The 64,394-nt window shown below is 49.5% G+C and overlaps 2 protein-coding genes and 1 pseudogene across 6 annotated transcripts; 1 reads left to right on the plus strand and 2 right to left on the minus strand.

Annotated features, from left to right (window-relative positions):
• Positions 1-22,001: 22,001 nt before the first annotated feature.
• Positions 22,002-22,486, plus strand: GTSF1L (gametocyte specific factor 1 like). The gene has a single exon (XM_016152458.2). It carries the CDS (start codon positions 22,002-22,004, stop codon positions 22,464-22,466), a length of 465 nt encoding a protein of 154 aa, XP_016007944.1. The 3' UTR covers positions 22,467-22,486.
• A 4,421-nt stretch (positions 22,487-26,907) lies between these two features.
• Positions 26,908-27,028, minus strand: LOC118610324 (annotated as a pseudogene).
• Positions 27,029-30,095: 3,067 nt separating this feature from the next.
• MYBL2 (MYB proto-oncogene like 2) lies at positions 30,096-59,088 on the minus strand. Of its 5 annotated transcripts, none has more exons than XM_016152434.2 (14): positions 59,024-59,088; positions 55,308-55,401; positions 51,682-51,753; positions 50,654-50,746; positions 50,223-50,443; positions 48,267-48,429; positions 43,960-44,247; positions 41,160-41,573; positions 38,971-39,110; positions 35,465-35,564; positions 33,960-34,073; positions 32,562-32,666; positions 31,130-31,276; positions 30,096-30,617 (listed from the first exon to the last, which is right to left on the minus strand). In XM_016152434.2, the coding sequence occupies exons 1-14, from the start codon at positions 59,071-59,073 to the stop codon at positions 30,489-30,491; spliced, it is 2,130 nt and encodes a 709-aa protein (XP_016007920.2). In that variant the 5' UTR covers positions 59,074-59,088; the 3' UTR covers positions 30,096-30,488. The 5 variants fall into 5 exon arrangements, with proteins under 5 accessions (XP_016007920.2, XP_016007919.2, XP_016007921.2 ...); XM_016152433.2 differs by having other exon boundaries at positions 31,130-31,279; XM_016152435.2 differs by lacking the exon at positions 59,024-59,088 and adding an exon at positions 58,389-58,601 and having other exon boundaries at positions 31,130-31,279.
• Positions 59,089-64,394: the final 5,306 nt, after the last annotated feature.

The raw sequence follows: 64,394 nt of genomic DNA on the forward strand, positions 1-64,394 counted from the left end.
TGTCTGGATTCCAAAGTTTCTTTCACTCAACCAAGGGCCACCAAGTGCCTTCCCTGGGCCAGGCCCCGTGTGGGAAAGAGACACGGTCCCCCAGAAGTAACTCTGTTCCCGGTGGCCCCAGCCCAGACTCACCAGCAGATAGCGATGGCCCTGTCCCTGAGCCCTGACACATCCAGGGGTCTAGTTTAGAGGTGGCTTTCTCATGACATCATGGTCAAAGTGGCCCTTGAGCCAAACCTTATGGGACACACAGGATAAGAACAAAGATGGGAGGCCGGGAGGGGGCGTTACTGAGAGGCGGCACCATGCAGGGGTATGAGACGCTGAGCTGCACCGTTCGCTGCCCTCCAGGCTTGGGCAAGTCACTAAAGGTCATCGAGCTTCAACTTCCTCATCTGCAGAATGAGGATGATAGCAATAGCCCAGGAGAAGGACCATCCATTCACTCAACAAAGAGACTGAGCAGCCACTCCGTACCAGGCACTGCTCTAGGCGCTTGGGCTTGTCATGAAGATCAGAAGATCTGATGAATGCCTGCTCTCGATGCCATGTCTGCACACCCTGGGTACCGGCTTGGCAGGACCCCCAGGCACGGGAGGGAGGAGCGTGAGTGGGAGACCCTGAATGCCAGTGTGAAGACTGGGCTCTGGAACGAATGGGGGACCTCTGGTGCTTTGGAGCAGGGGGCCAGGAGGAAGCTGATGGAGGGATGGGAGAGGCAGAGGGTGAGTCTGGGAGGCCAGCCTGAAGGAGGGGACCTGGGAGAGGAATCGGTGATGAAACCCCTGGTCTCACGCTACATCTCAACTGAGAGCCACAGTCTCAACCCTGACCTCCTCTGGGCCCGCCTCTCATTCCTCGCAGAGCCCCCTTCCAGGGCAGCGGCCTGGCTTCCCCTGCAGTCTGCAAAGCCAGGCCGGGGTGGGGGTGGAGGGCACATTTCTCTCCTCGGACACAGCGCAGATGCTCTCTCCATATCTGATGCCTTCCGTCGAGCTCATCTCCCTGTCTCTGTTTTCATGTTTTCCTCTCTCACGCTGGCTGTGTGGAGCACATCTCTCAGAAAATACTTGCTTTTGAAAGTTGTTGCCATAACAACCACTTCATTACACGCCAGGCCCAGTATCTCAGAAATGCAGAATCTCTCCTTAAAAGCGTGCGCTGCACATCAAAGGGGAATAGGAGCTCATTATTTTTACATTATTTTGCAGGCAAATAGATATTTTCCAATACACATTTCTTTTCTAAGTTGATTTTCTTGTTCAGTAGAAATGCACATTTCTTTCTTAACCCTTTCCTGCCTGCAGAGTTCAGGGCCTGGAAATCTAAGCTACTCAAAGCTGGAGGGAGAAGACATTTCTTTGCTAGGACATCTATCCCGCGGCCCCTAACGCTGCAGCTTATGAAGGATGGTTGTTCTAATTCACAATTTAACTGTACTCAGAAATTCTAGAAAAGGCAGAAATTCTCCGTGCGGCATATATATAAAAGCCTTTGCTGGTAGCACTGTTCTAAACAAGATTTCATAACAAGTGAAGCTAATTATTTAAGGAGCCAAATTAAAACCAAACCAAACAAACAGGATTTTGTTTTTAAAACCAGAGGGTGCTGTCAGAATTTAATAGGTCCTTTTAAGTGAACGCCTAACATGTCTCTCTCTCCTCACCAGCGGGTAAAGCCCAGGATTTTTGTCTGTTTGACTCTCTGCTTTCTTACCGGCACCTAGAACAGTGCCCAGGACTGTAGGAACTCAGTAAATATTTGTTGGCTGGACCAGCGAATGAATGGGCTGTGAACACCACGTCTTAATAGCAATTGTGTAAAGAAAGGGACCTTCATCCCCATTACACAGATGAAGAGTTCAAGGTTGAAAGAGGTTAATACAATAATAATATCAACAACAACAACAACAACAACAACAGCAGACATTTAAAACTTTTCATTGGCGTTTTGAAAGGCGAGCCTATCATAAGTGCATAGCTTCCTGACTTTTGATAAGTTGAGCACCCACAGGTAACCAACGCCCAGATCAAGAAACAAAACACTTGGAGGCAGGAAGGAGACTGAACAGGACACCTTCACGGGTGCTTTACAATAATCACTCACCTCCCTTTCATGTGGATTTCTGTATCTGTTCTGTTTTACAACAGAAAGGGCAAGGGCCCCTTGAGTCACTACCTCCCATAACCGCTGCTCTGACCTCCAATGTCACAGATGAGTTTTGTCTGTTCTTGTGATTTCTGTAACTGGAACCATACGGTGGGGTCCCTTTCGTGCCTGACTTCTTAACCCCATCGTCACGTTTCCGAGGTTCGTCCATGGTGTGGCATGCAGCTGACTACCATGCACCTCCCTACTAATAGCGGCGAATTTTTAATGAGCATTTACTATGCACCCTGTAAATTCATTTAATCCTCCCAACACCCTGAGATGAAGGCATTACTATAAGAGATTTGCCTGGAGCCCTGCAGTAGTGGAGAACTGAACCCAGCACTTTATGGCCCCCAGACTCCTGCGGTAGTCAGGAACCTCTTTCCTGGGCGATTCGAGGCTGTCACTGAGCACCGTCAATAGCTGGGCGAGGCCAGGGGTGAGCAGAGAGCTTTGTGCTCCAACACTAACTGGCCCCAGTGTGCTCTATCTCAGTCCCGTGTAACTGCTTGTATATTTATCCAGCTCCCGACCTCACCGACAGGCTCTCAGCTGCTCCCTGCTATTGGCGTCACTGCCTGCCAGCAGCCGCACCAACAGCGCTACGACTAGGAAGCCAAAACACACCTGGGTTATTAGACTTGTGTGCAAAACAAGAAAAAAACAGCCACGAACAAAGGCTCGCCAATGCACAAGTTAGAGACAATGAAGTCTGGGATGGCTGCACCTCTGATTGTTCCCTGGGTCCAGACAGGTGAGGTTTCTGGATAAGCCAAGTACTACTCATTCAATTTTCCCCTCTTTGCTTCCACAAAAAAAGTGTTTCGTTTTGGCGCCTGAGGACTTCATTCTTGTGGTACTGCCATAGCACGTGCTGATGCTCAGCTCAGCACCTGAGAAGCGAGCCCAGCTTTTTGTGGTCCTGCAACCCTTCAGGCAAGAGAGTCAGCAGGGTCAAAAGCCCTTTACGGCTCTCAGAGCTGAGGCAGAAATGAGTGAGCAAGGGTTCCCTGGGAGGGCCTGGTTTCCCGCCCCACGGCAGAGCTGGTGTCCTGTTAACCCCGGGCCGTAGGAGGTCGGCCCCAACTCCATTCACGGGAAGTCCCCTGCCATCCATTCCTTCATGCGTCAAGGTCAGGAGTGCATGTACCTTCTTCTGAGCCTGCGCTGGGTGCTGGGGACACTAACACGAGCCGATGGGCACCCACCCAGCCTCATCCCCTGACAGCCTTCTGCTCCTCTGTGTGCAGCCCTCACGGATGGCCCAGGCCTCGGTGGCCCAGCCTGGCCGTGCTTGGGTCACAGCACTCACTCCCCACCCCCCACCGGGCACTTGTCGGCTCTCAATATATATATATATTTTAATGAAAAACTGAAACTTCTCCCCACCTCCTTTATTCCCCTTGGTAGAAGCCAATTTTGCATCTATTAACCAACTCATTTCCACCTGCGTGGTTACCTAGTGTGCTCTTAGTTCTCTTCTGAGTCACTTCTTAACACCTGACTGGTTCCTTCATTAATTCATGGGTTAAAAACAATCTTTGACACAGCTTCCAAAAAAAAAAAAAAGGCGCCAGGGGGAAAGGAGGAAAGGAGGAATGTGTCCCTTCGGGCTGTCGGCCTGATCATCAGCATTCAGTTTTCCTGGGTTTCACACCCCCCTAGGTCGGGGGCCTGACACCAGAATGTCACTCTTTGTGGACGGGGACAGCCATCTGCTTGTTTTCTGACACTTTTTGCAGAAGCCCGGATGGCTGTGGTGTAAAAAGCCACTCCACCCTGAATCCACAGCGTACATTCTGTAACTGTGTCCCTTTAATGGATGCACACGTGTCTATACAAACATAATGGTTTCCATGGAGATGTGGTCACAATGACTAATTAGACAAAAGAGAGTGGTTTTCAAAGCCCTGAAAGACATCATGGATGTAATAAACGAACATCATCTTATTCAATTGATGTATTCCTTCTCATTTCTCCCTAGAAACGTCAATAAATGGTTCCCGGTGACTCGACCTTATTATGGAGTCAGACTCAGCCGCCCTTTCAGAGCCTTCCAGATTCTCAGCCATAGGATTCTGATCCTGGAACACATCCCAAAAGCAGCCACAGGCACGCTTGTCCACTGCCAGCATTTCCAGACTGGGCGGTCCCACTCTGGTCCCATTAAGGAGATCAGGGATGATGCTCCAGGCTTTGGGGACCTCGTCCTATCCCCTCCATCACACCAGCCTAACTTGGCCACCAGCTGCCCCACAGGGCTCACCCCGCACCTTCACTTTTTTGTTTCAGAATGTTTGGTGTGACCTTTCTTGTCATCCTCTCTCCCGCCCCAACAAAGCTGGGGCCAATGAACATTAACCAGCGCACGTTCTAATGAAGAGTCATCCTTTTCCCTCTGGGGGTGTGACCCTAGCATAACATACTGGCGAAATTTCAGAAGTGAGAGGGAGAACAGCCCCAGGTCCTTCTTCTAAAGGCTCCACACAGCGTGAGCTTATCCACTCTCCCACCCTTCATTCCACCAGGACCCCAGGCGGAGAGGAAAATGTTCAGAACACAAACTACCCAGACCTCACCCTATGGCTTGACATGAAAAACGAACCTGTCTCAAAAGCCATACCATGTGACAGCAAAACGAACACCTGGAGACACATCCCTGGACACAGGAAACCAACGACGACCCTGCAAACACACTTCGACCAACGCCCCAAGGAAAAACTCGCGCACAGGCAAAGAATCCAGTCTAGAAGAAAACAACCCCTTAACCAGAAGAAAACTTTGCTGTAGTTTTTTTTTTTTTTTCTGCTATAAAACTATATAACGAGACTGCGGATATTTTAAAGGCCTAAACTCTCAGGAACAAATATAACAAATGACGACAGTGGAGATGTGTCACCAAAATTCCAAAGATAAAAAACGAATGCGTGAATAGTAACTGACCCCCCCCCCCCAAAAAAAAAAAAAAAACGGAGACCTACCTGTGCCTCCCAGGTGGAGAACCTGAACACAGTTATTTAGAGCCACTTCATTCGTAATGGCTAGAAACTAAAAACAACTCAAATGTCCTTTAACTGGTTAACAGAAAACCCAATGGTGGTACATCTATACAATGGATTTGGCAATAAAAAGGGGTGAACTTCTGCTACACGCAACATGGTTAATCTCAAATGCATTACACTACGTGAAAAAAAAAAAGCCCAATTTCTAAGACTATCTTCCCTGAGTTACGTGACTTTCTGGAAAAGGCAAAACTATAGGTACAGGAAACAGATTAGCGATTGCCAAGGTGCAGGTGTTGAATGAGGGGTTGACTACATGGGGGCCCAGAGAACTGGGGTGAGTGATGGATCCACTTCACATCTAGATTGATTGTGGGGTGACTATGTGGCTATGCATTTGTCAAAACTCAGAACTGACTGTACATGGCTCTGTGAAAAATGGATGAGGACAGGAATGGAAAAGTTAGTCACAGACTTTTCACAGAATATGCCCGCGTCTTTTGATTTAATGGACAATTTTACATTGCTGTCTCAAAAAATCCATCATCGGATGAATTTAAGGATTTTATCTGAGACTAGCATTGTTAAGTGTGCTTATAATAAACTATGTGGATTTTTAAAACCCTGTGACTCCAACCACATGTTTTTCCGTCCCTTGTTAGATTTGGAGGGATCTCTTAAGAAACAATTGCACTGGTGATCATGTAATGTTTCTTTGAGGTTCAGAAATGCCTTTGGCTTCACTGGTTACTTTTTTCCCGTTAATGTCAGGTAAATTACACTAAATGAGTTTTTTCCCTTTCAAAAGTCTCCCATTTCACAAAAATGTTCCCATCTTCCTCTCCATCTAGAAACTCCACACGGAAACATAATTTGAATGATTTTTGAGGGCGAGAGGGGGTCTTTTTGTTTTTATACAGTACTTTTCTGGGGGTTTTTTGTGTGTGTATATTCAAGTATATGCACTATTTTTATGAAAACAGTTAAGTCCTTCCCTGACTCCCCCGCCCTAAGTATAGTCACAGCTCCCCTCCTCTCCCTGGCATGCAAGTCACTCTCCTCACTCCAGAGGTGCTGCCATGCCCATCCCCCGCCCCCTACTGGACTATACATCCTCGATGGGCAAGACTTCTGCATGCTCATCCCTGTATCCCACGGAGGACCATGGTCCACACAACAGATCCTCAATACAAGCAGCGGGAATAAAGGAGACCACGTATCAACGAAGCCAGAGGAGACATCCTTCATGAGTTTGAAAAGTAAAAAATAAAAAATCTGAGCTTTCAATACTTCCCATTGGCTACAAGATGGGAGAAATCAAAGGAGAAAGGGGACAGAGCTAAAAGCTTAGCTCACAAGAGCACTGGAAGATCAAACACGGCCACCTCACAGCCTCACTTCTGGTGACGTGTCTCTCCGAGGGAGAGACCGAGCCTTTGACGGAACCCTGGGTGATGCGATTCCAGAACCACGAGTCAACAAAGAGAACTTTGGCACAGGATGGGACCACAGATGCCTGGACGATACCAAGGTTAAGCAGAGACTGAGTAGGTAAACCCAGCAGATCCCTTGGCAGTGATCAAGTCATCGCTGATTGTTTGAAAGCCATCCCCAAATACTACGACAAGAGATTTTTGTTTAATACATTGTTATTGATGAATTAATTCAAATGATGCCTCCTGCAGAGCTAAGTATAGAAGGCATTGAAGGTGAGTCCCTCGGCCAGTGAGCGAACCAAGCCCACCAGCCAACACATCTCAACAGGATCTGGTTATTTCCTCTTGGTCTTTCATGTCCCCCAGCTACTTCCCAGAAGTGATAAAACTTGGCTTTTTGGTGTGTGAGAAATGGCCCCCAAAATAAATCGGATTGCGTAGGTTAGTAATTCAAGTGAAGAGGAAGTGAAGAAAAAGTGTGGGCATCCATGAAAGCGACAATGTAGAGCTATATGCCAAAAAGGAACATCAAATTACAGTGTAGCTCAAAACAGCTGAGCAGAAATGGGACAGAGGAGAAGATCTGCGTGGGTCTTCCAGGCAGAGCAGCAAGTGCAAAGGCCCCGAGATGGGAATGCGCTCGGAGGAATAGCAAGGATACGAGAGAAACTGGAACGAGGCGAGCCAGAGGCGGAGACAAGTTCAGAGAGGCCGCGGGGCAGACCTGTGAGGCCATGGCAGCCTCTGACTCCGAGGGAAGGGAAACCACGCGAGGGCTGCAAGCAGAGACCGACGCGACTCGGCAGACGTTTCTCACGGGATCCTACGGCTGCGTGGGGAGAACAACATGCTGGGCGAACGAGTTTGGAGAAGGAAGGCCGGCGAGGCCACTGCTACAACGCAAGTCGTTCACTGGTGGCTCGGACAGACGCGGTGAAGTGGAAATGGTGAAAAGTGGTCAGATTTGGGAAACAGTTTGAAAAATCATATTCACATGCTTGGGGGCTTTTGGGTCCACCCCTAGAGTCCATTTGGAGCAAGAATATTTTACTTGTGTTGAACCATTTATATTTAAATACAGCTTTAAATGGCGCATCACATTCTGAAACATATTGCTGATAATAGTGGCTTATGTTCAACTTTAGTACCATACTGATTTTGATAAGAAGGACCAGTTAGGGTGCTATAATCTCGGACATGGATAACTGGCCCATGGGTGATCTCGCTGTTGGGAGGCAAGGTCTGGGTCCAGACACAACCACTTTCTTACTTGGTGTCAGATATTCTAATGGCAATCGGTGTGTGCTCAGGAGTCTGGGAGGACACACCTGACCTAGTCTGGCTGAGCCCTAAGCTCAACATTTAAGGGAAAATGTATGTGTTTTCAAAACTACCGTGAGATGCCTGGACAGCCAGCGAAGAGGACTGATGGCGGCTACAACGCCGTTCGGTGATGCTCTGGCACCATGGAGTCTGACCGCAGGAAGGGGCACGTGGACAGTCTCACACAGCCGTGCGCACGCAGTGCCACTCTGCCTTCCGGTCCCAGGCTGGGAAGTGGAGGATGGGTGGAGAAGTCGCCAGGCGTCCCGCTCACCATCAAGGTCTCCCCCAGTCTGGCTTGGATACGAAGCCTCTGAAACCTGATATCTGTCGATGGCTTTGTACTGTGTCATACGGATTAAACGAGATGGCGGGTTAAATGAGATGGTGGACTAAATGAGATGGTGGCATCGGTTACCAAAAATCCAGGCGGGGTTGGAATCAAAGAGGCTTGAGTAAATATGGCCCCCTCTTCCCCATGCTCACTGTGTGGCTCGGGAAAATTACTTAGCCCCTCTCCCCTCAGAGGTGTGAACAATGATACATACCTCACATGAGCTGTGTGACAGGGCTATGAGATCATGTTTGTCCAAGTGCCCAGCACTGCACTTGGCAAGTCACGGGAAGTGGTACCTGAGGGGTTCAAGCCCCTTCGGAGTCCCCTTGGGTCTGTGAGTCTTGGACCCCAGTGGACTGGTGCATCCCCAGATTGGACCCCCTTGGACCTGTGCAACCCCAGATGGAAGACGCCCCAGGGGACTGCACACCCCACGATTAAACCACTGACCCACAGGGAAGGAGCGAGAATCACTTGTTCTCAACGGAGTCCGGACCGGGGAGCTTAGAGTCACTGGACTTTGAAGGAGGGATAAACCTGCCGGGGGGGGGGGCCAAAGGAACCAAACTTCTCAGGGAACTGCAAAATGATCCAAAAGAAACTGAAGCCCAGAGAGGTGACAGTGAGATCCAAGACCACACCATCCGTAAATGCACCACCAATAGGACTGGAAAGGCCCTTACAGATCATCGCATCTGGCCCTTCTTTGTCCAGATAGGGAAACGAAGGCCCCAAGAAAGCAGAGGGTTCGCCAAGGCCACACAGTCACTACAGGTCCAAGCCCTAGCGAGGACTCAGAGTCTGGTGCTCCCTTCCTCCCTCCCTTACTAGCTCCCATGTTCACACCCTTTACAATTTGGCAGAGGTTCCGACCCCCAACCACCCCACCCCACCCCACCCCCACCAGCACTGCCACGAGCTGCTCAAAATGCTCTATGGAGCTGATGCAAAACATTTCGTTTTGTATCACGCCTGTGGTGACAGCTGAGTTAAACCGAATGTTCACAGTCATTATGTTCAGAAACCCTGCGCGCATTACATGCATCAGGGTTTCAGAATGAATCAGGTTTCCACGCTCTCCTCTCTGCATCTAATCGCATGTCTGCATATGGTAACCTTTCGAAAATGAGTCTAATAATTAGTCATCTTGGCCTAGTTAAAGACAACAGTATGTTCTCCAATTTCACTTTGTTTTCAACAAGAGAGTGATGCCAACGGTAATTTTCACCACGATTAAAATATGCTTCTCAGCTGGTCCCTGAAGCCGACTGAGACGGCAGCTCTGGTCCCTGCTGGGCACTTCCCCCTGGCTCACCCTTTCACCAGGCTGTGCCTCCCGCCCAGGCACCCTCCTCCCACACCCATTCACAGTTCTCGACACCAACCGTGTACTCAGCACTCCGCACTATACTAGGTATTTTGGACTCATTCATCACACTTAATCCTGTTTGCAAGACAAACCATACTGCTCCGTTTTCAAGATGACAAAATTTGAGAAGCTGACGGTCCCGGTCCCTGCCTACAGTCCGAACCCCAGGTCCAGCCACTGCCCCTTTCTCCCTGCATTCCAGCCATGCTGCCTTCTGGCATGTCTTCAAAGACAGTGAGCTCATTCCCACCTCAGGGCCTTTGCACACGCGGACTCCTCTTGCCCCTGACTCCGCCTGGTTAACTCCTACTCACCCTTCAGATCCCAATTCAAACGTAATCTCCTAAGGGAAGACGTCCTCGCACGATCCCACATCTTCCCCTAGTAGTTCTTCACTCACATAGCACCCTATAGTCTTCCACCTTCAAAGCGGTTATTATAATTTGTAATTTCATTTGTAAGGGGTTATTTGCTATTGTCTGGCTCCCCTACAGAAGCATGAACTCCGAGGAAGGCAGGGATAATGTCTGTCTTGTCCATCATCATATCCCCAAACCTAAAAAGGACACAAAGTAAGTTTAGTTACTATATGTTGGATGGATGGTGGACAGATGGGCAGAGGAGGGTGGATGAAAGGTAGGTAGGTAGTGGATGGATGATGATGGATAATGGACGGACGGATGGGTGAATGATGAGCTGTAGAGAAATGCTAAAAGCAAACAAAATTTGCCACCTATCCAAGTAAGAGGTGGAGCCATAATGTAAACCCAAGCAGGGGACTGTCAGTCCCACTCGTTCTGTATGTGATAATCTGCTCTCTCTCTCTCTCTCTTTCCCTCCCTCCCTCTTCCCCCTGCCTCTGCCCTTCTCCTTCCCCCCCTCTCCCCCTTCCCCTCTCCTCCTCCCCGACTCCATCTTCCTCTCCCTCTTCCTCTCACTGACCCAGGAAGACTGCTCACCTCCCATGAGCAGTTCTCAAAACTCACCAGGGGGGTAACCTTGCTGTCCAAACTTCCACACCCCCAACCCCACAGACCTGGAGCTTCAGAGGTATTGATTCAGTGAGTCCAGGAGGACCCCCAAAATCTACACTGTCGACAAGCTCCCAGGTAGTTTTAAAGGCAGTAGGTCCCGGATCTCCGTTTGAGGACCCCTAGACGTGGGTAAATCCAGACTAATCCAGAGCCCCGGGGTAAGCGGCTCAGCCCTCCACCCCCACCAGCCTCCCGCTGGTGAAGCTGTGAGGGCATCAGAACCTGGGGCAGCGCTGCCCCCTGGTGGTCATAGTGGCGCTGCAGCTGCCGGGCTTCCCAAAGGCTATCGGTGGCAGGCGCCTCCCAAGGCCAGTGATACCTTATGGCCAGGTCTGCCTGGGGGCACAGCACCTGAGTTCTGGTCCCTGACTCTCCAATGACCTCTCCAGGACTTCTTTCTTTTCGTAAACGGAACAGAACCAGTGGTTCCCAAACTCCGGTTCTTTGGGTAATGCCTTCGCCTTGCTCATTTCATATGCTACCTGAAACATTATTTACTTAATTTTTTTCCTAAATATATTTATGCAAAATAACTCATTTTAAACATAGAAACGTGAATCCCCACAATAGATGTGGATAAACAAACAGTTTCACTTACTACAAAGAGGGAATGAGGAGGGAGAGGGGGAGACACGGAGAAGTGGAAAAAAAAAAAAGAATTACCAAGTGTTTAAAAACCAAAAAGATTACAATTTTACAAACAAAAATGGAAAGTGGCTTGCCCAGTGGTGACACTATAAAGAACTACATGAAACTTACTATTATAAAAGTCAGGATAGGTGTTATCTCTGGGGGGGACGGTGGGGGTTCCTGGGACTCCAATTCTCCTGAATCTGGGAAGGAGTTACAATCATGTGTTAACCTGTATATATGAGTTTTATGCATTTTTTTCCTGTATTTGATATCATAATAAAAATGTAATGAAAATTTTTAAAAGAAGAAGAAAAAGCAGAAATACGAATGCCTGGCTAAAAATAAGAGACGTGACACTGAGCTCTGGATGCCAGGCAGGGCCCTCGGCCTCCTAATAAGACAACGAGGCAGAGTCAGGGGCCCTGACTGGATAAATGCCCCAGAATCGTGCTGATAAGAAGGGGCCTGCCAGGTGGTCCCTCTAAGTGATGGGTCTCCCACCACACCCCAACCCTCCTTCCTTCCAACCTACCTTCCTCCAGGCCCCATGATTGAAGCTCAAATCTTCAAGAAGGCGTGTGGTGATCATGCCATTATCAGCATCTCTAATGTGGTGAAAACAGTAAGCACCTACTCTGGGGCGACCATTAGCACCCCGATCCGCAGGCAGGCGAGGAAAACAGGGCTGCTCAGTTCCTACCCAAAAATGGGCAGCTGGAGACAGTCACGTGGTGTCTCCTGCCACCATCCATCCTGATTGGTTGACTCCTGCACCATACCAGTTGTCCCATGTGTTTATGATCAGCCCAGCTAATATTCATCAAAGCGTGTGTGTAACGATTCACATAAAAACTGTCTATCGAAACACGATCGACCATCACACGTACCTCTGGCTGGGTACGTACTGAGCTTCGGGATGTGCTAGGCACAACCTGGCCCCTCCCAGGGCGACGCCAAGGACCCAAACGTCACATCTGGGCAATCACCAGTGCTGAGTCCCTACACAGGAACGTGGTTAACACGAGCACGCTCATCCAGAAAAGACGCGAGCCGGACATTCCCCCGCTCGCTCGCGTGTTTCCCATTTAATCCTCATACCCACCCCACCCAGGACCAACTGGGGAAGCTGAGGCTGACCCAAGCAGCAACCATTCTCTCCCTCCACCATTTTATTTTATTTTATTTTATTTTATTTTATTTTTTATTTTTTGTATTTTCCTCCTCTTTTTGGGGTGCCTTTCTTCCAAGGAACCCTGCTGTTCACCCACTGGGTGCAGGTTCTGCTGAGGACTTGTAGACAAGCCCACTTCTCCTGCCTGATTCAGCCCACTAAGGTTTTTATTCCATGTGTGAGTCCGTGCAGAGAGAGGCAATCTGGAAGAATAGACAGCAATGTGTTATTTTCTCCTTCATACATTTTTGCGTTTTCTGATTTCTTTTTTATAATCAGGTTTGAAAATGAGAAAATACAGTCGTGTGTTAAGGAAATAAGGCAGCGCGGTTTGGGGCAATGAGCTCTAATAGGAGAAGGAGAAGCTCACAAGTCCTCACTCTGCCCTCCGGTTGCTAAGTCACCTTAGACAAATCCTTCCCCTGTATGGCCCTCAGTTTCTCCATCTACTCAATCAGAAGGGTGTGCCAGCTCCTCTTTACCACTGACCCCTTGCCCAGCCCATTTTCCTGCCCTGCCTTGTGCCCTGGAAGGTAGGCGCTTTGGGCCGCACCCCCCAGACACCCTTGCTGGCGGGCTTTAGGGTCCTGGAGGCTGGGAGGAGAGAGGAGTGGGAGCCTTTCTTCCTTGCTGCCTGCTTTCTTTGGGTCTCATTTCAGGCAGTAGCTCGGCAGCTCCACAATTTCAGCTCCTGAGGGATGACTCCTGCGTTACACCTACAGTTCTCAATGGACCGCAACAATGCAATCCCCTGGGCTTCTCATTTTTGCTAGTCTTTGAGAGACTGAACACTCGGGTTGGGTCCCTTTGCCCCACCCACCCTTCCATAACATTCCTTCCACCAACCCAACTGAGTTGGATTCTGTTTCCTACTGGAATCTCAAGTAGTGCAAGGGTAAGAGTCGATGAGCAAGGATCAGTTTGCCGGACCATATCCCAGGGATTAAAACCTATGAATTTCCCTATTCCTTCATATTTAAACTCATTCTAGCCTTTAAGCTCACCTTTCCACTGAAGGTGGGGGAAAAAATTGCAGACATAAAATAGCGCAGCTTCTTCACTCAGCCCATTGCCTTCGGATTGCACACGCGTGCACGTGCACACACACACTCACGCACTCCACCCAGAGGTGATCTGAGCTGGTGGCGGGGGAGGGGTTTACATACCACGCCAGCATCTGGGGAGGTTTGTCCAGGTGAGAGTGGTCCTCAGCCCTCGCTGGTCTCCCTGGAGTCTGGGTCACCCCAATTCCTGCTGCTGCTGCAGAGGTAACTACAGTTCCGCCATGGCCCCCAATAATTTGTTCCAAGGACCCCGCAGCCCGCTCAAGACAGCATTCACCTTCAGCCACCTGTGTGCTCCCTCTGGGGGCTTAAGGCCTCGTGTCCACTCTCCTACCCTGTGCTGGGATCCTCGGTCTCATCGGCGCTGTCCTCGGGCCACCCCGTTCCAACACCTCCCTCAGCCACTGCTGCTCCGCCATATTGGGCTTCACTTGGGGGTTCTTCCGGGATTCCTACAACCTTAGCTGGGGCTGCTATCACCTCGGAGGATGGGGCACTGGACTCATTCTCGGGAACCCAGTCACTCTAAACCCGAACCACACCCCCTCCACCGGGTCCTTCCACACTCACTAACTGAATCACCTTCTTTTGCACAGAACATTCCTCACCACCACCCTTTCTTCCCTGCTCTACAGTTTATGGTATAAAATGTGCGCTCTGGATCCCCCTGGCTTTGTGTATGATAAGCTGAGCTTAGAGAACTGAAAAATAAGCAAACAAAAACTTTCTTATGTTTTTCCAGCATCTGGCTCTTCCAATCAAAAGCCATAGCTTTCAAGAGCACTTTGGAACTCGAAACTCTGAAATTTGGCTCTCATCACCCAGGTTTCTCAGGGGCCCTCCCTTCCCTGGGGTCTCAGCCTCAAGGTCTATTGTTAATAATAGTAATGATCTTCAATGGCACTTCTAGGTGTGACCAGCTCTGAATCACTCACTTACTCATTCAGTTAACAAATATTCCTTAAGCACCTCTAGCTGCTACATGCCATGCGGGGTACTGGGGATACAGGAGGGACCTGAAACAGACATGGACTACGCTCGCCTTGGGGAGCTGGGAGTCTACTGGGGGAGACAGGGGCTTATCAGAAAATAGAGAGAAATAAATGTAAAGTAACAATGTCGTAAAGTGTCACCTGAAGGATCCTGACTATATCTTAATAGCAGTGAGAAGAGAGGAAACCAGTGTATCTAGATGTCCATATGTTCTCTCTGGGTCTAGTCCAGACAGAGGCCAGAGGGCAACTGGGGAGACTAGTTAAGAGACTTCTAACCTAGACCAGGCAAGAGACGGTAGTCACTAGGACTAGCGCAGCGGTAATGGGATGAAGGAAATGGGATACATTCAAAAAGTGTCCCAAAGGTAAGAACGGCAGGACTCTGTGATGAATTAGACATGGAGGTGAGAAGTGAGGGAAAGAAAGGAACCAGGGCTCCTGCTTTGTGGGAGTGAATCAAAGTGGGCAGGTGGTGGCGTCTTCCGCTGAGATGGGGACTCTGAAGCAGGAACTGTTAGGGAAGAAAGGTCGTTTTTAGACTGTATGGGCAGGGCTAGGTGTGAGATGCCCACCAGACATCCAAGAGGAGACATCAAGAGCAAGGTGGGTTCACAAATTTGCACTCGGCAGGTGGTTTGATCTTGAGGTGCTGATTGGTGAATCGGCTGCAGGCAGACAGGAAAAGCAAGAAAGAAAACTGAGCTCAGAGGACTCTAGTATCGTCTGGAAGCAGAAGATAAGGTTGAGGAATCCAAACAGTGAATTCAAGAATAGGGAAGAGACGGTACAAAGAAAACAGAAACTAGCAACCAGAATGCAAAAATACAGAGCTGACTACAAATAATGAGGCATAAAACTTACCACGAATGTCAAAAATAGATATTAAAGCTGAAGATACACATTATGTTAAAATAATTAGTTATGAATAACCATGATCATAATCATCTGGTTCTAAAAATCCCAAATTATTTTGCCCCCAAAATGAGATATATGAGAGGAAGGAGAAACATATTGTGGGAAATCAAGATTTTTATATTTAAAATAACCTCTGATATAACAAAAACAAATGTATGACTTCTAACCCAGCAAAGAAAACTAATTCAATAAAACATGGCTCATTAAAAACAAAATCAGAAATAAGATGATAGAAATAAGATCAAACATAATAGGTGTCACAATAAATGTGCACAGACTAAATTCGTCAAAGACTCAGATTAGATCAAAAGCCCAAATCCAAATCATTAGACCTTGGGGTGAGATTTTCCTGATATTTGATGGTAGCTTGCCGGAGGACCTTGGAATATAAAATCCATCGACCACCCTTCCACATAAAGTTCCCATGGGGCAGACTCTCCAAAAACAACAACAACAAAAACGAAAAACAAGTTTTCGTGTTATTATGTTGGTTACTAAACCATTGGCAGGCTGAAATTGGCCGTGGTGAGAGTGTTGATACCAGGGAAATTGGGAGAGGCTACAAGTCAGGGGGTTGTGGTTTTTTGTTGCTTTGTGTTGTTTTGTTTTGTTTTTGTTTGTTTTGTTTTGAGAGCTGGTAGTTAAGCATTTGTTGGACTGACTACTCCATAAGTCACCCAGTAAGAAGGAATGTATCTCTATAAGTTGAAGGGACCCTGTGGCAGAAGCGGTCAGTGCCTTACCATCTCCACGGGACTTTTCAGAGCGTTCTGGCCGATTCCGCCTCCAGTCTCTGCATCAGTGGGTGAGGGCTCCTGTTCGCAGACCTGCCCACGTCTGGCAGGTTGGAAGTGCCAAGGAACTCACACACGCCTCTGAAATGCCCCTAACAAACGAATCTTTGGGAAGTTGGTGTTTTTATGCCTCAGTTCCCTCATCGTCTTGGGTGGGGTAATTCTGAGTTGTGTTTTATACAATTTCCCACAGTTTCCCCAAAGGCCTTCAGATGCCCACTGAGGTAGCTGCCTTAATCACATACTTGAACCTCTGTAAGTCTTTACTACTTTCCATACCTGTTTTTCTAAATATAATTTTTTCCTGGTTTTTCTTATGAGAAATATGTGCATTGAAGGTTTGAGAAAGTATAGAAAATATACAGTTACAATGTTGGTCTCATTCTTTTTTTTTGATGTTTGTATGTGAATGTATGTACAAGTATATCTCACGTCCCCACCCTCCTGCAGGCTTACTTGCACTTCCTAAATAAATGACTTGCATCTGAATCCTTGTCTCAGGCTCTGCATCTGGAAGAACCCAAGTGAAGACAGAGCCACATCCACAGTAGGACTCCCAAACCGGTGAGCTCAAAGCAGCAGGATCAGGGATGCTAAGGCCACAGGGCAGCTGTAGGGGACTCATGCTCCCCTGGGAGGTGCAGAGGGCTGGCTTCTGCCCCTGCAGGCTGTGCTCCCACTTCATGCCCCCCAGCACTGACGCTGGAATGAGGTGTGGATCGTTCCCATGATCAGTGACCCAGCTAACTTTTGGCTGCCAGAGCAGACAGAGACCCTAAAGCCACATAGCTCCACCCCTCAGCTGGGTCCCTCAGACAACAGGACCTCCACGATGACAAAGCAAAAGGACAGCAAATCTCACCTCAACTGAGACCGGCCCAGCATCCTATGGAGACTGCATAGCTATTCCCCATGGAAGGCCCGCCTGTAAAAATGGGCAGAGCAGGGACTCAGGACTCACAGGGTGGGCACAGAGGCCCAAAGGGAGGGGCTTAACCTAAGACTTCTTGGATCATGCTGGTGGTCACTGTGACTCCCCAGGAGTGATGTATAGAACTCCAGCTTCCAGAAGTGTGAGGACATAAATTTCCGCTGTTTAAGCCACCCAGAGCAGTAGTATGCCAGTTCCTAGAGCAACTTGTAGGACTATTGTTCCAAGGAATGTCAGCTGGGAAAAATAAGCATCATTTAATAAATGCATATGAACAAATAAGACAGCTAATTCCAGCATCTATAGGGAAATGACAAAAACTGAAGACATTCTGGGCCACAAAGAAAACCTCAGAGGAACTACTACTGAGCAATCTTTTTCAGGCCGCATTATCTGACCACAATGCAATAAAAGCAGGAATTAAAAACAAAAGAATAAATTTGAAAAATTAAATCATTTAGAAATTTATTCCTAAATAACCCAAGTCAAACAAGGGAACAAAACTGCAATTATAGGCCATTGAGAACATAATGACAATTGGAACTCCACATCACAAAACTCATGGAACGTAACCAAAGCACTCCCCAAGGCTCTAAATGTTTTTGTCATTAAACGAGGAAGACTGGAAGTGAATGAAGCATCCAACTAAAGAATCTAGCAAATAAGCAACAAGCTAAACCTAGGGAGAAAGTTAAAAGGTAAAAATTAATGAAATAGAAAACATAAAAAATCAGTAGAACTGATAAATCTAAGGACTGGCTACTTGTAAATTACTGTAAGATATCTAGATGTGTAAAAGCCCAATAAAGGGAGGGGGCAGGAAGCAAGAGAGAGAGAGAGAGAGAGAGAGAGAGAGAGAGAGAGAGAGAGAGTTAAAACACATTAGAAAAAGGAAAGGAAAGTTAAAGTTAACCGAGATGCAGAGGAGAGTTTTCAGATTAAAGAGAATATTAAATCCCTATGATGTGCTAGTTAACGTGGAGCGTTCAGTGAACAACGCCAGTGTGCTGGTAGGCTGGGGCTGCCATAACAAAACACCACAGATGGGTGGCTTAAACAATAAAGGCTCATTTTTTTTGCACAGATCTGGAGGCTGGAAGTCCAAGATCAAGGTGCTGACAGGGTTATTTTCTAGTGGGACCTCACTTCCTGGCTTGCAGACATCTGCTTTCTCTCTGTGTCCTTACATGGCCTTTCCTCTGTGCTCCTGTGGAGAGAGAAATCTCTATCTCTCTTCCTCTTCTTATAAGGACACCTGTCCTCTAGATGAGGGGCCCGTCCTTAGGACCTCATTTAACCTTAATTACTTCCTTAAATGCCTCTCCAAATATAGCCTCATTGGGGTTAGGGCTTCAACATATGAATTTTGGGGGACACAATTCATTCCATAATGGTAAGCTTTTCTAGAAAAATTGGTATTGCCAAGACATTTAGAAAATCATAGAACCACCCTGAAAACATCTATAGAACTATTTTCCAAAAGGTTGTGGATCAGAGAATTTAGTAGACGGGTTCTTTAGAATTTTCAAAAAAATGCTTCTGGGCTACTTAAATAAACCATCCAGAAAACGGAAAAAGATAGAATGTGTTCCAATTCATTTTACAAATCTAGCACAGCCATGGCATTAAATTTTGACAAAGGTAACCAAAACATCGTGCTCTCTGGCATCTTAACAAGAGCCCAGGTGACTGGTGTGCATGTTACAGTTTGAGAAGTGTTGCACAACCTGACAGAGAAGGGTTTCAAAATCAGGTCCTCAAAGGGGCTAGCAGGAGACCAGGAGCGCCGAGGCCAGGGCAGCCTTGACCAACCAGCAGCACATAAAGAGCGGTGTGGGGAAGCCCTGGGCAAGAGCTCAGGTGCTCAGAGGGGCCACCTAGGCTGTCCACACCTGTCTGCTAGACGTGTAAAGAGACACGAGGAGCCGGAAATGGAGTGGACACCCTGGTCCTGGTGCCACGTACACACGGCATGAATTTGCCATGCTCGGAAGAAGCTTATATCCTGGAGGATGTAACTAACTGCTAATGCGTATGAGGATGCAGGTCAGCTCAGTTCAGTGTAAGAAACCTAACAGTGAACCTCCTGGGGAGGCAGCGAGCTGTCTGTCACTGCATGACCCTCCTCCGGCGATGCTCTGGAGGGGGACATGGGCACTGGGAGAGAAGCTGGCCTTGATGTTGTAAGAAGTGTCTCCAAGCGTGAAGGATTCGGACTTATAGTGATTCTAATACTCCAACAGCTCCATCCAAACCCGTAATGACATTTGCTGGCTTGGCTGGCCAATACACACAATATTTTATATTCAGAAAACATTGTTTCTTTACACTCTATGACCTTCTCCTCTCTATCCTCAAGATGATCAGTGTGGGAGGGGCGTAAGCAGAAAACAAACCTGACCTTGCTTGCATTATTGGTCACATACATGCAGACAGGCCTGAGGAGTGCTGCCCAGACGGGTTTGTCTATATCTCTTTCTCCCCCAGTGTTGCCATGGTGAGCGACCGGTCAGGTCTCAGGCTTGGAGCAGATTCTGAGAGAAGGCTGCTGGCTTGAGGGCCATTTGCAATGTCCATTAGAAGCATTAAAAAGCCCAGCCTTCCCTCTCTCCGTAATGGACTAAATGTCGGCCTGTTGCACTAATGGGTGCTTGGCAGCGAAGAAACCTACAACAGCTAATGCTCTATTCCTTACTTTGTGGATTTTAATGATGGGTGAAGTGCTTTCATTATCTCCATTCACAGACTTACAAATGCCTGAATTACTGAGCCTGGGCCAGCCCTGGTCATGAGCATGAAAAAGGCGATGGGTCTGGAATAGAAAAAGCGTTGTCAGTATTGTCAACAAACATGTGAGGGCTTTAGGGGGTACGTAAGGGCAGATACTGAACCAGATGCTACACCGCCTGTTAACTCACAGTAGGACCAATGTCATAGTCCCGTCAGTACTGGATTGCAGGCTTGGAGAAACAGGCTCTCTGTCACACAATCATATGGAAGTTACAATTTACCAAGGACTCCTTCTCAACAAAGTATAGCTGGAGATATTCTTGGGGTGGGTGTGGGGTGGGGGGTACAGTGAGCATGACTCCACGGGCTTTCCATTGCTCACAGGAGACAGTTTGGTTGGAGGCACTAGAATTGCCACCAGTCCAGAGTGAGGTCCTTCCAGAACCTCAGAAGCTCCCAGGGAACGCTGCCCAAACCGTTTATCCCCCACTCTCAGCTAAGACATCCATTTTTCCCCACCCCTAGGAAGGAGGAAATACACTGCATATGTGGAGGAAAAGAAAACAAATACTGGTGACAAAAAGGACAGACGGGGGACATTCTTAGGACTCTTGACAAAGTTCCTATTACACACATGATAGGGCTGTACCTCCTTGATTCCAGAATCTGGGTGTGGCCATAAGACTCGCTTGGACACAGAAATGTCAGTGGAGGTGACATCTATTTCAGGGAAAGTGAGAGAATAAGGTAAGAGGCAACATTTGGAAGAGACAACGGCTGAGCAGTTTGCTAAACTAATGAAAGACACCAGTTCGCAGCTTCAAGAAGTCTAACGGATACTTTAAAAAAAAGAAAGAACACAGCAAAAGAAATTTACCACTCAAAATCATAGTGACGTTGTAGGAAAACCAAAGATAAAGAAAAAAAAAATCTTTAAAACAGATGTATGAAAAGAAATAGATTAACGTTAAAAGAAGTTAGGTAACGGTGGGATTCTGAATTTTCAACCACGGAGCGGAAGTTGGTTGGGAAGAAACTGAACTCTGCTTCAGTGTGAAGAAAATAACACAACCGTATCCAGTGGAATTACATCAAGAACAAGGGTGAAATAAAGATATTGTCAGGCCAACAAAACCAAGAGTTTGTCAAGAGGAAATCCTAAAAGATACAACATGATCGAACGTGGTAGATCTGAGATACCACCCAAGAGGAGCAAACCTGAGGACAACTGTGCATAATCTTTGACGATGTAAAATGGCAATAGCAATACTATCATGTGAGATTTTTAAAAATTAGTCTGAAAATATAGGGAACAGTAGTATCACTCAGGAAGGGAGTAAACGAGCGGGGGGCGGGGGAGGGGGAAGCCCTGTATTACACAGAGAGAGAGTAAACCTTTAAACTTTGAAAGTTATCTATTAATGTTTTAATTCGTAATCTCTAAATAATAAGAGAATGTATAACTTACAAAATAGTGGGGAAAATGGAATTTTTTTTAAAAAACTGTTAATTTAAAACAAGAGGAGAAAAAAAATAAACCAAAGAGTAGGTTAGAAAACACAAAATAAGGTAGTAGACTTACACCCAAATATATCAGGAATTGTAGTAAACGTATAACTCTAAAGATAGATGAATGACAACAGACCTGCTGTGGACAATTTTGAATGGCCGCTTTCCCCAAAGCCACTCCTCCCCTCAAAAGTGATAGACAAGCAGGCTTTTCCTGATGACCCACACTGCCCATTGTGACCATCGTGACTACCCTTGACATCACACAGTGTAACTCTCAGAATCCGGGGGGCTGGCGCATACCTTCACCTCCCTGTGGGGCCGCTGTGGGTTTTTGATTCTTGTGTCCGCTTTGTGTGGTTCTTCCGGCTCACATGCCGTTTGATAACTCTGTCCTCTGCTTTTGACAGCTCTTTGTCCTGTTTCTAATCTACTACTCATGGTCCCAGAGAACAGGGAACAAGAGTTAAGACCTTTGCCTACAGAGTTCCAGGGGCCAGCGCTGGGCAGAGGACAACTCCATCCTTCTCACCAAAGGACTTTCCCATGAGGGACATTTCATTTTGACTCTGAGCAGTGAGCTACTCTGTATCAAGAACCAGCGGCCATGGAGCCAGAAGCCTTAAAAAGCTGCCCTTACAACCCTCACCACCGCATCCCACTCAGCAGATTTCAGTACCACTTGGCGTCATGCAGGAAGAAGAACCCCAAGAAAGCTAAAAAGATGGCCAGCTGCAAATACAACGCCTGCCACGTGGTCCCCCTCAAACAGCTGGAGGAGCACGAGGCAGCCTGTGTCAACAGAAGCACAGTGGAGGAAGAAGGCAGCTTGAGCCCTCTGAAAGTCAGCCTTCCAAGTCCAGAGAAGAATGGAAGTGCCCCTCCAGTGTCCCCCTGGGTCCCCAGTCCTGATGTCTGGAATGTCGATGGCACTAACAGCCACCCCATGTTTGTCCTTAAGACTTTTATTCCCCAGAAGCTTGTTTGTGAAAGCGACATACGAGAGTCAGAGAGAGAGGACCACCCCCGATCCCCAGCTACCTCCCCGAAGATCCTCCGACCAGGAGAGTAAGCCACAAGCCGCGGAAAGGAGTCACGGGCTTGTCATATGCACAGAAGGAGATGCAACTCAGCAGAATAAAAGGCGTGCAAAGTAGACTACACACTGGGGTAGGGTTTTTTTGTTTTGTTTTGTTTTGTTTTGTTTTGTTTTGTTTTGTTTTGTTTTACCTGAGCAGATTGGTAAAGCTCAAAAGGCTTAAGAATATTCTGTAGGCAAAGATGAGGCAATACGGGTACTTTTATAACATTGGTGAGAATTAAGTTGATAAACCTTCCTGAGCGGGGGAGGGGCATAATTTGACCATAGCTATCAAAAGTATCAATGCACTATGCTTTGATGGGGCACTTCCATTTCTAGCAATTCATCCTGGAAATCTATTCACACCTGTGGAAAGTGAGGTAAGTACAAGGTTTTACACTGCGGCATTAATTGCAGCAGTCAAAGAAAGGTCAGAAGTGATCCAAACGGCCATTAGGGGTGTTGGGTAAAATGAATGATGGTACACCCATGCAATGAAATATTACACTCCATGAAAAAGAGTGAGGAAGCTTTCTGTACTGACATGGAAAGGCTAAGACATATCGTTGAACTCAGAGACAGCACACGTTTTCTCTAAAGGGCCAGAGAGTAAACATTTGAGGCTTTGTGAGCCATATGGTCTCTGTTACAACAGTTCAGCTCTGCTTGAAAGCGGACCCGATGTATAGACATGAATACAGCTTCAATAAAACTGTTTACAGAAACTGGTGAATGTCTGGCTTTAGCCTCTGGGCTATAGTTTGCCACACCTCGTTTTAACTGATAAAAGCCAAGTCCTGAACACCACTATATTTGTAGAGTTGTGGGAGAGGACATGGATAGGTATGCGCTTGTATTAGCATAAAATTTCCCTTCAGGGATACACGAGTACAGGGGTCTGCCCACAAAGTCTACATTTGCTGTCTGATCCCTTACAGAAAAAGTCTGACAATCATTTCATTCAAAAGGGACACTGGCTGCCCCAAGGAAGACACCTAGGTGACCGCAGGCCGGGCAAGAGGGACTTTCTGCTCTAGGCCCTTTAGTACTTCTTACATATGAACACACGTGAATGCGTTAGCTGGTCAAAAAAGTAAAATATATGTATTTTTTAAAGTAGCAAAAGACTTAAAAGTCTTTTGAAAGTTTTTTTTCAGGATGAAACCTTAAATGCTAACTTTCAAAAAATTAATCATAACTTTGCCACCCGTGACTCCTTCGACTGTTTCTACAAAGGATAAAAGACTTCTTCTTGGAAAAAAAAAAAAGGTTCTGGGTGTTGGCCTTAGAAACGTCGTGATTCATAAAATGCATGGACTAGAGAATTGCCACGTAGGAACCAGTGAAATAGTGATGAGGAGGGCATATACCTGCAAAGTACAGGCCAATGGGACCAGGAAAATGAAAAAGTCACTTGGTTTTAGGGTATGAATGAAACCAACTGGTCATGAGTTAATCATTGCTGAAGCTGAGTAGTAGACAAATTTTATTATTCTCTCTACTTTTATATAAATTTGAAGTCTTCCATAATAAAAATATATATACATACATGTAGACATATTAACATATACATAATATACACATACATTAATTATATATATAATGTATGTATATATTAAACACAATATGGTACCCTGGATTGGTTCCTGAAACAGAAAAACACATTAGTGGAAAAAAACTGGTAGAATTCAAATGAAGTCTGTAGTTTATAGTACTATACCAATGTGAATTTCTTAATTTTACTAAGTGCGCCATGGTCCTGTAAGATGTTAAAATTAGGAAAAGCCAGGTAAAGGATATACGGAAAGTCTTTGTACCATCTTTGCGACTTTTCTGTAAATATAATTTTGTAATAAAAACTTTAAACAGAGCAAAGGGCAACATGAAGGATGGACTCTCAAGTCATATAGTGTATTGGCTGCCTGACTGCAGGCAGTTACTTACCCCACCTCTCTGTGATTCTGTTTCCTCACTCACAAAGCCGGGATGATAAGCTCATGTGATTGCATGGAAGATTAAGAGACTTAACGTATGTAGTATTAATAGGATTTAGGATGGTGTCTAATACACAGGAAACCCTCAATTAATGCTAACTACTAGTAGTAGTAATGACAGTGGTGGTGTTTAGCAAGAAGATGATAATGTAATGGAGTGAAAGAAATAACGATGAGTAAGTAAATTTATTAAATAGATAAACAAATTTAATCGGCTGAGAAAATCATTGATTTGCATTTAAAATGATAAAGCTGCTAGATAAAAATAGGCTGGGGAAGGCATTGTTCAGAAGGCTACAAACAATGAATAATAAATATGTATAATAGAAATTTTAAAATAGCCTCCAAAGTAAGAGAAATATCTTTATATGTTCCAAACCAGGCAAGAAGAGAGTTCAGACTACAGAAAACTTTATAAATTCAACAAAGAAAAGGAGGAAAGGAATACTGAGAAAATACAAAATTAAATGGTAGAAATCAATTCAAGTATATGAATGTCAAAGTATTTAACTCGCCTATTCAAAAATAGTCTGTTTATCTTTCTAAATCAAATACATATCCATTCTGATCAATACTAACCCAATACCTTTAAGCCAGGGGCAGCAGTATGTGAAATGCATGCCACACCACCCATGCCATGCACAGGAGACATAACTAATCGATCACAGCACTCTTTCCTGAGCCTGGATGTCTTTAGAATCCCTCTCAACACAATGCTCCAGGCCGCCATTACCTAATGAAAGAAGTCAACTCTATCGTGACAGGGCTCCCTGTAGGCAGCTTCCTGACTTCTTTTCACACTCATGTCCTGACTCCTGTTTCAGGAAGAGTTAAGGAAATACAGGGGCTTAGGGAAAACTCTGGCCTGGAGGTCTGGGAGGGAAAGACTAGGCAAGAGAGGAATATCTGCTCTACATCCCAACTGGATCTCAGGCAGCTGTTCCCTCTCCTTGGTCCTCGTTCCTCGCCTCTAATGGGCCTGTCTCCTGAGAATATTTGCTACTAGCCACACTCACAGCGACCATCATAAAAACACCCGTTAGCGATGAGTGACCACCACAGCAAGCAAGTGCTGGGCTGGGCACCAGTGACTGAATCACAAAGGAGAGCTGCCAGATGGGCCAGGGAAAGGCAGCCCCACCGGCCTTGGGCAGCCAGCAAGCTTTCCAAGATCATGATGAGTATTCTGGCAGGGGGCAGCCTAGCAGAAAAGCTATGTCCTAGGATACTGGGGCTGTGGGATGGTAGAAGGAGGAAAGAGAGCAGGGCTACATTAGGGCCAGGTACTTTGTTGATAGTATTTTATTAAGTCCTGGCCACAACACTGAGCGGCAAATATTTTCATTTGCTACTTTCCAGACTATGCAAAGTGAGTCTCAGAGAAGCTAAATAATGTGCTTCAGTTCACAAAACCAGTAAGTGGCAAGCGATCTAGTTAAACTGGACCTATCTCCAGCAATTCCAGTCCTGGATATGTATAAACTAGAAACATGTATGTGAGTTCACCAAGGGATGAGAACAGGCTGTTCATCACAGCACCATAATAGCCAATATGGAAACCCTCCACGCCCTTCAGGAGAGTGGGTTAAGTTGCGGGAAAGTCACACAATGGAACACTACATGGTCATGAAAATAAACAAACTGTAACTATCTAAATCGACATGGTAAATCCCACATAATGTGAAATTGTTTACCCAACATTAAAAAAACATAAACAAAAAACCTGGCCAAACAAAACTGTGGTGTTTGAAGTTGGGATGGTGGTCACCCTTGATATGGGGGTACAGAGGGGGTCTCCAGCGTACTGGTCACATGAGTGTGTTCACTTTGCAAAAATTCATCCAGCTGTTTGCTTGGGATTTGTGAACTTCTACGGGAAGTCTTTAAAAACTGAACCTACAGTGAATGCTTATGCTTTTTCTACTGCACCACACTGTTTCCCTGGCTGATAACTGTGAAACAGACGATTATAGGGCAGCTTTCAAGTCCAAGACCGAACTCAAGTCTTGACTTGAACATGATCTAACAGCTCCCGCTCAGAGCACTCAATTGAAACACACACACTAAATTCTCCTCTGCAGGGTTTATTGTGCATTGAAGGCATGCAAGTATTTTGTAATATCCTAAGAGCCCACATTTTGACCCACAAGTGTGTGCCAGTGTTCTCTCCAGTCCCTTTGACAACTCTGAAAGGTCACAAATTTTCCCCATTGCATCGACGAGGACTCCAAGGTCCACAGCAGAAAAAAAGACACATCTAGCAATAGCCAAGCTGAGATTCACATCTATGTCTGTCTGATCTAAAATCAGATTTATGCACCCATGGCTACCAGGAGAGGCATGGAAAGCTTGCCAGAGGTCCTGGGGGGACAGGCAAGACAAAGGCGTAGTCACAATGGCTCTAGAGTCCAGATTTTTTGTTTGTTTGTTTGTTTTTACACCTACAGCACCTGGTCTTCCTAGGTGGTCTCTCATCCAAGTACTAACCAGGCCCAACCCTGCTTAGCTTCCGAGATCAGACGAGATGGGACACAGTTCCAGGGTGGCATGGCCGTAGACGATTCCAGAATTTTTTATTCCATTCCATTCTAGTAAAGTTCTGAGTCTGATGAGTTCTTCCTTCACCCTGCTCAGTTCAAGGTGCATTGTTCTTTTTCCTCAGGGCTTTTAATGGACGCAATGTGCCTTCTGTATCTGCTAATTATTGCCACAATAAGGCTGAGTAGCAAGCCACCCAGCATTCAGTGGCTTAAAGCAACATTCTTATCAGATGTCATTTGGGGGTTGGTTAATGTAGGTCCACAAAAAGACCAAAAAAAACCCAAAAAAACAAAACAAAACAAAACAAAAAAAACCCCAAGATACTGGGTATTTGGACAAGATTAGCATGAGTAAAAAATGGGACACTGCCCCCAAAGCCTGCAGAGTACTTATTTTTCAGATGCATGAGGAACATTGACAAAATTGATCATATGCTCAACCATAAAGTGAGCCTCAAAATATTTCTGATTTGAAACCGCACAGACTGTTTTCTGCACACAGAATTAAGCTAGAAATCAACCCTAAAAGATCCCAAAGCCTTCCCCGCCCCTCTGGTCCTAGCATTTTCTCTCTGCCCTGTCACTTCACGGCAGGACATTTACTGAGCACCTACTGGGTGCTCAGGCCTGGGTCACTCCATGGACAGGGAGCAGGGACTCAGAAAGGAGACAGACATCCTCTCGATTACGCCTCTCTGGAGGGCATTTGAGACACGCTCTGCACCTGTCCTTGCAGAACCCCCATTCGCTTTGTTCTCCAACCTAAATTCCGACAGCGCAGCCCTAGTTAATGCACAAGCAAGACGGCTTTGTCCTGACCCGTCAAGCCTGCTGGTCTGTATCAGTGAAAAGTTTGATTTTCAGCTCATACCCAAACTCAGCTTTATTTAATTACTTCAAACACATCTGGAAAGTGGGAACATAAAATCCATCTTAGAGGGGGTTAAATCACTATCACGACTAAATCGGAGTCCCAGTGGTCTCTGGAAAAAGTGAGAACACGGAACTGATTCATGGCTCATTTAGGCAGTCAGACTCTCAGGTTAATCCTGACCTATCAACCTCCTGAACTGGGACCCCGATTTCCGCCCCCAGACCAGCTTCGCATGCATCTTAGTCATTCCTTTTGCTTTAGATATTACAAGGGGGAGAGATTTTTAACTCTGGATACGGAATCATTTTCATCACAGTTGCTGTCCAACAATGGAGCCGGCTGCCAACTAATTAGTCACTTCTTCCCATCAGTGGTGGTACTCAAACAATGGCCACACAGTTGCTTGAGGGGGATACCAAGAAGGGGCCTGGAAAACAGAAAAATGCAAGGACCTTCCAAGACTTTCAAGAAACAGCTGTGGCCCCCTGTAACTGCTGCTGCAAACACATCAATGACCACCAGGTGGCAACAGAGCTACATCATCACTGCAAAGGCTTCAGTAGCCCAGAAGATAGCATTTCCTGAAAATACCAAAAACCTAATTGAAAGAACACAACGAAAATTAAAAAGCAAGATTACCATATGACCCATCAATTCCACTTCTGGGTATATATCCCAAAGCAGAATCTTTCATAACTAAAAAAAAAACAAAAACAAAAACAAAAAAAGACAACTATTAAAAGCATCTTAGAAAAAATTCGCTTTATTAAATTTAAAGGATATAAAAATGCAAAGAAATGTTTACTACATATCTTAAACTGTATAAATAAATGCGCTAGCTCTAAACATATGTTCCCAGTTTCACAGAATGTCTTAACCTCCCCTACCCGCCCTCCCCAAGGTGGCCTGGCCTGCTCGCAACACCCCGCAACACCCTACGATTGCGAGTTGAGAATGCCATTCTCTCTCACACCACTGAGTTTGGTTAGGAACCAGCCCTGCTCCTCCCCCTTGTGCTGACCCAACCCAAGCTTGAGCCATTGGCTGTGGCCTCCCCTTGCCTCCCTACCCTTCCCTCACTGAGGACAAGGACACCTGACCAATGTATCCTAGACTAAGCAAGTACCCGCACGTCACCTGTGGCAGCATCTACATCGATTAGCTTCTGTTGTGTGACTAACCATTACAAACCTTAGTGGCTTAAAACAATACTGATTTACTATTTCTCATGAGTGTGTGGTCACCCGGGCAATTTTTCTGGACTGGGCTAGACTGGCTGAGGCTGGATGGCTAAAGATGAACTCACTCGTCTGTCTGGAATCAGCTAGGACAGCTGGGAATTCTCCTCCAGGAGGCTCTCCCAGTCTCTCACAAGGTAATTTTATCATTCCCATCAGACAAAGCAAATCATGTGACCTACTCAAGGGCATGCCTGCAGAGAACAATGACTAATGGGACCATTTCTGGAACACTCTCTCATAGCCACTATGCCTCTGAGCTCCTCACCTTCATCTCTGAGCCATGCTAGCCACCAAATGCCAAGCGACCATCCCCAGGAAAGAGGACCCACCCCCAAGTCTGCCTGAGAAACCAGAGGCCGTGAAGCAGGGTCTGGGTCTGGGCCTGCCCCAGGCAGGTGCCTGTTCTGTGGTGAACTGAGGCCTCTGTCCCCAGGATGGCCACATACCCTGTCGCTGCTAGGAACATCAACCCTAATCCAGACCGCAGACCTAGCACTTGTCCATCAGTCCCCAGTGACTCCCCAGTATCAGCCAGTCTGCGCACTGGGCCGTGCACGGGGTCAGCTGCAGCCCAGGCTGCAGGAAGTCAGGGCCACTGTGGCCAGGCGGCGCTGCTCAGCTGCCAGTCACTTCTTGTTTACCAGACTGACATGGGGGCTGGGCTCATCACAGGCCAGGACAACCATCCACAGCAGGTTGGCCAAGCGAGGCCCAATATACCATTCACCCACCCCCACCCAACAGCCAAGGGCCTCACAGCTTTGAGGCACCCACCGGATAGAAAACAAAGCTGCCTCCAGCACACTTGGCCCCTGGGGAGGCGGGTAGTGGGGAAGGAATGGTTCAGAGCCCCAGGCCTGGGCTGGTCAGACAAGGATGCACTCAGGATGAGGGCCCAAGTCCTCACATCCCTTGGGGCCCCAAGAACAGTCACCAGGAAACCATAAGCAAGGCCCGGGAGGAAGGCGGAGTCCAGAGCAGCACAAGGAGAAAGGCAGTTTTATTCCAAGAAAATATGCCAAAGGGTGAGGAAGAAGCGCACTGGCCACAGGCCCTGTCCCAAGCCGAAATCTGAGATGAGGCCAGGCCTGACCCGCTCGTGGGGCTCCCTGAGGCCCTGGAAAGAGGACCGGGCAGGCCCGAGGTTGAGACTTTGTTCTGTTAGCACCAGGAACTGCTGCAGCCGCAGCTGCAGAGACAGGACAGTGGTGGCCCTGCCGTCTCCCCCTGAGCAACCTGGGGAGGGCTGGCGGCAGAGGGCTCCCTGCAGGCGGTCACCTGAGTGTGATTCTCAAATGCACAGACCAGCCTCGGTCCCCCAACCCCCTGTAAACATGAGAATGTGCTCGTGACCGCCAAGCCCCTCAGGATAAGATGAGGGTCCGAGACGTGTGGCTGGGCTTCAAGCGGCCCAGGAGCTGCCGGGCTTTCTCCTGCATGAAGAGCTGGTCCCTGGTCCCCCCGCAGGCCACTGTCTTCCAAGCACTGGTCATCTGGGAGGAGGCAAGAGGGTTGCAATTCAGGCAAGGGCGGCGTGCTCCCAGCGAACCCTGGCGGGAAGGTTGGGGGGCAGTTCTACGACCCTCCCTCTAGAAGCCGCCGCCTCTGGGATTCCTCGGAAGTAAAGCAAGGAGGCTGGACCAGGAGATGTGGCCGTGCCCCTCACGCGGCACCAGCCTCCACATGAGTAACGAAGGGCTGCAGCCACGCAGGCTGGTGGGGAGGAGCGGCGAGGGGCTCACCCCACGCACACACCGACACGTGAGCAGCCAGGACTGGCGTGCGCCAAGCAACCAGATACAGAGACAGTGACTTGATTACGCCCGTGGGACCACGCCACCATAGAGCGGGGCCTGGTGTGGAAGGGGGGGGGGGTCTCCAGTGCATTCCCTGAGGGAGTGGCATCGGGGCTGAGATCAGAAACCGAAGGTGACCAGGCACTCAGCCTGTGCAGGGGCCCTGAGGTGAGTCTCCAAGTGACGCCACACTCGCAGCCAGCACTCACCGGGGCAGGCGCTGGAAAGTGGCTTCGGGCCTTCGGGGCCATCGCCGCCTTCTCGGGCTTGGCCTGCAGGAAGCCCTCGTTGAGCAGGCTGTTGTCCTCTTTGCTGCCTGGCAGGGTGAGGCTGGAGGAGCTGGATGGGACATGCGTCTGCTGAAACCAAAACAAGTCGAGACTCAAGCTTAATGGGAAGGAAAAATCCTAGTCACGTCCCCACAGCACCAGCTCCTCCTGGCTGTTGAGATCTTGGGCAGCACGTTACCTTCTCTAAGCTTTAGTTTCCTCTTCCAGGCGGAAGAGGAAGTAAGATTAAAGATGAAGTAAGAAAATATCTGTGAAGGGCCTGTTTCAGAGCCCGGCACCTACTAAATGCTGGGTCCTTTCGCATGAAGCCGGCTCCCTCCCCGACAGCCTTAGGGGGAGACGAAGATGCTGTTTTTTCCTGAGACCAGGAATGACCATGAGCAGAGCTGGAGCTGTGCAAAGCGCCCCAGGCCTGTCCAGTCTCCCTATTCAGCTTGACCTCTACCTCCTGACCGCTAGCTCCTGGGCCAGAGCTCTGATTATAGGCAGGACGCTGAACCTCGGAGCCCTGAGAGCTCAGAGAGCAGGTGCTGACGTCAGCACTCTACCCAGGTCCCCCTCCCCCCACCCAAATCCTGTGCTCTTAACCGCTTGCTATAATGTTTTTCTTTTTGGTTAATTATTTTGCGTGCCCCATGCAATGCCAGCTACAGGTCTGGCTGGAGGGCACTAAGCCCCAGCCTGGTGGGGGTTGCTGACTAGAGTGAGGTTTCTTGGCAAGGGACTGTGGGAGCAACAGTCGTACTTGCAAGACCTGGGCAGGCAACCTTTTCCTCTCACGACCTCCACCACACCGCTCGCTGAGGTCCACTGAGCACCAGGCCATAACAGGCTCGCCCCAGCGCCAGCTGCGAGGGATCAACACTGCCGCACGGTCTCCGGGGACCTAGTCTCTGTGCAGGCAACAGCTGCCTTCCTGAGGTCGGCCCGGAAGCTGAACGGCACCCGTCCCGGGGCTGACGTGCCCGAGCCACCTGCTGTGACTTGACCCTCTCTGGGGTTATCCCCATGACCAGGTGCAAGGGGAAGTGCCAGGGACCCAGATCCACGGCTTTCAGATGTGTTCTAGTAAATACAACTGTTGCCAAATAAAACTTTCTGAGAAGCCAGGAGCAGCGCTTCTCTGATGGAAGCCAGGACAGGCTCCCAGCTCCACACTCCCGATCGGCCTCCCCCTGCTGAGCCAGGAACCGGGGAGCCCAGTCTGAGAACCACCAGACTGCTCCACCTGCAGGTCCTCCAGGCAGCTAGAGTCCCAAGGGCAGAGGCCCAGGGATAGTCCACCCTCCTCCCTGGGGGAGAAGAGCCTTTGCAGTTCTGGGCTGGGGACGGCCTCTCCCAGACCCCTTACCACGGACAGAGCCTTGGGGAGCGTGGACATCATCAGCTTCCCGTCCTCGTCCACCACGTCAAGAGCCAGGGACTTGCGGACTTTCTTGATGGGGCTCCGCCGCAGCTGCGGGAGGGGAGGAAGGGGGCGGTTAGGGCGGGCGCGGGCCGCCCATGGGGCCTCGGCACTGGCAGAGCCGGGCCCACTGCAGGGCGCCTCTGAGCCAGGCCTGGCTGGCGAGGATGTGAGCGGTGAGGCCGGGGGCCCAGGAGCCAGTGGCCCCGTCGCAGACTCTGTGCCCAGGGTACACCGTCCAGCCAGATACTGCAACCGGAAGCCAGGGCAGAAACACCAACCTCCACCCAGAGACCCGCTGCTCAACCCCGGACAGACCAAGCACAGCCAGCGAGTCTGTCACAAAACCCTCTGAACAGGCCCAGCAAAGAACCCTTCCAATCCCTTAAAACCCCACCTGCAGGCAGTAACGTGGAGCCATAAACCCCACAGGACACAGGGCCTCCACCAGCACCTGGGACAGCCCCACCCCTGGGCCTCCCCTATGCAGGTCAGAGGATGGATCCAACACCAGGGACGCCCCGACCCCAACCCAGCCCTGTGTCCCAAACAGATGCTGCCACGACTCAGAACCACCACTCAACACGGGAGAGGCCCGGGAAGGCCTGAGGTCACGTTCTCTACCTACACAGCCGGGGGGGCCTCAGTGGGTCCCTCCCAGCCTGACTGCCCGCCCACCCACCCACCCCCCAAAACTCTCGCCTGCCACCCAGGAATCCAGGAAAACATGGAGAACAAAGAAGGGGACATGGAGTCCTCCAGCTATGGAGAAACTACACAGGGAAAGGCACACGGGGCAGGGGCTGTACCAGGCCAGCCCCTCCCCCACTGCCCAGATGTCCCTGCCCCGTCCCTGCCAGCTCCCTACCTCATCTGCACTGACTTCCCCCCGCCTGGCTCATGCGGCCCAGGCCCCCCGGCCGGCTCCATCTGAAGGATTTCACTTGGAATCCTGTGTCCCTTTCTGCTCCCTTATTGCCACGTGTACTGAGCCACTAGTGTGTCTGCCCACTGAACTCTAGAGAGAGTGACCATGTCTGGGTCTTCGTCACTGCCCTATCCACCTCACCCAGCCCAAGCCCACTTCAGAAGGGCCCAAACACAGTGCCAAAGAGCTAAGGGATAGTTCAAAGCAGGGGGCGGAAGGGGCAGCGTGCACCAGGGCCTCACTGAAGCTGGTTTCATGAGTGACCACTCTTGGGGAACAAGGGCTGGGGCCGCAGCTCAACTCCCCCCGGGCCTGACTTGTACCAGCTGTGCCCAGATCCACTCCCCAGCTCCCCACGGCCCCTGCCCACACCACCCAGGCTGGCGGCAAGGCGCCCGCCCACCCTGGCCACTCACCCCAGTCTTCCTCTTCTGCTTCTCAGGCCTCACTTCATCCTCAATGATGAGCTCGATGCCGGCTTCAGAGCGCAGCACCTCCTTCAAGTCCTCCTCCAGGTGCGGGGTCTGGGGCTGGGGGCAGGGCGGGTCAGGTGAGGCTCCCAGGAGATAGAAAACAGGGCGGAGCTAGCCGCACCCTGGCTGCGGCAGGCAGTGCAGGACGGAGCGCAAAGACACTGGCCTCACGTCCATTATTCACAACTATTACCTGTCCCACCTCGGACAAGCAGACCCTGACCTCAATGTGCCGAGGGCTGCCAGGGCCACCGTGGGCCAGGAGCACCCCCGACATCACCCCAGCGAGCCTCACAACCCATGCCACAGCCACCACCCTCCACAGGGAAGAAAAGGAGGCTGCGAGAGCGAACCTGGCCTAAGGCTACACTGCTGAGGAGTTAAAAGCTGGACATGCTCGAAGCCCGAACTCCTTCAGCTCTTCCTTCCACACTAACAGGGACGCGCGGTTCCACGTCCCTTTCTCGGGCCTGGGTGCTCCCGGGGACCTCTCTGGCCGCAAACAACAAAGGCCAAAGGAAGGAGGGCAGCAGAAGGCATCAGGTACCATGACGACCGGAAGTGACTCTGAAAGCCCCGGTGTGCCTTCATGACAGCTGCCGAGGTCAGCTTTGCGTGACATTTGCCCCGTCACACCTGCCTGGAGAGCGTGCAGACATCGGAGCCCACTGCCCCTGGGACGGGGCAGGGCAGTGCCCGCTAGCACCTGGCCTGGGCCCGTTTATCTCAAATCAGCTCCACCGCAGGAAGGGGGAGACCAGAGCCCCGCTGCCGGCCTCTCACACGAGGACCCCACACGACGCGAGAGGAGAGGAGTGAGGGGACCACACTGCAGTCTTTGTCCACAGGTCCAGCGCTTCTCCGCCACCGACCTTCGACTGGTTTCTGAACTACCTGTGTCTGCCTCCGAAAGCCCAAGGTGCCAGCCCTCGTGGAACAGCACCACCATCTCATCAGCCGGGAGGGGCGGGGGAGGAGGGCGGTTCCCACGCTGCTGGGCGGGGTGCTTTCCCGCCGGCCACCGCACGCCCACCGACGCGCGGTTCTCCCACGCTTGTGAAGAGCCAGCAGCGAGGCAAAAGGCTTCAGAGTTCGAGGAGCAACGAGCGACTTCCCCCCAGCTTAGCCACAGCATCTGAGCAAGTCCTTCTCCGTGCCAACACCTGCCCGTGTCTTTCCAGCGCTCATGATGCGCTGGGACTAGTCAGCTATTTAGGGCACCACCGTGTCCCCCGCACAAGCCTGTGCCTGCCAGCGCGCTGCAGGCGCCCCCGAACTGCCTGATGAACTGACTAGTAACTTGGCCTCGGCTTCCCCATTTATAAAATTAGGATACCTGCAGCTTCTCGGGGCTGCTGGGAGAATCTGCGGAGATCCCTAAGGGAGAAGGCTCGGTGGCTGGAGGAAGACCCCAGTCCGCAAGCCCGCCCGCCCACCCCGCCACGTACCAGGGGCTTTAGTGGTCCGTACTTCTCCAGCGCGTTTTTGAACGGGGTCGGTGTGTGGGGAGTGTTGTCCATGGAGTACTTCTGATCTGGGGTCACGAACCTGCCAGGGAAGGAGGCTCAGTGACGGGGTTTCTTCCCTGTGGAAGGGGAGTTGAGACTCCAGATGCCCCCCCCCCACCTTCCTGCTGCCTGGACCTCTGGCCTCAGCAGCAGGAAAGGGGCCCCTGGCGCAGGTCTTCCCCGCCCACGAGGGTCTGCACCGGGGACTGAGAGGAAGGGGCCGTCTGTGGAAACGGGAAAGAACAGGAAAGAGTCTAAGGGGGTCCTGGAGAGAACGGCCGGGAATGCTGCCGGTCGTCCGCCTGCGAGGACTTTCCGTGAAACGAGGAAGGCCTGTGGCCCGCGAGGGGGAGTAAGGCGGGAATCCAGGAGGATGGTGCCCCTCCCTCCACCTCCCCCCGAGACAGAGTGGCAGCCATGGCATTAAGGAGGGGCAGGGGCAGACAGCAGGTGTGAGACGGTGAGGCCAATGCTCGCGCTCAACTTACCCTCTTCCCAAGTCTCCTCAAAATGGTCACGGTGGGGACAGAACCATGGAGGGAAAAGCTTTAGCAGAAAGAAACCTAGGGAGGGTCTGGTCCACAAGCAGCAATACTAACCGGATGTGGCCCCACCGTTTCTGCCTGTGAGGCTGGGGAAGGGAAAGGAGCACCTCAAACCCCCGGCACCGGGGCTGTGGGTCGGGCCCGGCCACCTGGCTGTGGGCAAACGTCGGCTCTGACAACAGGTGCCAAACTCCACTGGCACAAGGCCTGCGTGACTTTAGTCAACGGGGGGCAGGCACCACCAGAGCTGACTCCCAAAGCTTTCCTGGGGTGGTCTGAGGATGTCAGAAACACCCCGGGTGGTCAGCACTCAGGTGCAGAAGGCCACTCCTGGGCACAGCTACCTGGGCTGCGGCTCCCGGCACTCCCCTTGGCCTGCCAGTCATTCCACGAGGAGCGAGACCAGATATAAACCAGTCCTTTCTTCCCTTCTCAGGACCAAGCGCTTAGACAGAGACGCACACTATCTGCTCCCATATCCTTGTTATCCCCCACACCCGGGACACACGGGGGACCCCTCTGTAAAGATAAGCAAAGACAGATCAGCGCCGGTCAAACGCAGCAGTCCGAACCACGGTTCAAAGGGACGGGCTGAACTATGGGGTCCGACATCTCTGTGGGACACGGAGTCTTTGCGACAAGCGTGAGAAAACTCTAGAACCTCTCTAAGTCACGGTGTCAGCAAGAACTGAGAACACGTGCGTGTTAGAAAACTAAGGGAGGCAGACTTGGGAAGAGGACATACAGGATGCCAGGGAGATGATGAAAAACATGCGATTCTGGAAGCCGGAGGACTCGGCAGATGGGAAACTGCAGAAAACCAAGTGGTGAACGAGAAGACAATATGATGATGTTCTCGCGGAGGTCAAAGGAAACAGCTTAAGATGACAAACAGGAATATGAAGATGAAAAGAGACAGAGACCAGTGAGCCTGTGTCCAAGAAATTCCTAAGCCAGGTGGAAAAGGGGGCAGATGTCAGAGAAGCAAGAATGCAAAATAACAGCACATTTGCTCAGCTCAAAGTTTAGTCTGGACTTTGAAATAAAAATCAGGGTGGCGGAGGGGGGAGTTAGTTAACAGAGATAGCACACCTGCATATAACCTGGCAAATTTCAGGAATAACTAAAAACAAAACAAGACAAAACAGCAACAACGACAAAAAAACCTCACAAAGGTCCAGGGAGAAAAAAGATTTCCTGCAAAGCTGGATAGGTGTTGGAATTCTCCACATCATAAACGCTATCAGAAAACAGGAAAACCTTGTGGTCACAACTATTCTCCCTCCAGATCTCTATATCCAGTTCCTGTGGTTCAAGACACTGGACAGTGACCCCTGAGAGCCGCGAGGCAAGTGAGGTAAGCCAAGTGCACCGAGAGACTTGGGGCATGGCCCGGGGAGGGGGTGCAGGTGCATGTCCTGAGATGAACTCTGCAGAGCATCCCAGCAGTCAGCAGGGCACTGATCTGTGCACAGAGGCAAGGGGACCACCTGGGACCAGGGAAGAAGCATCTGGGAAGATCAGAGAAAACATCGCGACACTCACACAGGCTGCTGCCACCAGCCAGACTGGAAACCCTCCTCGTTTACGAGGCGGCGGGACAGAAGGCACGAGATCCCGAACTAACCGCTGCTCTGGCCCCACCTCGAAACCCTAAAAGACCCCAAAGGATCTTGAATAACTGAACCGTGTCTCAGAAAAAGCTCTAAAACAGGGAGCGAGGAACACATAAATACGGGGCATGCAACAAAGAAGACTTCACATCTGGTACCCAGTCAAGATGTCGCCAAGTATACAAAGCAGCAGAAATAACAAGCCAAGCAAGACCCAGAACGAGAAGAAAATGCTGCCGACCGAAAGAGACCCAGAACCAATGCACACGCCAAAACCCGCAGGCGAGGGCGTTCGCGCGGCTCCCTGAGTTGTATTTCCTAATGTTTGAAAAGCAGCGACAAGGAGCATATTTACAACGATCCGGCTGAGCTCCCAGAGATGGACACACAATGCCTGAGATGGAAACTGCCCTGGCTGGGACCCCTGGAAGGTTAGACACAGCAGACGAAACGGTTGGTACACATGAAGACACAGCAACAGAAACTATCCGAAATGAAACGGGGGCGGGGGAAAAGGAACAAAAAGAACTAAACGTAACATGAGCGAGCTGTGGGACTTCAAGTGGAGTCCCTGAAAAGGACTGGGGTCGGAGGGCCCCCCCCAAAAAAAATCTAAAGAAATAATGGCTGAAACGTTTCCTAATACGAAACGTGCCTATGTTAAATTTTAGGCCAACTGTCGAGGGCTAAAATTCCTGAACTGATACCTGAATCCCGTTAACTTACTCGCGAAATGATTAATCGCAACACTTCTCCTGCAGCAAATGTGAGAAGAAGCGTGGTTAGGCAAACTCTCTCTACCTGGAATTCAGTCACAGTGACACGAGGGAGGAAACTACTGCGCAAGCCCAAACACAGAAGCCAACAGGGAAGCAACCTGTACGGGCCTCGGAAGGTGAAGCACTCGGTAAGCTCGGGAGGCAAGGACGCAGCCCTCGGTCCTGACCGAACACCAGAGAGACCCAGGGAACTGGGCACAGGTTCATCCCTCACGCAAGGCTACTCGAACCCAGTGCGCCGGACACTTGTAAAACATGGAGAGATCGAGTGTTTCACGGCGATTGGGACTCGCTCCACTCTGGAGATCCGAAAGCGAGCACATCGGAAAATAAAAAATGAGTTAGGCAATGATAATGCCCCAGACTGCACTGACAAACAAAAAACAGGAAGAGGCGTGGGGGCCAGAGGAGGCTGCTTTCTTGAAACAGAGTGTCGGGTGCTTTCCCGGGGGTGGCCCTGGCCCCTCCAGGCTGGCCCCCGCCGGGGGCGGGGCAGGGCCAGCACTCACGCGGTGTGCTTCTGATGCAGGGGCGTCTTATCTCGGTGCAGCGGCGTGGTGACCACCACCTTCTGGCTGCACACCGGCGTGGACGTCAGCGAGGGGCTCTCCAGCTCCAGTGTGTCCTGTTTGTTCCAGAAGTTTAAAAACTACCAGGGAAGACAAAAAAAAAAAAAAGACAAAGTGGTGACCTGTGCTGTAGTCAGGTGAGAACCTCAAGACGGCCCCCTACCCATGGCTGCTCCAACACGGGTCCTCTTGCCCTGCTGATCAGCACCCCCTCTCAGAGGTCAGGAACCACAGCGCAAAGGCCGGGACAGGTGAGCGGGTTAGCGTAGACCCCTAGGCTTGTCATCACCCCAACCTCTGCTTTTGCCAGGCTGGTGGGAGGTCCCCTTCCCCTCGCCTCCCGCTAACCCTAACACCCCATGTGCTGCTGCTGATACCATTGGAGAGAGAATGTTAAGCGTGTAGGAGAGGTTTTTAAATGACCTGTGATGGACATGGGACATGATGGCAGCCGATGTTGACATTTAGAAAGCATCTCCTTACCTGCACCCCACCCCCGGTGCAGACCTCTGAGAGGCACAATCTATTACAATCCCTTTAGATAAGAAAGCCAAGGCTTAGAGGGATTTAGATTCTTATGACGAATCAGAGGTAGGACTCAAACCCAGATCAGAAGCACCACCTTCTCCCCAGCTCTGTCCTGCAGATGCCCTTGGTCACTCAGGGCCATCGGCAGCTCTCAGGTCCATTACCCTTTGTGGGGTCCCCAGAGCAAGGCGGCCACTGCACCCCATCATCCTAGTCTGATGTTTGGGCAGCTCAGGGCTCTGTGGCCAGCCAGCAGCAGTCCTCACTTGGGGCCTGTCATGTCTGGGCTAAACTGTGTCCTCTAAAAATTCCTAAACTGAAATCACGTGATGGGGACTGTATTTTGAGATAAGGCCTTTGAAGAGATGATTAAAGTTAAAAAAAAAAAAAAAAAAAAAAGGTCACATGAGTGGGCCTAATCAGTAAGACTGGTTTCCTTAGACAAAAAGGATGACCCTTGGACTTCTAGACCTGTGAGAGCTCCAGAACTGTGAGAAACTAAATCTGTTAAGCCACAGTGTGGGGAACTTTCTTATGGCAGCCCAAGTAAAGTTCTCTTGGAAAAACCACTAGCACCCCCAAATCATGGGCCTGGCCTCAGTCCCTCTACAGCAGATGATGGTGTAGCCTCCGACATGTATGTCTGGGCCTCATACTCTCTCGTCTTCATGGGAGAAATCTTACTCGACGAAACCCAAACCTGCACCCACTCTGTTCTAAAGACCTGCCTCTCACCCACCCCCCCCAGTCCCTCCTCTCCCACTCTCCCAGTGCCCTACCAACCCCCCGCCCAGCCCCCAGGGCAGTGCACACCCCTCACAGTTACACCGAGGCCTTGGGCTGGCCCCATCCTCCCCCCCCCACCACTAGCTCTGGACTTCAAGCCACTCCCCCTGCCCTCCATCTCTGCGCCTTTGTTCCAGTCACTTGATCAACAACCGCCACCCCCCCCCCCGCACCCCCAGACACCACGACTCCCACCAGAAGGCCCGAGGGCCTCCCCGACCTCCAGGAAAGACAGGGCCCCTCCTGAACAGTTCTCAGAACACAATACTCTCAACGATGTAGTCATTGCTACCAGCAGGTCACTGCGTCCCCATCATTTCCAGCCTGTCCCCAACCCTAGCTGTCCTCTTCAAGGGCAGGGCTGTCTTCTTCGCCTTTGCTCCCCACGGCTGGCAAATCTGGTATGAAATAGGTGCTTAATAAATGGACCCTTTTTAACAAATACTGAGTCTGGACCTTCCCTTCTTTGCCCAGTTATCACCCACTCTCCCCAGGTCAAGCAATGCCTCCTCCTCAAGGAAGCCCTCCTGGATGACGCCCTCCCCCGAGACTCGACGCACTAGCAGCACCATAATAAGCCTTCTCCTTCATTCCATTTATCATACGTATTTGGGTCTTTTTTATTAACTGGTCTTCCTGCCAGAGTGTATGCCTCGTGAGGGCAGGGCCGGGCCTGTTTCTGCTCACCACTCTGCCCCCAGGCCTCTTCCACAGCAGATGAACCGCGAGTACTTGTCGAACGGCACGCGCCTGCCTGCCAGGCCCTGGGCTGGGAGACCGGAGCCCGGCGAGGAGTCGGGACGGGGCGCACACACCTGGGACGGCGAGAAGGGCAGGGTCTTGACGGGTGTGCTCTTGGGCGTGAGGCTGTTGCAGGAGTCCAGGAAGGACAGGTTGGAGCTGCTCTCCGTGACGGGGGACAGCGTGACACGCCTCTTCTTCTGCCGCTTGAGCACCGAGGGCGGCGTGCCGACGCCCAAGCCCCTCACTTCGGTGCTGGGGGAAATGGGGATGAGCTCGCCCCGGCTGCCCCGGCTCAGGTCCGAGATGGTGGGGCCGTCCAGGCGGTACTCGGTCACGCTGGGCCCCGGGGCGGCCGGCTGCTGGGGCGGCGGCGCCTGCTGCTGCTCTGAAGGCTGTGGCTGCACTGGGCTGCTGTTGACACTGCCCTCTGCGGACGGCTCCTCAGGGAGGTCAAATTTACTCAGGTCACACCAGGCGTCAGGGTCCTGGACAGAGAGGGGAGGGGTTAGGTATCCCTGCGACTCCTCTGCTTTTCTACCAGCTGATACGAGAAGACTCCGTAGAGCAGGAATGATACTGCCTAACTCTAATACTTAGGAGTTAAACATTGGCTATTAACAAACACTAGTCATTATTATGGTGACAATGTTTCAACCTTCATAATTTTTAAGACTAAAATATTTCATCACATGATATCACATAATTACTTAACTATCCCCCTGTTAAGACATTTAGGTTTTTTAAAAACAACTCATTTTTTTTTTTAACATCTCGGATAAAAATAATCTCCTGCATTTACATAGGTCCCTAGAAGTGGAAGGCATGGGCCCGAGGCCGCGAGCGGGTTCAAGGGTCATGGCCACATTCCTGGAAAGGAGGCAGCATCTGTCCCACGAGCCTGCCCCCCGTGGGTGCCTCTCAGGCCACTTCGTAGCAGCTGCTCCAAACCCTAGAATGACCCTGCTGGAGAAGGGGTTCTTCCCCCCTTCCACACGGAGGAGCAAGGCCAGAGAGAGCGCGACCCGCACAGAGTCACTAACTTTCTAGGAGCAATTGTGATAGACATGCCCAGGTCTTCCCTAGCAAATTACAAGCCCGCCAAAAGGCTTCTGGACACAGGCTTCCGTTTTGATCCCTGGAGGTCTGGCCCTGAGTAGACTCAGACCTGGTGGCAATTTCTGGCCCATGGGACTCACTCGAGCCTGAGGCACTTTGTTCCTAAGGGTGGAGGCCAGCTCAAGGCAGTGCTGACATCAGGTCCACACTCCCAGCAGCGAACCCCAACCTGGGGGAGGCCCCAGAATTGATGGTGACTAATGAACCAGAGGAACATCCTAAAGGACTTCCTAGTGGTGCCGCAGGGGAGGGACCGACAGCAGCAGTATTTCTTAAAATGCTGTAACAACTCATCATAAAAGGGTCCCGGCTCAGAGTCAGAGCCAGTCAGCAGGGCCCGAATCCTGGCCCCCACACACACCAGCTCCGTGATGTTGGACAAGTCTCTGAACCTCTCCTGAGCTTGGGATCCTCCCCATCCCCAGGGATGAACCCACCACCCACTTCACAGAGCTGTTAACACAGACAGCACGTACACAGGTAGGTAGCAAGTAAAAGCCCAGCACACAGTAGGTAACTCGAATGTTAGATACTGTAATTGCTAACTCAGCATTGTCACACATGGGGTGCTCAATAAAAGTGAGCTCTCTTCTCCCCTTCTCTGTGTCCATCAATTAGAGGAAGATACATAACAGTCTAAGGATGAAGGCAACACTGTAAATTGCCAGGAGTGATGGGCGGAGTTGGCCCGACTCTCATCTCAACACACCCCTGGAGAGCCCAAAGGAGCCACTGAGCACGCCAGCCTCAGAGCTTTGTGCTGCTCAGACTGATGACCACATTAGACCTGCTTCTCCAGTTACCCTGAAATTCCTTGGAGTGGAAGGGGCAATACAGATGAACCCTGAGCTGGTCTAATCCCAGTTGCTGGGGCTAAGAGGTGAGACCCAAGAGTCGGGGACTAAGAGACTTGCTGGCAATCGTACCATCCAACCCCCCATTGAAGAAGACAGTGAGAGCACAGTACAAAGGTCAAGCCCATCAAGTTTACTCGCTGTGTGACCTTCGGGATACAATTTAACTTCTCTGAGCCTCAGTCTCATCTACAAGACACAGAGAAAGGACACACCTCAAGGAATACTGGGTGGACTGTGTACATTAAGCTTAGAGCCTGGTGTTTAGTAGATGTTCAATGAATGTCATGATTTGTAGCAAGGAGAGAGGAAGGCCAAGCGGAAGGGCGAACCTGGAAGGCCCGCCCCTGAACTCCACTGCCCCTGGTGGCCAGGCCGCTTGCCCATCACCTCCTGAAACCTGTTCCACAACACAGGCTTGGCTGATGCAGCTAGGGGCTGAGAATGTCACACCAAGAGGTCTCTCTCTCTCTAAGGGGCACGCTCCAGGCCAGCTCTGCCTCAGCGACCGAAACACCCGAGTAATCAGAACCCACTCTCCCCTCCAGCCTCAGCACCTCCCAGGTCCCTCTCCAGGGACACTCGAGCATCCATGGTGCCCCAAAGCCATGCTTAACTGTGCTGTGTATGGGCCTTAAAAACACCACCCCCTATCATCCTCAAGGATGCAGAGCTGGTGCACCTCCTCCGAGGAGCCCTCGCACCCTTACCCCGTGCTATACAGCATGAATCAGAAGCTCCCCAAGGGCAGGGACTCTATGCCGACTATTCCAGCATCCCCAGGCCCCAGCTCCGTAAATTTAATTAGGATAATGAGTTAACAGAAGGATGCCCGCCCACGAGGGAACTCTGTGCTACGGGGTGCTCTGGGACCACTGCCAAGTGCTGGGACCAACATTACCGACTCAATCAAGTCCAGGGCTTCCGAGAAGCTGGACCCCACGGCTGGGACCAGGAGGTTTGCAGCCTCCACCACCCACTTGTAGGGCAGGCTGGTTTCTGGCGAGGAGCCCTCCTCGTCGTCATGCTTGGGGATGTCATCCAGGGGCTCTGGTGTGCGCACGTCATCCAGCTCTGCAGGGACAGTGTCCTGCTCCCTAGTAGGGGCGGCTGCTGCGGCCTCCTCCTCACTGCTCTCCTCTTCCTTCATGGCAGGGAGTGCCGGGGGCCAATTAGTCACGAGACTTCCCTGTTGGACACAAAAGAACACCGTCTGGAGTTTCTGGTACAAGATAAAGACTCTTCTGTATTCAAGCTGGAAACACATAATCTGAATGGAATAAGGGATCTGCGAAAGAACCCAAATAGAGTCTCTAAAGTAACCGGCCTTAAGACATGCTTCGAAAATATCAGTATCATGAAAAACTAAGAAAGGCTGATCAACTATTCAAGATAAAAGCAGAGGAAAGAAAGAGATAGGACAACTAAATGCAGTATCTAATCCTGGATTGGATAAGGGCAGGAGAAAATAGAATATGGACTATAGATAAAAGTCCTGAATCGAGTGTTTAATTCCCTGAATTGGACATAACTGTACCATGGTTATGTAAGTGCATGCCCCTATTCTTGGGAAACACACTGAAATATTAACAAATAAAGAGGCACAATGTATGTAGCCAACCCTCAAATGGCCCAGGTTAAAAAGAAAGTAATACGAGTATATAGAAAGATGGAGCAAATCCGGCAAGAGAGTTCTTTATACTATTCTTGCAACTTTTCTGTATGCTTAATATAATTTCAAAATAAAAGTTTAAAAAAACAAATGTATACTAATATTTTGACAGGAAAAGAAAGTATAGGAAAATCCATTGTGGCACTAGCCCACTGGGCAGAATCTTGGAACAAGCTTGACACGTTAACCTGACAGACCCCAGTATAGCCGTTAAAACAGCATATGTGACTAACAACACAGTGAGGACCAAGGTCCTGTGTGAACCGTGGCAGAACAGAGTCAAGAGAGAAAACCCGGGCTCTGGATTGAATACGGCTTTGCCACTTACTTGGTGACCTTGGACACGCTGTCATACCTCAGAGTTTCAGTTTCCTTGCGCATAAAATAAAGACGTATAAAATGAAGACGATTTGAGAACACTAAGGCTACCTACGGAGCAGTGTTATGCAGATCAGAGAGGATGTGCGAAGCATCCGACCTAAAGAGTGGCTATTACTGCTATTGTGGTCAAGTGGCCAGGATAGAAATGGTTTGTGATTCAAGCAAAGGAAGAAAAGGAGATAAGAACAGATTTGATTAAAAGCTTGTAACTGCTATATAATTGGAGGGGGGGGGAGGCGGAATGCCATAAACACTGTGGCATTTAAAAGGTACCTACAAGGGAATCCCGCTTTAGAAAACTGCCACTTTGGAGAACAGTTTGGCAATTTCTTACAAAGTCAGGTATGTATTTACCATACGACCTTGCAATCCCACTCTTGGATATTTACCCAAGGGGAATTAAAATGTACGTTCATGCAAAAACCTGTATGCATGTTTATGGAAGCTTCATTTGTAAACGCCAGCTGGAAACAATGTACTCAGCCAGTAAGCAGACAAACCATGGTACATGCAAAGGACAGAATATCACTCAGCAATAAGGAACAAATCACTGATACATGTAACACAGGGAAGAATCTTAAATGCATAATGCCAGGCAAAAGAAACCAGACACGAAAGAGTACACTGTATATATATGGCTTCACTTACATGACATTCTTAACAAAACTGCAGACAGAGGAAACAAGTAAGTGGTTACCAGGGGCTTGGGCAGGGGTATGTGACTACATGTGAGAATTTGTTGGGGGGTGGGGAGGGTGTGATGGAAATTGACCGTGGTGATAGTTACATTTGTCAAAACTCACAGAATTGTCTACTAAATGTTACTGTCTGTAAATTATACCTTTGTGAAATGAAGGGGTAAAGAAGCTACCAATAAACTGGGGGAACATTACTGCATAATCAAGGGGTAAAACCTTTAACACATAAATAGAAGTTTACGAATCAATGAGAAAAAAGACGAAGAGGCAAAAGCGAATCAATAAAGAAAAAGTCAGCCTCGCTAGCAGTAAAAGAAATCAGAACCAAACGATATTCCATTTTGACTCTTAAAACGGGCAGGCATTTTTACACAATCATAACCAGCAGTGGCAACGGTGTGGTAAGGCAGGCAGTCCCATGCCCTGCTGACGGGAGGGTAAGATGGTACGACCCTTTGCGTGGCAATTTGGTGACGCTTATGACAATTTCAAATGTCCACACGACTTGACCCAGTCGTTCCGTATTTGTAAAATTAACCTACATAAGTCAGCAAATATTCGAAGAACCTGAACGATATTCACCGCAGTATATTGATGGATACCGTGACAGATGTTCACCAACAGGAGATATGACAGATTCAAGAATGGTGTAGAGCTCTATATATACACATGACATGGAAAGACGGAAGTAGAAAAAGATACGTGTAAGACAGTGAGATATCTCACATCACCTTATTTCAGACTTAGCAGGCTCCGCCTCCTGCACTATTGAATTCTGTGATGTTTCTAACTCTGCAGTGATCATGTATTACTATTATAGCACGGGAAAAACTTATAATTAATTGCAAGCATTGCCCAGTGAGTGGGGAAAACAGGAGGTGGTCCCACCATACATTAACAGGCAAAACTTTTCTAGTAAGCAATCTACCAAAAGGTATTAAAAGTGTGACTATCCAGCTCCAAGAATTTCTTAAGAAATAATTGAGTAAATAAATGAGCAGTGATTTAGCTACAAGGCTGATCATTAGTTTTCTTTCTAATAACAAAAACAAACAAAAAAAACCATTTGGCTATAACTTCATTTAAATAAATAAGCAACACAATAGAACCATTAAAATGATGATAAGGCTAATACCAACACATTAACCTGACTTCCAGCGCTCAAAGTCAAGGTCTGGGGCCCAGGCCAACCCAGCCCAACCCAGCCCAACCCAGCCCAGCCCAGCCTGAAATCCAGGGGACAAAAGCAAAGTCCATATAAATTGATTTTCAGCCATGTAGGATTTTCGGAGACTAAGGGAGGTCTGTCCACTCTGCCCTATCCTGAAAGACCATGTCCCCATATTTGTTGATGCGCATGGTTTCTCTTTCCGGCATGCATGCTTCTTCTTCAAGCAGAAGTAAAAAGATTAAAAACGTATTACTTAGATATGCAGGGAGAAAAAAAAAAAGCGTGAGAAGTAGACTCCTTTGTTTAGCGGACACACAGGGAGTCCAGACGAGAGGAAGTCGCTTTGATTTTAATTTACCCCTTTCTCTACTATGTGAATTTGTTACCCCAAAGGGGCATTCCCCATCACAGAATCCGAGTTGAAAAATCAAGAAACAGAGGCAAAAACATGTAACGCTCCAGCAGGGCACTGTAAAATTACAACAGTGAACAAGTGCTATCTAGTCCCCAGGAAGAATCAGTAAGGGGGTAACAGAAAAAAAAAATCACTCAATAGTTCACAATTACAAAAAAGATTAGAAAACCGTGCTAAAGTGCTACCTGCCACACCCAGCACTGTCAAACCTTCACACTTTGACACGTTTGCTTCGCATCTTCATTTTTTAAGAATCATATTTTTTTTAAATATCAATAAAAAGTTTGCTCTGGGGAGTGGGACGGGAGACGTTAACATCTGCTTGTGGGTTCCATTTTTACAAAGACAATGTAACACTACTAAATGATTTCACTTATGATTTTCACGTACAGGATGGAAACGTTCTCTATCTTGACTGCGAGGGAGGTTCCACAACTGTTTTTGTGATGATTCAGAACTGTACACTAAAGGGAATGAATTTCACTGTATGAGAATTGCACCTCGATAAATCTGATTTTTTTAAAAATTGCAAACATGCTTTTAATTATGAAAAAAAAAAAAAAACACAGGTAGGAAGAAAGCTGTTGATAGGGACAGAAAAAGGCTGAGGACAATCCTCTCAATTTTATGTCGGCTTGCTCTGTCATGCTTCGCCTGTGGACAGACAAGTGCCAGGTACGTGCAGGCGTGTATGACAAGGAAAGGCCCTTGTGACGGACACGCGGCCACACTGAGACTCTGTGGCAGGAACTAATAAACAGCTGTGGGTAAGGTAAAAAGGGATGTCGAATCACAGTGTTGGATAAACATCCGATCATAAACCGACCCGGAGCCACACCCGGCGGCTAAGCGCCTTGGACAGCCGTCTCACCTGGCCTTCCGCGGGGTGGGCACTCTGATGGCTGTCCTTGTCCTCGAGCTCCAGAAGCAAGTACACGGGGGGCTTACAGTCTTTGGACTCGCTCCGGAAGCCTCCTGTGTCCACCTTCCTTTTGATGGTGGAGTTCCAGTGATTCTTCACAGCATTGTCTGTCCTGCAGGGGCCAACAGGGGACTTTTGAGCCCCAGCCCCACGGCCCACCCATGTGCCAACAGGCACATCACTAACCTCCCCTGAGCTGAGCTCCACTCCTGTACATGAGCGTCCCACCTGAAGAGCTCTAAGGTCTCTCGGCTCTAAGATGAAGCCACGTTTCTAGCCCTTAACGAGTTATAGACCATTTCCACTCTGCTAAATAACAGTACGTACTATCACAGATGTGCTGACACACAGCAGGCTCTTCTCTGAGGCTCCAAGCAGAGTACTCTTCTCTTGAATTGCACACAGAGAATAAACAGCTCAAATGAGCAACCAGTCTGCGAAGAACGTCTGTCTCTCTACTCACTCCCACTGCAGACCCTTGGGACACCCACACACAGAGCATATGTCGGGTCAAGGCCAGACTTCACAGAGACCCCGTCTTGCTGGGTCCCTTCCCTACTCTTCTCCACTCTTCCTTTCACACGTGACAGCCTTTTCTCAACCAAACCCCGTATGTCTTAACCTCTGTGACTTGGGTTCTGCTTCTAGCCCTCCCGCCCGCATGCTCAGATCCGGGGTACTCCACGCTATAAGGCACGTCATTCTTTTGCTCACATATGTTTATGAAGTGCCTATAACGTGGCAGGCATGGCTCTAGGCACTGGGGATACTCCAGCAAGTAAGACAGGCAGCTGCATTAAGAGTCTACTCTAGTTGGGGAGATGGGTATCACGTCTAATTATAGTTGGGGTTCAAGCTGCTCAGAAGGCAGGCAGGGGCACTGTGGTGAGGCTGCCGGGGACCGATCATATTCTGGAAGGACAGGGAAAGCTTCCCTGAGGAAACGACACCCCCATCGAGAACTGAAAAATGAGAACATGTTGGCTATGCCACGGGCACAAGGCGGGGGACATTTTTGGGCTGGCCAAGGCACACCGGGGCGTTCTCCGTGGAGGGATCACTGTGTATGAGGGGCTGAGCAGAGGGATGTGTGAGCGAGGACACCGTGGGTCAAGGCAGGGCTGGTGGCATGAGCCGGGGCTGGTGACACGGGGAAAGAGGCTGAGTCTTCAACCCAAGTGTTAGGAGAAGTGCTAAGAGAATACCACGCTTGGGTTTGAGTTTTGAAACCAGACCATTCCAGGCCTCAGGGAAAAAACACCATCTGGCATTCTATCTCCTCCCACTCCCAGGACCATGCTGCTGTGACGAAGAAAGGATTAAAAATAAAACTAGGTAAAAAAAAAAAATGTGTTAAGGACAAAGAACACGGGATAAAAGGCAGCAGCAAAAAAGAGATTTTTATAAGTTTCTGGAAGATGGAGGACAGTTAGGAGAACAATAAGCAACTTAGGATACTGGGCGCTGACCCTAAGGAAGATTCTGGCAAGAAGGAGCCAAGTCTTCCCACTGCTCCCTGCGGAACCCCAAGAGGCTCGAGGCTTGGAAGGAGCAGGCTCAGTGAGGAGCAGGCTGGGCAGAGAAGTGGTTCAAACATCCGGATCCTGGCCTCGACCTCACAGGCAGGAAGAAGGTTTATTCTCTAGGAGAAAAGACCAGGCAACCCTGGCCACGGCAGGGGGCAGGAATGGCACACAGAGCTGAGACAGGGACTAAATGAAAATACGCACACCGAATGGGAGGACCCCAGATCCCCCGTCCCTACGGCAAGGCCCAGGCGAGAGTCTGAAGGACCCATGCATCCCTGAGAAGGTGAACTCCAGAGAAATCTGACTCCTGGAGTATTCGCCCGCAAGGCTCTCACCCTGCCTGGCCCCGTCCCCAGGCCTCTGGGAGGCAGCTCACCTCCCCGGCAGCATCTTGGCAATCTCGGCCCAGCGGTTGCCCAGCACCTTGTGGGCCTCCCAGATGATGCGGTCCTCCTCCTCGGTCCAGCAGGACTTCTTCACCTCGGGATTGAGGTGGTTGTGCCAGCGCTCACGGCATTGCTTCCCCAGCCGGCCCTTCAGGTGCTTGGCGATCAGCGTCCACTGCTTCGTGCCATACTTCTTAACCAGCTCAATGACCTTGGAGGTAAGCCTCTATGAAGCCAGCTGACCCGCCCCTGCCTCGGCCCTATCACCTTCTCTCCACCTGTCCCCCACCACCAGGGTGGCCAGATGACCAGCAGATGACACACCTAACCTTCAGCTTGACCCCCGGCCAAACCCAAGGGCAGGCTCGAAGTCCCTTGATTTGCAAGGTGAGTGAAGGCCCACCGTGTACCCACTAGTTACCTTCTGGTCTTCCTCCTTGGTCCATGGCCCCTTGACGAGATCTGGATTCAAGACCCTCAGCCACCGGTACTGGCATTGCTGGTCAGTGCGGTTCTGGGAGAATAGGAATCTGTGAGAACTAGGAAGGTAGCCTTGGGTCCTGGTTGATCCCTGGGCTCAGGGGACTGCAGTGCGGAGTCAGGCCCACCTCGGTTGGGTTCTGTCCTATTCCTGTACCCACTACATACTGCACGCCCACGAGCCAGAACACGTGGTTTCTCTTTCCTACAAGAGGACATGGATGGAACCAGGCAAACTCAGAACCCTATGGGAAGCCACCTTCACCACTATGACACAAGGGGGCCACCACTGTAGCCTTTAAAATCCCTGTAAAAGCCGGTGGGATATGTCAGGGAGCCCTGCTTGCTTCTGGGAGAGTGTTGCTTCACGTGGAAGAGGGAGACGAGGAATGGGGCAGCAGGGGTCTGGTGACTTGGTCCCTGAGCTCCCAAAGTGACGCAAGAAATAAGCCAGGTAGCAGCTCCTGCCACACGCACTCCCTAACCAGACACCTGCAGTCCGGGGAGGGGGGGATCTGACGGAGACCTGTACCACCAGAAGACTCTAAGTGCTGGATGTGGTGGCACCAGCCAACTCTGTGGGGGCCTCGCTTGTGAAGCCTGTGGGAAGTAGCTTTTCCCCTCAATTTTAGTCTCACTATTGAGAAACAGCACCAGTTCACTCTGGGCTTGCAGGAAGAAATGAAAATATGCCCCTGATCGCATGCCACGGGTCACGAGCTACAGACCAGAGCCTAAAGCCACAGGCATGCCGAGGCTGCTGTGTGGAGATGCTTCTGGAAAGGGTGCCTCAGGGTGCCATGAATTCCAGTTTGGGAAGAAAGGGCCCGGGGTCATGGCTGGGGGGATGGCATGCACCTTGATAAGGAACTCTCTTTTCTTCTCCTTGGCAGCAAGCCTGTCCCAGGCCTGTCTGGTCACCTAGAACCCTGTCCTTGGGGAAGGGGGACACGGAGGAGCTGCACTCACAGGAAAGTGGCTGGCCAGAAACTTCCAGTTTTGCTGTCCGAACTGCCTCACCAGGGTCCTCAGCTGCTCATCCTGACAATGCCAGAAAGACAGAGGGGCTCAGCTCACATGATGCAGAAAGCGGCTGTTTGAGACGGAGCCTTCTCCATACGAAACAGCCTCATTCATCCATTCAGTCATGACTTGAGCACCTACTATGCACCCAGCACTACAGACACAGAAGTGACAGAGCTGCCCAGCCTCCTGGGGCTCCTGGTCCAGATGGAGGCAGATGCTAATTAAAGGCTCCCACAAACTAAAGTGAAGACACCATGCTGGGGGTAGGGAGGGGTCTGTGCTGACTAGGTGACTGCCTATTCAGGGAGAAAAAAGGATAGTCCAAAGGAAGTCCAGTGTAACTGGAATGCAGGAAGCAGCAAGGGAGAGTAGGACGAAAGATAATTTTAGAGGGGACAGTAAACGCCAGACCACTCGCAGGTTGGTCTGGGCCTCTGTGTCCTGCAAAGCCACTGATGCATGTGAGCACCAGGTGGTCACGGTCCAAAGTGCTTCTTGCGAAGTTCACTTTCGCAGCTGCAGGAAAAGGGGCTGTGAGAGAGCAGGATGGATGAAAGGAGGCCATGACAGGCACCCGGGTCAGAGATGACAGTGAAGGAGATGGGGAGACGCAGGCAGAATCCAGAGCAGTCGCAAGGGAAAACAGTGTCTGCTAAAATATTCTCCTGAAAATGAACTACTGATTCAAGCAGCAAGACAGGGTGTCTCAATGCCATTACGACCAGTGAAAGAAGCCAGACATAAAAGAGTACATACTGCATACCCCGTGCACATAAAATCCTAGGAAATGTAAACTAAACCCTAGGGACACAAAGGCAGTCAGTGGTTGTCCAAGGTGAGGTCGGGCAGCAGGGGAGGGACGGACAGCAAAGGGGAGGAGCAAGGACTGCTGGGTGGTAATGGAAATGTTCTAAAATGTGGCTGATGGTGCTGGCAGGTGCAAGGTGACCCGTCTGCAGAAACTCATCCAATGGTACTCCAAATGGTTATAGCTGATTGTATGTAAAGTACTCCTCCATCAAACTGTTTATTTAAAATGTAGTATATCCATACAATGGGTTATTAATCAGCCTTAAAACAGAAGGAAGTTCTGACACAATTTCCCTAGAAGATATTATGCTAAACAAAACAAGCCAGTCACCAAAAAGACAAGCACTTTATGATTCTACTCACGCGAAGTAAAATAGTCGAAATCTTAGAAACAAAGTAGTAGAAAGGTGGTTTCAAGGGCTAGGGGAAGGGAGATGAGGATTTAGTGTTTAATAGGTACAGAGAGCCAATCTTGCAAGATGAAAAAGATCTGTTGCACAATAGAAATACACTTAATATCACTGAACTGTACACTTAAAAATGGTTACGATGGTAAATTTCACGTTATGTGTTTCTTACCACAAACACGCTCTCTCCTGGACAGAAAAAAAGGCCAACACAAAAATCTAGACCCTCAGCTGCAGGCTGGCCATAGTCCAGTAGTGGCTGAGCAAAGTCCCCATTGATCCTCTAGCTGAGCCAGCTCACACCCACCCAGGCAGCCCCAGATACCCTGCTCTCCTCTGCCACCCCGCCTGGCCAGGCCCACACCTGCCTTCCTTCCTCCCATGTTCCCCACATCCATCTCTGGCACCGCCATCCTCCCTGACAACCAGTCATCTCGTCTCCAACTCCTCCTAGACCTCATGGATCTCCCCTACCTGTTAACTCCACCAGGTACTGCCCTAGTCTGGCCACAGTCTGCCCCGTGCGCACCCTGCCCCACTCCCTTAGCCCTTGTCTCTGCCCGAGGCGGCCCCCAAATCCTACGCACAGCAGGTTAGCACCACTGAAGCCCAGATGTTCATGTCGCTCTTTAAAAATTTCCAACAGCTCCATCCTGCCAGCTGAGCAATCCTATACTTCTGAGCCTGACCCTCGAGGCCCTATTTGGCCCCAATCGATATTCCGTCCAATCGATATTCCGTCCATATCGACCACTCTTCCCCTTCAAGGACCCTTTGCTCCAGCCAACCTGGGGCTGCTCTACTGGCTTTTTCCCACCCACGACCCATTTCCTATTCTGACCTGCTCACTGCTTTGTACTTTCCGGCCTGCTGAATTTCCAAATCCTTATCCACGGAAACTTCCTCTGATCTCTTCAGAGAACAGTAGCCTCACCTTCTAAAGGTATTTTGATAATTATCTCCCTGACTGCTGAATTTCCAAATCCTACCCATAAAACTTGCCCTAATCTCTCTCTTCGGATAACACACAGTAAGTGACCTCTCCTTCTAAAGGTATTTCAACAATTACCAGGGCCTCCTATGTGCCAGGAGCCTTAGTGTGTGCAAGCAGCAGAGAGAACAGTGAGCACACAGGGACACTGATCCTGTCGGGCTGTGGATGACCACGGCACACCCGTGGGCCTGTGAGCAGTCTTATCTCTCCGCCCCAGATGGTGAGCTGCTCTAGGGAAGGGACCCCATCTTGTTTGTTCTTCTAAGAGCACAAGAGCTGAATACAGTCCCTGGTCCACAGGAGGATGGACAGAAAAGGCTGGTTTGGCACTCCTCTGTAGAAACATCTTTTATGATTTAAGAGGGGTGAAGACTCCCACAGGAAGAAAAAAAAAGACTTAAAACTATAACACACCCAGGAAAATAAAGGTAGAATAAAAAGATAAAGCCAAGAGGAGTCTAAGATGGTACAATCAGTTTAGAAAAAGGTCTGGCAGTTTCTATAAAACTAAACATATACCTACCTATCCCATGTCTGTACCTAAGTATCCTCCTCAGAGAAATGAAAACATAATCCTCAGAAAGACTTATGCAAGAATCTTCGCAGCTCCATCCACAATAGCCAAAAACTTGAAACCACCCAAACGCCCATGAACAAGTGAAACACACTGTGCGATAGCCACAGAATATCATTCAGCAATAACAATGAACAAATTAGTGAATCATGCAATATTTTGCTGAGCAAAAAGCAGCCAGACAGGAAAGAGCACAGCAGTATGATTTCATTGGTAGGACAATCAAGAACAGGCAAAATGAATCAAGCCAAGAGATAGCAGATCAAAGATTGCCTAGAGATGGGGGAAGATGGACCACAAAGGGAACCTTTGGGGATAATCAGAGTGGTGCTTAGATGAGTACACGTTTTTATCAAAACTGTTCACTTTTCAAAGGTGTATTTGATTGCATATAAATTATACTTCCATAAAATAGACTAAAGAATAAAATTAAATCAGAGATGGATGTCAAAAGATACAATTAATTTCTTAATAAAGAGGGAGGCTGCAGATTTGGCTAACCCTCCTAGCAGTTAAAGTACAGTTAATATCCACAATGTATAACATGCCAGCTTCCGAGAGACAGCAGCAATTGCTGGCCCTGAGGTTTGAGAGACACATCCCCTCAAGAGTCCTCGATACTGAGTCTCCCAGAATGCTCTAAGAAGGGTCATCAGGAAGAACCAGGGGACCCATCCACTTCTTCCGCTGGCTCCTCCTCTTGATCACACCACTGGGGTACCAGGCACACACACAACCCCAGCTGCCATCACATTCACTGGACTTGCCCCTCGGCATCACTCACCTCCTCGTGGGTCCATTTGACCTTGCACTTGCTGTCCTTCTGCTCTGGCACATCTGAATCCGTGTCCTGGTAGTGAAGCTCATCCAGGTCCTCACTAGGGAGAGCAAGCTAAAGGTCAAGGACATGTGTCTTCCACGTGCTGCTACATGGTGGATGGCGAGTGTGTGGGTGGATGGAGAGCGTGTGACCTCTAGGGAAAGGTTTGGGGGCTGCAGGCTTTTACTCTTTCTGCTTTCAAAAACGTAGATCCTTCCACCCTCCTTTTAAAATTTTTTAATGAAATGAGTTTATGGGCTATTTTATTTTTTTCTTGATTTTCAGGAACACCCTAAGGATTTCAAAAGCTACAAGAAAAAAGAAGTTGAGATTTCACTGAGATTATCATATTCAAAACCAGACACTGTTTAATATTTTTTCCAATAACAAAATGTTTTAAACTGGCATGGATAGTCTAAGGATGTAAGATGATGATGTATGTAACCAAGTTCCAGAACTTTAGGAAATATTGGTTATTTGGGAAAAACATTTTAAATACCTTATCTTAGCAACTACATTCACTTTTTCATATTCCCTCTCTCAATCATTGCCTACAGATAGGCATAGTTCATGGAGAGAAAAATCAAGAGTACAAGCAGCTTTAAATTCTGGATGTTTTTATTTTCTACAGCAATTTTCCACGTTGCTCCAAAATCTTCATATTTATCAGGTTTAACGACTATGAAAATAGAGACCACACTTTCCATCTCCAGTGATATCAGGTGCTCACAGAAGATTTAATGAGCTCCCAACTCCATGCGGTGGGACCTGCCTCAATCAGGTCACCTGTCAAGGTATATTCCTAAGTCAAGCATTGATAAGTGGGAAGAGCAAAGCAAGTACAAGCCAAGAAGAGAATTTCCTTTGTGTCCGTCTTCTTTACCCTTTCTCCAGAAATCAGTATCTTCCTAGTCGGCATTTTCCTTTGCTCCCAGGGCACCTTGGAAATCCTATCTCAGACTGTAGGCCCTGAGGCTGCCTATCTCCTGGATCCAGTCAACAACAGAGGTGAGTTCTACCTCCACACCCGCAGGGCCTTTGGGGGTTGGTATCAAAAAGTCTGAAATGTTTGCTCAGAGAATGACCAGATACAGGAGTAAATAACCATACAAAGCTACTGCCTATTAGTAGATAATAAAAATTTAAATGTTTTTAGAGAGAAAGGGTCAAACAGTGTGTAAACCCAGCAATACATTAATCACAGGAGGAGCTGGAATTCAGTCTAGCCCAGTCATTCCTGATCTAATTCATAGGGTCCTCCACCATCGCAAAGTAAGAGACAAAAATTCTACACGATACTAATAACAGAATAAAGCTGGCTTTAAAATCAACTACCCCCAGGCCTCTTTCTGACAATGATTGGTTCTCCAGCACCCAGCTTCTAAAAGAAGCTCGGCAAATGTTCCTTCAAAGATGAAAAGGTATCTGCGTAAACATTTTCTGATGCTCCAATCCTCAATTTAATGCAGACCGCAACTCAGCTGGGAGAAATCTGTGAGATGATAAACTTCAATCACCCCTATAATGCTGACCATCCACTTCACATGCATTCTCATCATCCCCACTTAATAGATGTGGACATTGAGGCTCACAGGGGTTATGCCACTTGCCAAGTCCACAGAGCCAGGCTCCACAACTACACCTTCGAGTCCTCACCTTGTGATCCCTACTGAAAAAGCAGAGGCCTAGTTTAGTGGTGACAACCACATGTAGGTCCAACACACCCTTTCCACGCTCTTGGATGTGCTGGGCTTTGCTCCAGGCGGGATGAGTCAGAAGCCGAGCGGGAAGTGGGGCGCTGGTGCAGAGAAGTTACAGCAAGTGGCCAAGAATGGAGCTGAGGGCTGCGGGGTGCCACAGGACAGGAGGGGCTTCCTCCACTGAGCCCCAGGGGAGAAGTGGCAGAAGGTCTGCTGGGGGTCGTCTAGGACTTCTGGGGTTCCCTGGAGTAACACTTCCTGAACCAAAAAATCAGGACAGGGTCTGACAAATGCCTGACCAGAAAACTCCTGAGAATTGGAGCTGACCTGGGTAATTATGGCCTGAGAAAGGAAGACCCTGTGTCTGGCACCCTGACCGCTGCCCAGGGATCAGAGGCTTCTTGGCTAAGGGGAAAGCCAGTAGGGAATGCTTTTCAAGTCTATATCCTTGGCCTGAAAAGACAAACACCATCCAGAGGGGGTTTAAGGTAATCTGGGCTCCATGAATCCAGGGAGGAATCAGGGCAGGAACCCACTGTCCTCCCTGACTCCCAGACTAGCTGAAAAGCCCAGAGGTCAAGCCCTAGGCGCAGCAGAGTTATTAAGATAGGTACCTGGAGCTCACAGACCGGGTTTCAGGCTTAACTCTGCCACTTACTCTCTAGGGGAATAAGTAAAATGGAGACCGCGGTTCCTGCTTTGGCCCCAGAGACTGCTGGCAAAGAACGGTCTTGATACACGTCAGCCTGTCTTACTCTCACCTGCAACCCCAGCTGCCCCAAACTTCTCATGTGGAACAGGAAGACAGGCCTCTAAAACTAAACCCAGCTGGGGCCCGGAAACCAGGTGGTGGGGGACAAAAGAGGACCTTCCACCCCCAGCACCCTTCTCAGGCCGAGAAGAGGGCTTGGGGTACTCTACTTCCCCGAATGTTGAGAAGAAACGCACACCCGCAAATCTGAACCCAAAGAGGCTTGAACGACAAGTGTCTTCCAGGTTTGGCCTCCCGCGCTGACTTGGACACCGCCATCCCACTCCCACCCCGCAATTAGGCGGGAGACAAAATGACATCATGCAGGGTTTGGCCCAGGTCCCAGGAGACCCGCCCGCCCAGGCTCCGAGACCCAGCAGGCCCAGGGAGCGGAGCGAGGGGCCCCAAGAGACCCCCCGGCTTCGCGCATCCCTGCGTGGGACGACCCAGTGTTCAGCACTTCCCACGGGAACCCTCCGCTCCCGCCCTGCTTGGAGGGGCTATGACGAGGATGGGAGCGAGGCAGGGCTCCGCGTGGAGGAGAATGGCACCTGGGGAGGGGGAAAGGGCCCTCAGCTGCACCGCTCCGCTCACCCGCGCGTCCGCCGAGACATCCCCCCGGCCCGGGCCGCGCCGCGCTCGCCTGCCCGCCGGCTGAGCCCGGAGCGGGAGCCGGGCCGGGGTCAGGTCGCGGGCTGCTCCGGCCGCTCCGGGGCCCGGACCCACGCTAGAAGGCTTCAGCGCGTCCGCAGGTCCCGCCGCCGCGCGCAGAAACTGCTGCCGCCGCCGGCGCGCGCAGAAGCACTTTCCTATCTCCCGCCAAGCGCGTCGGCACCGCCCGGGCCTGGCGCGCAGGCCGGCGGGCCGGGGCGGGGCCTGGCGGGGGCGGGGCCTGGCGGGGGCGGGGCCACTCGGAGGCGGGGCCGGCGGGCCGGCGGTCTCCAGCCCCAAAGCCCCGAAGCCCGGGGCTGGCAGGACCGCACCTGGGCAAGGTCTTAGAAGTTGCGTCTCTGATCCTGCCGCCAAGGGACTGAGACCGGGCTCAGGCTGAAGGTGGTTCGGGGAGGCCCAGGAGTAACCCATACAGCAAAGACAGAGGAAAGGGAGTGAGCCACAAGCACAGGAGAGTCAGGCCGTAGAAACCACCAGTGTGCAAACGACCCCAGGACTAGTCCAAGGGGCCCCTTCAGCCTACAAACTCCACCCTAAACTGGACCCCTAAACCTTACCTAGTCCAGGGATGCGCCTTTGAACCCGTTCGCCGCTTCCTCTCCAGCATGGAAATCAGTGGCTCTGGTCCCTCCACTTAACTCCTGGCAGCTCCAGTGAGCCTCCTAAAATGCAAACCTGATCTAGCCTCTCCAGAACTTAAAATCTCCGCCCTTTCCCTCAGAATTTTACAGGATTCTGCCAGATCACCGCCCCACCCCCAGCCAAAGAAAACTCGCTAGCCTCCCTGCCTTTGCTTGGGCCATTACCTGGGCCAGGAACAAGTCTCCACCCTTCCACCTAGTTCCTGTTCATTCTTTGGGTCCACTGCCCACAATCTGTTTGTTGATTTATGTATTTCCCCCTTTGAAGTATGGGCATGCTGAAATCCCAGTGGCCCCTGAATTCACCACAGTATCCCCAAGGCCCAGAATTCAACTTGAATTCTGTTTACCAGGTGCTTAAACAAACAGAGGCTTAGAAAGGAGTTTCCATTTTAAGTTGCCATTTACTAAGTACCTTCCACATCCAGCTCCCTAGGAGTACTAAGAGCAAGGTAAATGAAATATGAGACAGGAACCTGGGGAAACTTTGCTGAACCCCAACATCCTAACCCCTGCTTATGCCTCAGACCCCTCTTCCAGAAACCGTTGGACATCTGGGGACAGTATCGTCAGCTGATGCAAACTTCAGAAAGAAGACTGACATCTTAAGTGCTGGAAGCGTCCACAATAATTAATTCAAGGCTTCCCTCACCTCCATCCCTCAAAAAGTAATTCATATGGACATCCAGTCTTCATTGCTGGAGCGTAGTATTTAAGAGTGCAGGCTCCGAAGTCAGACTTCCTGAAGTTTGATTCCCAGCTCCATCACTTAGTAATTGTGGGGTCTTAGGCAAATTACTTAACTTCTCGGTGCCTGTGTTCTCATCTGTAAAAATAAGATTTACTAAAAACTTAGTTTTTACTATGTACCAGCCACTATTCTGTATGCTTTACAAACTTTAATTCATTTAATCCTCACAACAACCCTATGAGGTAGTATTAGTATTATCCTCTTTTGGCAGATGAGGAAACTGAGACACGGGCATCCCCTAGGTCACAATGCTACTAAACACAAAGCAAGGGATTCAAACCTGGACTATGTAGTTCTAGAGTCTATGTTCTTCATCACTACACTGGTATCTACCTTGTAGGGTGATTGTGGGATTAGATAAGTGTAAACCACTCAAAACAATCTCAGATACATAGTAAATACTATATTATTGTTGCTCTTGTGGTGGTGGTAATGACGAAAACAGTGGGAGCATGGGGTGGAGGCATTGTTGTGGCAAAAAATCCCAAACCCTTCCAACAAATACCAAGTAGTAACTCACCAAGTTGTAACTGGCAGAGAAAGGAGGAGAACTCAGGTTTATTACTTGCAGTCCCAGAGGAGCTAGCCTCTGAAGATCTGGGCAGTGGGCTCACTTGCAACATTGCTTATATACCAGAATTTTTACACAAGCTAATTGGTCAGTTGGCACTCAAACGATTACAAATGGTGGGAGTTGCTATAGAGACTACAAGTAGTAACATTGGTAAGGCTGTGAGTCCTCAGGGGTTGCCAACAGATACAAATTGTTACAGAAAGCAGGAGCCACTAGGGGGTACAAACAATACAAACAGCTAACATTTGTTGAGCAAAAGGCAAGTAAGTAGGACAAGATGCAATAGAGCTCTGCAGTGAGCTCTTGCATGCAGCAAGCACATTTATAGAAGCAGAACAGAAAAGCTGATTAGCTTTTAATGAAAATCTTGAAATTTCCTCTTCATTCCCCTTTTTTGATGCCCATTTAGATTCTTCATAGGACATCAACCTCATGATCTTCCCCTTGATCTCCCAGTGTCAGAGACTGGTAATTCCATTGTGTAAAGATCTTTGCTGTAGTCTTTCTTTCCACTATAGTCTCTATGAGAGAGGTGATTGATCAGACAACAAGAGGCAATAGGCAAGGCAGAAGAAGGCAGGTACGGAGAAGGAGGAAGAGAAAGAGGAGGAGGAGGAGGAGGAGGAGGAGGAGGAGGAGGAGGAGGAGGAGGAGGAGGAAGAGGACTACTCCAATTAAGGTCTTAAAGCCCCCAAAGGTAGAGAACCAACCTCCAAAGAGGCTATCAGGGTCCCATCCATGCCATACTTGCACAGGCACATGTGCCAGTTTTGTCGTCTGCCTGACAAGATCTTCATCTGCCTGGCCCTGGTCATCTATCTGTATACAACAGTTGATGTGATTGAATTTCCCAAATACACCTCCTTCTGCTGCCAACCTGTTCTGGTAGATGGCATTTGTCATCTAAGTCTGTTGATGTGCAAGGAGAGTCAGGGCTCTCCCAGTCAGTCTCGTTAGTAATGATTTCTAAAACTGCCTGCAGTCAGATAAATCGGTTTAACATGTAAATGGGGGTATGGTATCCCCATGATCCATCTTTTGCCCAAGTGGCAGGCCCATAGTATTGGATTATTTGTTCTGAGGGTCACTCATTATCCTTCCAGTCCCCTATTTGGAGTTCTCTTTTTACCCTTTGCAGGGGTTGTGGGACCAGGTGATCGAGTTGTTCCCCTATTTTCGGAGAAAAGAGGAAAAAGGATGGTTTTATCATGCCTGTTACACAGCTTCCTTCCCAATTGGGGGGAAGGCGGATATAGGTTGTGCCTCCTCAAATCCAGTAGAGTCCATGTGGGGCTGTCCAGTCTCAGGCCCTGCCTGGGTTATGCCAGGCTTCAGCTAGCCTTGGGAATTTGGCGAATGGATTTTTCTCTTCTCTGTTTCCCAGCAACACGCTTTGAATGGAGGTGGCATTATAATATCGTTGACCTGAGCAAATTAAGTTTCCAACTGAGTGTTTGAGATTTTCTCCACCTCTGGCCAGGCAGTATTGTCCAATAACAGTATGTTCTAAAATCCATTGACCATCATTTGAAGTAAGTGGGGCTGTTATATCTGGCATTGCCTGGTTCAGAACCAATTCCGTGGCTTCCCATGGCCATCTATCTCCCACTAGAGTTCCCCTACATACGTAGCAGGAAGTGACATTCAGGGAGCGCGCTACTCCTTCAGCCATTCTGAGAAATAAGTTTTTGATTGATTGTGAAGATGGGACTAGAAGGATTTATAAACTGACAGATTTGGGCTGAATAGGCTAGTACTTGACCTTTAATATGAACGTGAATTTGAACATAGAGATTTAACCCCGTCCCATCAATGCCAAGGGCTAGTACTTCTCCAGAGCTCCAGTGGGGGGTCAAGGGGTTGGTTATGACTAACTCTAATGGATTGCACACATGTGTGGTACAGCCTGATAAGGCTACCCCCTTCCTTAAATACACCTCTTTCTTGTTGGTGGTGTCTTTCTCCCAAGTAGCCCATAGGACACATGACCAATAGGCACAACTTGTTCCACATGAGGAACTGTGGGGACATATGTACTTTGCTTCTGTCCTATAACTTTCTTAGCTGAGGGATCTGCAGGATCTCTCTTCCTCCCTTCCTCCCTTTGACCCTGACTCATAGCAGTACAAGCATCAAACTTTAGGATTACCTGATTAGTATCTTCTTTCATTCTAGTCTGGACCAACATGAGTTCGTCTGCCCATCCTCTCCGTGGTCCCTCAGAGCTACCCTTATTTCAAAAACTATTTCAGTGGGAGAGTTATTTGAGTTGTAACATATACAAGGTTGATTACTTCCTGGGTCACATATTGAATATTGAGTCTGGTTATAGGTATAGGTCCCTTTCTGAGTTCCCTGACATTCATAATTATAGAAAATTAAGGTAGTCTTACCTCTTTCAGTGACATGAATACATGACTCACAGTCCTCTGCCCTAATTTCCTTCCCTCCCCAGTGTCCAATTATAAGGAGTCCCATGATGAAATTTCTCAAGCTTTGGCCATGCGTTGCCCAGCCAACTTCCAGTTTGCAGCCAGAGAAGGGCATGATGATCTCAGGTGGACTTCTGCTGCCTCCAGATCGTAACTCAGAGTGGATGGTCAAAAAGAGGCTCTGTAGACCAAGTCTCCTGGCTTTCTGGAGGGGTTGCTCTCTTTACCCGGGTGTGGCGGATCCACGGTGGTGATATTTACAACTTTAATAGCAGTGGGAGTTGCTAATATAACAATGTGAAGGCCTGTCTGGCTCGGCTGGAGCGGCTCCTTTTTCCAATCTTTAACCCATATTTCATCCCCTGGCTGAAAGGGGTGAACCCAATTCCCCAAGGAGATAGGGGCTCTCTCTAAGTTTCTTGAGTGATGCTGCGGAGGATTTTTCCTGAAGGTGCTGTGACATTTCTAAGTCAGCTATTAACCTAGGGTCTCCTTTTATCTTCCCCCAGTGGGGGAGGTCTCCATAAAGAATTTCGAAAAGGGAGTAGCCTGAAGGCCTTGGGGTGCATCATGTTCAGAATAGAACTAGAGGCAGAATATCTATCCAAGGTAGCTGGGTTTCCTGACAAAGCTTAGAGTAGTTTTTAGGGTCCGGATCATTTGTTCGACTTTCCCTGAAATTTGTGGTCTATAGGCCGTGTGGAGCTTCCATTTAATTTCTAGAGCTTTGGATAAGGTCTGGACTATCTCAGATACAAAGTCAGGTTCATTGTCTGATCCTGTGGAGAGGGGTAGTCTGTATCTTGGAACAATATCCCTCAATAAGGCCCTGGCTACTTCTCGTACTCTTTCCGTGCACGTAGGAAAGGCTTCAACCCATCCAGAGTAGGTGCAAACCAACACAAGCAAGTATCGGTGGCTTCTGCAGGGCTTAACTTTAGTAAGACCTTCTAGGTCTTCGAAAGGCATAGTTCCAATTGTTTATACCCCTAAATTAAGGATTGACCTTTGTCCAGCATAATTTTGTGCACAAGTCACACACCTACACTGATCTGGGCACATAGGGTTGGGAGTTTGGATATGAAATAGTAGCAGCCTAACAGGTTTTCTAAAGAAGTCTTTTCCCAGGTGAGTTAATGCATGGTCTTGCTTTACTAGCTGAACTTCCGGTGCAGCAGGAACAAAGAGTCTCTGATCTGGAAGCTCCCACCAGCCTTCCTTCCTCCTGGCTCCCCCTTCACTTGAAGCTCATTATTCTTCTTTAGTGTATTTTGAGGACAGAGGCAGTTCTGGTGCCAGGAGAACCTTGGAGATTGGTCTAGGACCAGCTGCGGCACTCAGCTGATGGGCAGCTTCCCTTGCTGCTTGGTCTACTAGTCAGTGTCCCTTGCTGACAGGGTTGGTTCCTCTCTGGCAATCCTTGCAATGAATGACTGCCACTTTCGAAGGCTTCCAAACTGCCTCTAGCAGTCGGAGGATTTATTCTTTGTTCTTTATTTCTTTTTCCCCTGCCGTCAGTAATCCCCTCTC

Source organism: Rousettus aegyptiacus, unplaced genomic scaffold (assembly GCF_014176215.1).
Source record: "Rousettus aegyptiacus isolate mRouAeg1 unplaced genomic scaffold, mRouAeg1.p scaffold_m13_p_12, whole genome shotgun sequence".
NCBI lineage: Eukaryota > Metazoa > Chordata > Mammalia > Chiroptera > Pteropodidae > Rousettus > Rousettus aegyptiacus.

Excerpts from the sequence above, each read along its gene's own strand:
- GTSF1L (XM_016152458.2), top strand. The coding sequence starts at position 22,002 with ATGGAGCCAGAAGCCTTAAAAAGCTGCCCTTACAACCCTCACCACCGC.
- MYBL2 (XM_016152433.2), bottom strand. The coding sequence starts at position 59,073 with ATGCTGGAGAGGAAGCGGCGAACGGGTTCAAAGGCGCATCCCTGGACT. Across the intron at positions 35,565-38,970 it reads CTGCATCAGAAGCACACCGC|GTTCGTGACCCCAGATCAGA; the intron begins GTGAGTGCTGGC and ends CTTCCCTGGCAG. Across the intron at positions 34,074-35,464 it reads ACGGACCACTAAAGCCCCTG|CCCCAGACCCCGCACCTGGA; the intron begins GTACGTGGCGGG and ends CCCTGCCCCCAG.